At 20.6% G+C, this 72,089-nt stretch overlaps 5 protein-coding genes across 19 annotated transcripts in view; 3 read left to right on the top strand and 2 right to left on the bottom strand.

Moving 5' to 3' along the window:
- Nucleotides 1-19,459: 19,459 nt before the first annotated feature.
- Nucleotides 19,460-26,841, top strand: LOC725406 (serine/threonine-protein kinase PRP4 homolog). Of its 15 annotated transcripts, none has more exons than XR_003305077.1 (16): nt 19,462-19,617; nt 20,171-20,341; nt 20,408-20,654; nt 20,737-21,218; nt 21,277-22,036; nt 22,131-22,478; nt 22,591-22,676; nt 22,765-22,911; nt 22,986-23,139; nt 23,220-23,472; nt 23,896-24,134; nt 24,263-24,463; nt 24,773-24,899; nt 24,997-25,149; nt 26,103-26,179; nt 26,632-26,841. XR_003305077.1 is itself a non-coding variant. In XM_026441988.1 (13 exons), the coding sequence occupies exons 1-12, from the start codon at nt 19,613-19,615 to the stop codon at nt 24,461-24,463; spliced, it is 3,093 nt and encodes a 1,030-aa protein (XP_026297773.1). In that variant the 5' UTR covers nt 19,462-19,612; the 3' UTR covers nt 26,103-26,300. The 15 variants fall into 15 exon arrangements, 6 of the variants coding, with proteins under 6 accessions (XP_026297774.1, XP_026297773.1, XP_026297771.1 ...); XR_003305075.1 differs by having other exon boundaries at nt 24,997-25,152; XR_003305074.1 differs by having other exon boundaries at nt 24,263-24,503; nt 24,997-25,152.
- Nucleotides 26,842-27,402: 561 nt separating this feature from the next.
- LOC409693 (inositol monophosphatase 1) lies at nt 27,403-33,265 on the bottom strand. The gene is made up of 6 exons (XM_393191.7): nt 33,047-33,265; nt 31,910-32,043; nt 29,388-29,647; nt 29,090-29,195; nt 28,850-29,001; nt 27,403-27,609 (listed from the first exon to the last, which is right to left on the bottom strand). The coding sequence occupies exons 1-6, from the start codon at nt 33,104-33,106 to the stop codon at nt 27,503-27,505; spliced, it is 819 nt and encodes a 272-aa protein (XP_393191.2). The 5' UTR covers nt 33,107-33,265; the 3' UTR covers nt 27,403-27,502.
- Nucleotides 33,266-35,642: 2,377 nt separating this feature from the next.
- On the bottom strand, nt 35,643-57,797 carry LOC409624 (acetyl-coenzyme A synthetase). Its single transcript, XM_026441982.1, has 11 exons — nt 57,709-57,797; nt 55,516-55,731; nt 41,373-41,568; nt 40,612-40,843; nt 40,181-40,352; nt 39,426-39,618; nt 39,183-39,338; nt 38,903-39,070; nt 38,634-38,823; nt 36,110-36,355; nt 35,643-35,867 (listed from the first exon to the last, which is right to left on the bottom strand). The coding sequence occupies exons 1-11, from the start codon at nt 57,795-57,797 to the stop codon at nt 35,671-35,673; spliced, it is 2,055 nt and encodes a 684-aa protein (XP_026297767.1). The 3' UTR covers nt 35,643-35,670.
- On the top strand, nt 36,782-38,627 carry LOC102655754 (enolase). Its single transcript, XM_006562491.3, has 4 exons — nt 36,782-37,176; nt 37,278-37,402; nt 37,614-37,862; nt 38,044-38,627. The coding sequence occupies exons 1-4, from the start codon at nt 36,782-36,784 to the stop codon at nt 38,586-38,588; spliced, it is 1,314 nt and encodes a 437-aa protein (XP_006562554.1). The 3' UTR covers nt 38,589-38,627.
- Nucleotides 57,798-68,173: 10,376 nt separating the features above from the next.
- The window catches only part of LOC551524 (zinc carboxypeptidase), a 4,374-nt gene continuing 458 nt past the window's right edge, over nt 68,174-72,089 (top strand). Inside the window, exons 1-6 of the mRNA XM_623919.5 lie at nt 68,174-68,276; nt 68,682-68,833; nt 69,106-69,618; nt 70,303-70,390; nt 70,461-70,663; nt 71,926-72,010. Coding sequence (XP_623922.2) covers nt 68,690-68,833; nt 69,106-69,618; nt 70,303-70,390; nt 70,461-70,663; nt 71,926-72,010 — 1,033 coding nt within the window. The 5' untranslated portion in view covers nt 68,174-68,276; nt 68,682-68,689. The remainder of the gene's footprint in view (nt 68,277-68,681; nt 68,834-69,105; nt 69,619-70,302; nt 70,391-70,460; nt 70,664-71,925; nt 72,011-72,089) is intronic.

Raw genomic sequence — 72,089 nt, 5'->3', positions numbered from 1 at the left:
AAATCAAGCGTCTTATACATACGAAATTGTGATACTGCCAAACGTTGGTTCGAAAACGAGCGGTAAGACGAATTCTTACGAAAAATTCATTTTCTGTTAATTCTCGGCAGAAACCTCGATTTGGGAGGAATTCAAGTTTCTACACACGAAAATCGATGTTTCTGCAAATCGCTCTTTCGAAATCAGTCCGAGCGACGATTTCTTCCGAAAAATTCAATAATTTTCTGTTACTTCTGTGCAGAAACGTCGATTTATATGAAATCAAGCGTCTATACATACGAAATTGTGATACTGCCAAACGTTGGTTCGAAAACGAGCGGTAAGACGAATTCTTACGAAAAATTCATTTTCTGTTAATTCTCGGCAGAAACCTCGATTTGGGAGGAATTCAAGTTTCTACACACGAAAATCGATGTTTCTGCAAATCGCTCTTTCGAAATCAGTCCGAGCGACGATTTCTTCCGAAAAATTCAATAATTTTCTGTTACTTCTGTGCAGAAACGTCGATTTATATGAAATCAAGCGTCTTATACATACGAAATTGTGATACTGCCAAACGTTGGTTCGAAAACGAGCGGTAAGACGAATTCTTACGAAAAATTCATTTTCTGTTAATTCTCGGCAGAAACCTCGATTTGGGAGGAATTCAAGTTTCTACACACGAAAATCGATGTTTCTGCAAATCGCTCTTTCGAAATCAGTCCGAGCGACGATTTCTTCCGAAAAATTCAATAATTTTCTGTTACTTCTGTGCAGAAACGTCGATTTATATGAAATCAAGCGTCTTATACATACGAAATTGTGATACTGCCAAACGTTGGTTCGAAAACGAGCGGTAAGACGAATTCTTACGAAAAATTCATTTTCTGTTAATTCTCGGCAGAAACCTCGATTTGGGAGGAATTCAAGTTTCTACACACGAAAATCGATGTTTCTGCAAATCGCTCTTTCGAAATCAGTCCGAGCGACGATTTCTTCCGAAAAATTCAATAATTTTCTGTTACTTCTGTGCAGAAACGTCGATTTATATGAAATCAAGCGTCTTATACATACGAAATTGTGATACTGCCAAACGTTGGTTCGAAAACGAGCGGTAAGACGAATTCTTACGAAAAATTCATTTTCTGTTAATTCTCGGCAGAAACCTCGATTTGGGAGGAATTCAAGTTTCTACACACGAAAATCGATGTTTCTGCAAATCGCTCTTTCGAAATCAGTCCGAGCGACGATTTCTTCCGAAAAATTCAATAATTTTCTGTTACTTCTGTGCAGGAACGTCGATTTATATGAAATCAAGCGTCTTATACATACGAAATTGTGATACTGCCAAACGTTGGTTCGAAAACGAGCGGTAAGACGAATTCTTACGAAAAATTCATTTTCTGTTAATTCTCGGCAGAAACCTCGATTTGGGAGGAATTCAAGTTTCTACACACGAAAATCGATGTTTCTGCAAATCGCTCTTTCGAAATCAGTCCGAGCGACGATTTCTTCCGAAAAATTCAATAATTTTCTGTTACTTCTGTGCAGAAACGTCGATTTATATGAAATCAAGCGTCTTATACATACGAAATTGTGATACTGCCAAACGTTGGTTCGAAAACGAGCGGTAAGACGAATTCTTACGAAAAATTCATTTTCTGTTAATTCTCGGCAGAAACCTCGATTTGGGAGGAATTCAAGTTTCTACACACGAAAATCGATGTTTCTGCAAATCGCTCTTTCGAAATCAGTCCGAGCGACGATTTCTTCCGAAAAATTCAATAATTTTCTGTTACTTCTGTGCAGAAACGTCGATTTATATGAAATCAAGCGTCTTATACATACGAAATTGTGATACTGCCAAACGTTGGTTCGAAAACGAGCGGTAAGACGAATTCTTACGAAAAATTCATTTTCTGTTAATTCTCGGCAGAAACCTCGATTTGGGAGGAATTCAAGTTTCTACACACGAAAATCGATGTTTCTGCAAATCGCTCTTTCGAAATCAGTCCGAGCGACGATTTCTTCCGAAAAATTCAATAATTTTCTGTTACTTCTGTGCAGAACGTCGATTTATATGAAATCAAGCGTCTTATACATACGAAATTGTGATACTGCCAAACGTTGGTTCGAAAACGAGCGGTAAGACGAATTCTTACGAAAAATTCATTTTCTGTTAATTCTCGGCAGAAACCTCGATTTGGGAGGAATTCAAGTTTCTACACACGAAAATCGATGTTTCTGCAAATCGCTCTTTCGAAATCAGTCCGAGCGACGATTTCTTCCGAAAAATTCAATAATTTTCTGTTACTTCTGTGCAGAAACGTCGATTTATATGAAATCAAGCGTCTTATACATACGAAATTGTGATACTGCCAAACGTTGGTTCGAAAACGAGCGGTAAGACGAATTCTTACGAAAAATTCATTTTCTGTTAATTCTCGGCAGAAACCTCGATTTGGGAGGAATTCAAGTTTCTACACACGAAAATCGATGTTTCTGCAAATCGCTCTTTCGAAATCAGTCCGAGCGACGATTTCTTCCGAAAAATTCAATAATTTTCTGTTACTTCTGTGCAGAACGTCGATTTATATGAAATCAAGCGTCTTATACATACGAAATTGTGATACTGCCAAACGTTGGTTCGAAAACGAGCGGTAAGACGAATTCTTACGAAAAATTCATTTTCTGTTAATTCTCGGCAGAAACCTCGATTTGGGAGGAATTCAAGTTTCTACACACGAAAATCGATGTTTCTGCAAATCGCTCTTTCGAAATCAGTCCGAGCGACGATTTCTTCCGAAAAATTCAATAATTTTCTGTTACTTCTGTGCAGAAACGTCGATTTATATGAAATCAAGCGTCTTATACATACGAAATTGTGATACTGCCAAACGTTGGTTCGAAAACGAGCGGTAAGACGAATTCTTACGAAAAATTCATTTTCTGTTAATTCTCGGCAGAAACTCGATTTGGGAGGAATTCAAGTTTCTACACACGAAAATCGATGTTTCTGCAAATCGCTCTTTCGAAATCAGTCCGAGCGACGATTTCTTCCGAAAAATTCAATAATTTTCTGTTACTTCTGTGCAGGAACGTCGATTTATATGAAATCAAGCGTCTTATACATACGAAATTGTGATACTGCCAAACGTTGGTTCGAAAACGAGCGGTAAGACGAATTCTTACGAAAAATTCATTTTCTGTTAATTCTCGCCAGAAACTTCGATTTGGGAGGAATTCAAGTTTCTACACACGAAAATCGATGTTTCTGCAAATCGCTCTTTCGAAATCAGTCCGAGCGACGATTTCTTCCGAAAAATTCAATAATTTTCTGTTACTTCTGTGCAGAAACGTCGATTTATATGAAATCAAGCGTCTTATACATACGAAATTGTGATACTGCCAAACGTTGGTTCGAAAACGAGCGGTAAGACGAATTCTTACGAAAAATTCATTTTCTGTTAATTCTCGGCAGAAACCTCGATTTGGGAGGAATTCAAGTTTCTACACACGAAAATCGATGTTTCTGCAAATCGCTCTTTCGAAATCAGTCCGAGCGACGATTTCTTCCGAAAAATTCAATAATTTTCTGTTACTTCTGTGCAGAAACGTCGATTTATATGAAATCAAGCGTCTTATACATACGAAATTGTGATACTGCCAAACGTTGGTTCGAAAACGAGCGGTAAGACGAATTCTTACGAAAAATTCATTTTCTGTTAATTCTCGGCAGAAACCTCGATTTGGGAGGAATTCAAGTTTCTACACACGAAAATCGATGTTTCTGCAAATCGCTCTTTCGAAATCAGTCCGAGCGACGATTTCTTCCGAAAAATTCAATAATTTTCTGTTACTTCTGTGCAGGAACGTCGATTTATAGAAATCAAGCTTCTTATACATACGAAATTGTGATACTGCCAAACGCTGGTTCGAAAACGGCCGATGAGGCGATTCATACGAAAAATTCATTTTCAGTTAATTTTCGGCAGAAACTTCGATTTGGGAGGAATTCAAGTTTCTACACACGAAAATCGATGTTTCTGCAAATCGCTCTTTCGAAATCAGTCCGAGCGACGATTTCTTCCGAAAAATTCAATAATTTTCTGTTACTTCTGTGCAGGAACGTCGATTTATATGAAATCAAGCGTCTTATACATACGAAATTGTGATACTGCCAAACGTTGGTTCGAAAACGAGCGGTAAGACGAATTCTTACGAAAAATTCATTTTCTGTTAATTCTCGCCAGAAACTTCGATTTGGGAGGAATTCAAGTTTCTACACACGAAAATCGATGTTTCTGCAAATCGCTCTTTCGAAATCAGTCCGAGCGACGATTTCTTCCGAAAAATTCAATAATTTTCTGTTACTTCTTTGCAGAAACGTCGATTTATATGAAATCAAGCGTCTTATACATACGAAATTGTGATACTGCCAAACGCTGGTTCGAAAACGAGCGGTAAGACGAATTCTTACGAAAAATTCATTTTCTGTTAATTCTCGGCAGAAACCTCGATTTGGGAGGAATTCAAGTTTCTACACACGAAAATCGATGTTTCTGCAAATCGCTCTTTCGAAATCAGTCCGAGCGACGATTTCTTCCGAAAAATTCAATAATTTTCTGTTACTTCTGTGCAGAAAAGACGATTTATATGAAATCAAGCGTCTTATACATACGAAATTGTGATACTGCCAAACGCTGGTTCGAAAACGGCCGATGAGGCGAGTGTCATACGAAAAATTCATTTTCAGTTAATTTTCGGCAGAAACTTCGATTTGGGAGGAATTCAAGTTTCTACACACGAAAATCGATGTTTCTGCAAATCGCTCTTTCGAAATCAGTCCGAGCGACGATTTCTTCCGAAAAATTCAATAATTTTCTGTTACTTCTGTGCAGGAACGTCGATTTATATGAAATCAAGCGTCTTATACATACGAAATTGTGATACTGCCAAACGTTGGTTCGAAAACGAGCGGTAAGACGAATTCTTACGAAAAATTCATTTTCTGTTAATTCTCGCCAGAAACTTCGATTTGGGAGGAATTCAAGTTTCTACACACGAAAATCGATGTTTCTGCAAATCGCTCTTTCGAAATCAGTCCGAGCGACGATTTCTTCCGAAAAATTCAATAATTTTCTGTTACTTCTTTGCAGAAACGTCGATTTATATGAAATCAAGCGTCTTATACATACGAAATTGTTATACTGCCAAACGCTGGTTCGAAAACGAGCGGTAAGACGAATTCTTACGAAAAATTCATTTTCTGTTAATTCTCGGCAGAAACCTCGATTTGGGAGGAATTCAAGTTTCTACACACGAAAATCGATGTTTCTGCAAATCGCTCTTTCGAAATCAGTCCGAGCGACGGTTTCTTCCGAAAAATTCAATAATTTTCTGTTACTTCTGTGCAGAAACGTCGATTTATATGAAATCAAGCGTCTTATACATACGGAATTGTGATACTGCCAAACGTTGGTTCGAAAACGAGCGGTAAGACGAATTCTTACGAAAAATTCATTTTCTGTTAATTCTCGGCAGAAACCTCGATTTGGGAGGAATTCAAGTTTCTACTCACGAAAATCGATGTTTCTGCAAATCGCTCTTTCGAAATCAGTCCGAGCGACGATTTCTTCCGAAAAATTCAATAATTTTCTGTTACTTCTGTGCAGGAACGTCGATTTATAGAAATCAAGCTTCTTATACATACGAAATTGTGATACTGCCAAACGCTGGTTCGAAAACGAGCGGTAAGACGAATTCTTACGAAAAATTCATTTTCTGTTAATTCTCGGCAGAAACCTCGATTTGGGAGGAATTCCAGTTTCTACACACGAAAATCGATGTTTCTGCAAATCGCTCTTTCGAAATCAGTCCGAGCGACGATTTCTTCCGAAAAATTCAATAATTTTCTGTTACTTCTGTGCAGAAACGTCGATTTATATGAAATCAAGCGTCTTATACATACGAAATTGTTGTTACTGCCAAACACTGTTTTGAAATTAATATTCCTGATTATATATCTGATCATTCAGTGATTTTTATTTAATTCTTTTCATCAGGTATATATTTTTTGGTATATATTGTTATCGATGTTATATATTTCAGATTTAGGTTTTGATGAAATCAACTTTTTTTTATGGAAATCGATGATTAGCAATAGTTGTAGAAAATTGATGAATTGTCACAATTTAATTGTTGAGACGAGTTTATTGTTTTGATGTCTCTTCCATCTTTTGACTGTAATAACGTTTTTAGAATTAGCTTTATTTTATCGGCGTTTCTGCTCATAATATGCAGAGAGTGATTGAATTTTTTTGAGAAATTGTTTTATTGTTTTTTTCAAATTTGTGATTTTCTGTTATATCGATTTTCTTATCGAAAAGTTTGTTTTCATTGAAATCGTTTTTGTGGTACAGAATTTGTCCTAATGCTATTTTTTGTTTCGTCAATATTTTTATATCATTAATTGCTGATCGCAATTTTTATCATAATCTTTATATTTATTAAGAATTTTTTTATAATATTTCTGATAATATTTTCACATTTTTTAAAATTTCACTTTTATATCATTATGTATATGTATGTATATCACTTTTATATCATATGTAGTTTTATATATTTCTCTCTGTGTTTCTGATATTGATAGTAAATTTTGATTGAATATTCAAAATTTATATATACTCAGTTGTAATATTTTTTTTCAAGTTTTGTTATTTATTTTTTGATTTTTATTATTTTCTTTTTTTTGATTTTATTTTTCTGTATATCTGAAACAATTAAGATATTGATAGAATTTTTAAGTTTAATAATTAATGTTGTTTTTTTGATATTTATTGATATTTTAGCAAAATAATCGAAATAATCTAAATGTAACAAATGTATAATATTTTCACTTTTTTTCTTTTATAATAATATCCCTTCTTTAAATTTTAATTTATTAGAGAATTTTTTAAATTAAATTTTTTAATCAAAATTTACATAATTTTGAATTATAAACTTAAAGTATATTTAAAATATGGAATATGCAAAATTTATAAAAAATGTTACGGATTTATTTTTGAACCATACAATGTTTATGAAAATTTTGATTTTTAGAGAGAACAAATAAATGTTTATAAAATAATGTAACTATTCTTTTTAATTTTCTTTAATTTAATAGTAAATTTATTATATTTTAAGATTTTAAGTTTTATACTTAATGTATTGTAATAATATATGCAATTATTTATATGAAATTTATTACTTATTTGAAGCGAAACTTTTAATTTGATGAAATTATATCATATATTGTTTTCACATTAGAATCATGTTATTGAAAAATAAAAATAGCCTTTTAATGAAATATTTCATTTTTCTAAAAATAAAAAATATTCTTAATAATATTTATCTTTTAAGCTTTACATTAACAAAATTTTAAAATCAAAAGAATAAATCAAAAATAATTATTTTTCGTTTGGTATAGAAGCAATAATAATTTAATAAATTAATTATAATTTACTAAAAATAATTTAATGATAATATTAACTTGATATTAATCTATATAATAATAATTATATATAAAATAATTATAATAATTATATAAATCATTAATAACATCAATCTTAATATAATTATTTAATTTTCTACGGGAATCAAAAATTATTATACATCAAAATTAAATTTCATGCTATGATTGTATTATGGTATCTTATATAAAATAAGCTTTAAAATAAAATAAAAATAAATAATATTTTAAAATAAGCCTAATTTTTAAAGAGAGCATATAATGAAAAATATAATGATGTAAAATGTAAAAAAAAAAAATGTAAAAAATGAAATGCAAAAGCAAAATTAAGAAATTCTGTCATTCGAATAATAGAAATAATTTATATAACAATAAATATAATTTATTACATATAATTTATAAATTTATATTATATATTTATATATATAATTTGTATGAATATTATTTTTATATTGACTTATTATACTATTTATTATTTTTACTTTTTATTTATTATAGTTATTTATTATATTTATTTATTATATTTATTTATTTAATATATTTTTATAATTTATAAATATGTTATTGGCTTTAAATAATCAAAAAATATTATCATCATATTATACACATATATAATCATATTTTCGCATATGTTAAAATAAATGATGGATCACGCGCTCATAGTAATTGAAAAAACGACTTAATTTTCATCTTGAAAATATAATTTTTAGAATTTATTTTCCCAGAATTTTATATTAAATGTTCTGAAAATGTTGAAACATTCGTAAACTGAAGATTCTTGAGATAATTTCAAAATAACATTTTCGTTTGCAAAAGTTTTGTTATACATATTATTTCGTTGTTAATAAAAAAACACTATTATGAAGCGCAGTCAAAACAATAGTATTTTAATTATACTGATATACAAGTTCAAAGAAAATATCAAAGTAAATATAACAAATATTTTTTTATTCATAAAAAAATTATATCAAATTATATTATGAACAATGAATAAACTAATTAATTGTTATTGTGGTATAAAAAAATTGATAAATATAATATAAATGTAATATAATATAATATATGAAATTTTTTAAATAAATGAATAAAAATGAATCAAATTATCAATATATACTACATATTTGGATAAAAAAATAAATCATGCATTACAGTCATTATACATTATTAAATTATAATACAATTCATTAGTAAGTAAAATATATAGATAAAATCAACTACTTATCAAAAATTTAATTTAAATTTTGAAATATAAATCATCGTCTTCTGAATATTTTTTCTTAATATTAATGGACGAATTATTTTTGAACAAATTTTCATATAATATTAAATAGATTATAAATAAAATAACATTAAAAAATAACATACATCATTGAATCAATATCTATCATTCAGTTCGTTGCACTTATCATCAACATTAATTAGCTAATGCACTTATTAATTCAGCAATTCTAGAAGAGATTCTTGAATTATCTATATGTTAAAAATTCTTGGCCCTGAAAAGAACTGATTTTCTTATGATGAATAAAATTTCATATATCCATTCTTTATAACTTTGCTGCTTTTATATTCTCTTTAAAAATGTGATATACTGTCATGCGACATTAAAACAAAATGATATTTATTAAACAAAATTTTTTTAAATCAATCGATAATTAACCACATATCTTATAATTTAAACTCATCTTTTACATGGCTAATATTGCAAATGCTAATGGTTTTCCTCTACATTATTAATGGCCCATAATAACCGTGCATTGCATGAATAACCGACTTCCATTAAAATACTCGTGTTATATGCAATAATAATAGAAAATGTCTAAATTCTTTCTCATATGATTATAATATGATTATTGAAATTATATATTCGATAATCTTAATTTTTATATATGTTGTCAAATTCTAACAGAAAGATATAAAATAAATTTATTATTCAAATACACTATCATTTATATATATGTATTGCACATATTATACATATAAATATTTATACATATTTCATATTTGGGATTCGTATTTTGTTCATAATCTGAATCATTAGAATCATTAGAATATTATTTTAAAATCATAATTAATTAATATTAGATTTATGCTCTTTTATTATTTATATTCAATCACATTTTTCGTTATATATCAAAATAAAAAACAATTTGCATTGCATGTATCAGGAACATAGTAAAATGATTTTTTATCCAATACTTATATCTTATTATAAAATGGTATATTTTTATTATTCTTATTGACATAACAGATTATTTATACTCATTCGATGTTATCTTCTACGTGTTTTGCATGTAAAATATTTTATAAATTTATTTTGTTGTCTAAAATATTATAAAATGCTGTTTTATTTCACTCTATATTTTAAATCAAAGAAATTTTATCTATATTTGTTTATTTTTGATTTTAATAGATAGATAATATTAGTTTAATTAAACAAATAAATTTTATAAAATGCTATCTTTATATATTTTATAATTGTTATTCATATAAAGCGCTTTTTACTTGCTATTAGTTCTATTATTGTTCTAATTATATAAAATGTATTTCTTATTTAATTTTGTGTTAAATTATTTATACAAAGTATTAATATAGTGGAATATTTTTAGAAAATTGATATTATATATATATTAATTATAATTCATCTATAATATCATTTATTTCTATTATTTTAATTAATTTTTATTACTGATATTTTTGTATATTATTATGCAATGCGCATATATTTTGCTTAGAATCGCTATTAAATGATAAATGATAATAAATATATAATGTTTGAAGAATTATATATATAGAATATTATGTAATATTATATATATATAATATAATATAATATATATATATATATATATATATATATATATATAATATATAAATATAATATAATATAATAATAATATATAAATAATATAAATAAATAATATATAATATAATAATAATATAAAAATAATAGTATACATTTTTTGTGTTGCAGTTAAATGAATGTAATCTCTTAAGAAATATTAAAAAATAAAAAATAAATAAAATAATAAAAAAAATAGAAATTGTAACAAAAAATAAATAATAATCTTTTACTATATTAAAAAAAATTAATTAATTATTAAAAGAATTTAAATTTGAATTAATTTGAAATGATAATTAATGAAATGAAAAAGTTCCAAAAATTAAATGAAATATTCTGATAAGATTTTCATGAGATTTTTTTAATAATATTATCATAATATTATCATAATCGTTTATTTAATGATTAGAAAGAAATTTATGATTATAGAAAAATTTAACAAAAAAAGATTATAATAATTTAAATGTCATATATTTAAAAAAAATAAAACTAAATTGAATTATAAAAGTAATAATGAAGTAATAATCTGATAATAAGTAAGTAATAATAAAAATTTATAGGATATTCCAAGATTGTTCCAATATCTATAAAAATCTAAAAATTTAATTTCAATATTTTTCTTTGTTAAAATTTTTGTCACGGTTTTATTAACGAGTTAATAAAAAACACTAGCCAAATACGAAGCACATAGCCTAGTCGAGCTGCTACAGAAATTTTGGCTGAACATTGGCTAATCAAACACGAATAAATCTAAACAATATTTCTCGAAAAAAAATTATTATTCGAAATTATTATTATTATTTCAAAATTATTTAGAAATTTCGAATTTACGGATGTTCTAACAATTTGGAAATATTCTGTATAATATTTTAATTTAATTTAAAAAAATAAGTTAATGCAATAAATAATGAATTTAATTGATTTCACAAAGTTCAAAATTGAATTGATGTAAAAAAAATAAAATATAAACAAGAATATAATATAAATATAATATTACTAAAAGAATAAAGAAAAATTACTTATCTAAATAATATCGATTCTAATTAAATTTTGAAAATTTATTAAATTTTTAATTTTTGATTTTTTTGTTTATTTTATTCTTCCTTTTTTATTTAACAATTTTAAATTGTTTAGTCAAGAAGAACAATGTGAACAATAAATTTAACTTTGATATTGGGAATATTACAATTTTAATTAATTTAAATTTTTTTAATTCTATAAACTTAATTTCATGAATTTAAAATTGTTAAATAAAAAAGGTAGAATAAAATAAAAATGAAATAAAATAAAAATTAACGAAATAAATTAATTCATAAAGAATATTCATGAGAAGGATTAATAATGTGTTCAAGTTGAAATCAAAATGATAGAATAGTAAAAATGATTCTTTACTACATTTATCTATCACAAGAAAATTGATTGACAAAGATTCTTTATCAAATAATTTATTTTGATATTTATTTTAAAGTAACACTAATATGTGATAAATATGATCAAAAATGTGATAAAAATGAGAAAAGTTTCCATATAAGGAATACATACAAGTTTCCATATAAGAAAGTTTCTCTGAATAAATAGATCATAAATTTTATTATTCGCGAAAAAGTTATTTTTTGCTAATATATGTATATTAGAAAAATGTACTTGTTTATATATAATAAATAATATATATAATATTATTTTTGTTATAATATTGTTTTACTAAAAAATTCAATGAATTGTCAATATAAAGATAAAATTTATTATTATTAAAATAGTTGAATGATGAAAATTAATAAATAAAATATTATTATTAAATATTTATTATTTATTATTATATAAAATATGAAATTATTATTAAAATATATTATGTAAATATATGATTATCATTATAGCTATTCTAACTCCGAAGAGAATCAATACAAATTCTATTTACCAAAATTGTTTATTTAATTATTATTGCACTTAATGAACTTAATTTGCGAATTTATCATGTATATGTAATTACGATTCCTTAATTCGTTAATTTATTAAATTATATGTACGTAATTTTTTTTATTTAACTTTATTTATCTTTCTTATCGATGAGTAACTTTTTTTATAACTCTGCATAACTCACAACTTTATTATATAACAAAAAAAAGAAATAATTCATTCCTCTAGCAATTGACACAACAAATTTTCGATAAAAAAATTTTAGATAAATTTTATAAACATTCTAATGGACGAATTTTAATTAACATCAATTAAAATTATTTTTACGAATTCGAGAAGAAATTTCACAAAATTCAGTATTGTTCAGCATTTATAATAATAAAATAATATATTTTCTTGATAGTATTATAAATAATATATTATAAATAATGTAATAAATCAAAAATGTGAATAAATATTTGCGTTTCTAACTAATTCGTACTGTTAAAAAAGATAATATACACAAGATTTCAAATATCAAAAAATCATTATTATCTCTGATTTCCATTTAAATTAAGATTTGATGAAGAATTATGATAGTGAATAGATTTCAGATAATAATACAATAAATATATAATAACTTGTTCAGAATGTATATAATATACACAATAATAATTTTCATATTTGTTTTAGCCTTTAAAATTGACTTTTTAAAGCTTATAATATTTTAATATTATATTAATATTCAATTCCTTATTAATATTCAATTCCCGATACATCAAACTCATAAAAAAAAGTAGCGAATGGTTAAAAATTAATTTTGATGAAATATTACAGGTTTGAAAAATAATAAAGTAATATTTGTAATTATAATAAGAAATGAAATGAATTCCTAATTTTTTTTCTAAATTCAAAGTTCTTTTAAGAGTTCTTTTAAGAGTGTGTGTATTTGCGTTTGTATTTGAGTTTGTATTGACATTATATGAATTATGCTCTTATAATTTTTTACTATATAAAATAGAATTTTATTCTCATTGCTTATTTGATTAATAATCTTTTAAATGTTAATACTAAAATAATGGAATTTCTACTATAACAATTTCTGCTCCACATGTTTATCAAAAAACACAAATCATGGATTTAACAAAACAAAAATTACTTTCTCAATTTTTTATTTTCAAATAATACTGTTATATATATATTCAACTGTTATATATATATTCAATACTGTTATGTTATATATTCAAAAAATACGGTTTCTAAAGATCTTAGTGCAATTAAATTATAACTTAAAAATATATTTCAACATTTGTAAAATTAATTAATCCCAGTAACATTCGATTAGAACCAAATTTTCTTATATTTAAATAAAATAAATAATTTAATTAAACTGACAATCATACCAAAATAAATATTGAAACTCATGTTTGGAAAAAAGCCGCTTATATCAAAAATAAAATTAAATATTTCTATTTAATCTATATCTTATGATTTTGCGAAATCATTATAGAATAATTTTGAAAAATCAATATCAACTTAATTTTTTCAATCATTTTTATTAAAACTAATATTATTAATCTGAAATTTATATACATTTTAAGTTTCTGCAAACTAATATATTCAATGTGAAAAAAAATAGAAAGATTTATAATTATTTACGACAATTATGAATATATTTATCTATTAAAAAATTAATTTATTTTTTATACTAAAAAGAAAAGCTAAATATTGCAAAAATATTGAATCTTTTTTGCAAAATTCTTAATTGACAAAGTTCCATATCTCATTAAATTCTAACATCAATTCCAAAAATATTAATCAAAAAGTAGTCCTTTAAAAAAATGACTTGGGTTAACTAAAACTACAAAAAGAACTCTCCTACAAACTTTATTTAGTATCAACAAAGTATAAAAATTCCAAAAAATACCACAAATAAGCAATATAAAAAATAATATTTAAAAATAATAGAATCCGACATAGAAATAATTGTCGACAAAATAGCAATTTTTTTCTACAAAATAAATAAGAATTATCGAAAACTTAAAGATAAATAAAAAAAAATAAAACTTTCTATTAAATAACAGAATTATTAAATTTGATTAGATATAAATTATTATATTCATATTCGCATTATTAAACATACAAATAATTTCATTGAATTACATCTCAAATTTAATAACTATTGTCAATATTAATTGAAATTATCATTAATAGAATATTAATAGAATAGCTAAAAAATCTCCGCATCTACAGAATAAATAAATGATTGGAGAATATAAATAAATCTTCTATTAAATGCAAATGATCCAGCTCAAATAATGTTTATTCGATTGTTTATAAAATTCTTTTTATCATAAATAAAAAATTAATTATAAAAGAAATATATTATAGTAATTAAAAGAAATTCTCACTATTTCAAATAATGTTGATAGCTTTGCTTGTATATCATATATTGTATTTTTTCTAATAAGATTTTTCAATATTTTTCTGTCTTTCAAAAAAACTGTTATTCAAAGAAGACAGAACTTATTTAAGAAGAAAAGCAATTTTTATATTTATATGAAAAGGAAATAGTTTGAGAAATTACAAATTTAATAACCAAATGATTCAAAGTTTTATATAAAATTAATAGGACAAACAATGAGACATTATTTTCCGCAATATCACAATAAATAATAATTTTAATGCATATTTAGAATTAATAAAATCTACAAATTAAAAATTAAGCTAGAATTAAAAAATTAGAATTTCATTTATACTATGAAGAAAAGATTTAAAAACTCCATTAAAATTCATTTATAATTTTTTCTCACATAATGAATCAACAAGAAATCTAAATTTTGTACTTTGAATTTCACTTAGTTGAATATAGGAGCAAATATAATCATATTATAAGTATTATAATTAATCATATATATAAGTCATATAATATATATAAATAAATCATATAATTTTATAATTTTTACTGAAACATTTTATTGGTTATTCTATTCCAAAAAAAAAAGATTATATTATTTTAAAATTTGAAAATTCAATTCTGGGGATTCTGAATGCAATAAAATTAAAGAAACTTTGTCATGCATTACTCAAAAAAAATTTTAATAATTTAATAAATTATAAAAAATATTTTTGTTCTATTTAAAAATATTTTTAAGAATAAGAAAAAAAATTTCAAATTAAAATATTAATTCTTATGTAAGTTACAATTACATTTTAAATAAGTAAAAAATAATTTTATTTATCTAACTATGTATATGTTATAAATTTTCATTATCAAAAAAACAATCTCGTTAAAGATTCTTAAAAGAAATTTTAAAATTAATTTTTATTAAAAAATAAGTTATACAATTGTAAAATAAATATAAAATTTTTCTAATAAACATTGCCTTATACAAAAATTAAATAATTACCCACTAATATATATAGTCTCAATGTTATAATTAAAAAAAAGAAATACTTATTTCATTCGCCATAGATGAAAGTAAAATTTGTGATTTTAATTATGTCTGTTCAATTTGTATCTGTCTTAATTGTAATATAAACTTAAGATCAGTCAATTTCAATACATTTATGTTCATTGCCGAATAATATTATTTTAAATATTGCATTTCTTGATATCACATTAAAACATAAAAAATTATTATTAAAATAATAACTTTTTTAAGATTTAATTCAATCAACGAGCAAAATTATAAACTCAAATTTTATTACAAACGAAAATTTAAAAAAGATTTAAATAAAAATAGAAAATATTTTCAAAATTTTTTTTTTAATAAAAAAAATTTTTTATCTTGGCATAAAGAAAGTTCAGTAGCGATACAATGATTACAATTTATAAAATATTTTATAAATATATTACTTAATCACTATAATTTAACTTTTTAATTCATGTTGGTATTAAATGTTAAATATAAATGTAATTATAAAATACAAAGATTTAAATCATTATACAATTTTAAATAGTTTTTTTTTGCAAAAATTTTCTTTATTTCATTATTAATAAATTATTAACAAAAAACATTAACCAATCAGCGACATAGTTTATTTGAACCACGATAGTAATATTGGTGATATATATTGCCAATCGGCACAAACAAGTTCAAATAATATATATTAAAGAAAATATGTTGAATATTATAGTTTATTTATTGTTTATGATATAATTCGATGTAATTTTTATTAATAAAAAAAATTTGTTATATTCAATACATTTTCTTTTTTGATAAATTATATTCAATACATTTTCTTTTTTTGTTGCTTGGATTTGTTCATACTTAATTGATGGATATCCAATATATTATCATTGTGACTTAACTAAGTTATGTACATATGATTAGCCAGGACCTTTTATAATGAAAATTTTTACAAAGGAAAATTTTCAATTAACGTTCAATTCAATACGCACATTATTATAAACCTATATAACTTAAGGAAACCAAAATTAATAAAATCACTTTATAAATTAAATTATAAATTCAACTACTGAAATATCGATATATTTATAATTACATCAAACCATATTTTATACATTCTATAAAATATTTTTTAATTTATAATATTATCTGATATATATTTGAAAAATTTTTTTTTATGTTTGTATTATATTTATACTATAGTTAAATATATTTATACTTATATAATTAAATAAATAGAAAAAAATTTTAATTTTTAATTTCAAAATTTAAATTGTTCTTAAATATGTTTATTATATTATAATTGTTCTAATAAAAAAAATATATTTTTAACTGTTTGATTTTCATAAATTTATGAAATTTTATTTCGTGATTTTAATTTCGTCCTATATAAATTTTTTAATTCAACTTGGAAACCTTATTTATTATTAAGCTGTATTATATTTTTTGTTAGCTTTTATATATCGGAATTTAGAATTCATATCTATTTCGAATTGATACATTCATTTTTTTTAACTTATTATTATTGAAATATTATATTTTCTTTTATATTTATAATATAATTTGAATATAATTAATTCTTTTCTGGTTTTATATACAAATATTATCAAAATACTTTTATTTTTTTCATTTAGTCGTTTTAAATTATCATCCTGCATTTCTACTTCTATAGCAATTTCTTTAATGTTTATAAAAGGAATATAACAAGATACATTCTTTTTTAATTGCAAAAATCGTATTTATACACTATTCATAAGAAATTAAATCAAATAAAATATCATTTAAATTACATTTTGCACTAATAAGAAATCAGTAAGCAATTACTTCCTGTTATTACTTTCTGCAACTTTAATACAAAAAAAAAGAAGATATCAAGAAGTAGAATTATGAAGTTTATGTTTACTTTCTATTTATATGTCTTTGTTCTCAGTTTATTATATGGCAAAATTTTATATTTATATTTATAAATGAAATTGGTATTCATGTATGAAATGACTATATCATTATCATTATCATTTACACATATATATACATACACATATAATAATTTATTGAAAAACATTGCATCGAACAATTAAATTCACTAATTATAAATTAATTAAAATTTATTCAAATGTAATTCAATAAAAAATAATTTGTTTATACAACTGAATAAAATAATCACATTAGAAAAAAGGAATCGATTTATAATATATTATAATCTATTGTATGTATATTATGATATATATTATAATATATTACAAATTATATATATATATAAATTATATATATTACAAATTAAGAAATTAAAAATATAATATTTTCTACATAACATAACGATTCCAGTTAACTATTTTATTTATCTTTACAAAGATTAATACATTTTAATATGAAATTTTATATTTTCTATATTTTACAAAATATTTATAAATGTTTATAATTTGTTTATATTTTACAAAATAATCTATTTTATATTTTATTTATGATTTTATATGATTTTATATTATTTTATATTAGTTTTAATTTTCTAACGAATAATTTTATTATCCCCAATTTCAGAGTGACACACTAAAATAATAGGGAAATTCTATAAAAAAAATTATACATAAAATGTTTCAAAAATATGTCTCAACTATACATAATTAACTAATGTTTGTGGTTAATAATTCGTTAATAAAGAAATAACGAAATTTTTTGCAAAGAAAAAAGTTACTTAAAATTATTTCAAAAATTTTTTAAATTAATAGATATTCCAACGCTATATATAAAAGAATAATCATTTTATCGATTTTCGTCATAAACTAGATATAAGAATATCAATGTTGCATTGTATTTTTATTTTTGTGTCAAATTTCTAAAATTTTAGAAGTTCCAATATTATTTTTATGTCACTCGCATTGTTATCAACAGAGTTTGATTCTAAATATTTATTTTGAAAAAAATTATAAATATGAATCTGATTTAATAAATTAAATAATAAGACATAAAAAAAATTATATGCAGTTTAATAAACATAATAAAACAATACAATTTCTATTTAAACTTTTTTTTTATCTTTTACGTTTTTGAAATATCTATTTCACGAAAAAAAAAATTCTGAATTTTTTTCAAAAGATTTCATTATAAAATCAAAATGTTTGCATTAAAAAAAAAATAAGTTTATTTTTTATTATATAGTATTATATAATATTATGGATGATTTTCTTTATTTTACACGAGGTTTCATAATTTTTTGAATTTTCAGATTGTCCGGATTCCGAATCTAATCTTCTTTGTAAGATTATTTGACAGAATAGCAATGAAAAAGAGAAATCCATGTTAATGAAATTCTTCAAATTTTTTTTAATAATATTGTTGATTACTTAATATTAATTAATAAATAATAATAATAATAATAATAATAATAAAAAATATTAAGTAATTAACAATGATTATTATTAAAAAAAAATTTTTAAATTTTATTAACATGGTTTTCTTTTCTTTTATTCTTAAATAATTTTAGAATTGATTTTCTTAAATCTTTGACAATTAAAATTCTTATTGTTTTAAAGTATGTCAGATTCGTATTTTAATTTCCGTCAAAATTCTGATATAATTAGATTCAGTTGGTAACAATGCGAATGATATGAAAGTGATAACGAAACTTTAGATTACAAATATATAATTAGTTTATTTTTATATTTAGTCTGTATCTAGAGCATGGATAAAAAAATATATTGTATATTATATCTATTTTATATTTCATCCATTAAAATGAAAAAAAATTCAATCATATTATAACTTTAATTTTCTTAGTCTATCCTTAACCTCTTAAATCTATTTTGTACTTTGTCCATGATGTTATGTGTATCCTGCTTGTCGTTTGATCGAGATATCTCGAAATAACATGATCGAATAATATATAAGATGGCGGCCCATTGATGAGTTCATGTGTGTGTGTAATTATTTTGTGCAGTGATTCTATAATTTTTTCTTACCAACAATTTATAAGCCATAATTATGGGGTAAGTAAAAAATTTCATTGCATCTTTCTACAAAATTGAAAAATTATTTTTAATATTTAAAATGATATATAAAAAAAAAGTAGTCTGTTTACATAGCATATACCTATTTAATCTGTTTATTTTCGAAATAAGTTTATTATATTTTTAATATATCTTTTTTTGATATTGTTTATATAATGGTTGAATTAATTTATTTATTTAATATTTATTAGCAATAAATTTTTTTACGATATAATTTTTAAATCAATTTTATTGAAAAAAATTAACCTATTTTTTCCTCTCGTAACTTTGATATTTCATTTTATTTCGTAACAATATAATTATTATATTATAATAATATTAAAATATTTTTATAATCAATGATTTTTCATATTGAAATTATATGTATTTAAATTTCTAATATAAGAAATATAATTTTATGTTTATTTGTAATATCTTAATTTATAAATTAGTACTTATAATATATATAAATATAATATATATAAATATATATAAATTTATATATAAATTTTTGTTATATTATACAATAATTAATTACTTAAATACATTTTAGCACATCAGATTTAGAATGTATAGAGTCTAAAAGAGACATGGTTACTATAGATTCTGAATCCGATATGTTAATTGACCAAAGAAAGAAAAAGAAAAGAAAACATAAACACCATAAACATAAGAAAGATAAATTAATTGAAAGAGAAGATGGCAGAATAGAACGTCAAGAAAAGTACGTATAATTTATAATTTTTGCAATTGCTAATATATTATTTTAATATCATTAAATTCATTTTAGGAAAAGACACAAAAAACATAAACGACCTAAGAAAGAAAGAGAAACTGAAAATGGATCAATGAATGATAAAACATCACGTGTAATTCAAAAAGATTTAGGTATAAATGGCAAAGTAAAGAATTCTTTATTAGAAGTGGTTTCTACTGAAGAAAGTGAAGATGAGAAATTAGTAGATTTAGATTCAGATGAGGTAGATTGTACGATTATTGAAGATGATATTGATCTTGAAGAATTAATGAAGCAAAAGGTAAAATTTTATGTTCAATAAAATTTTTATAAAAAAATTTTTATAAAAATAAATATAAATGTTTGTCTTCATATTTTTACAGGAAAGGTTACAAGCATGTTTAGTTCAATATCTTTCAGATGAATCTGAAAAAGAAGATAAAGAACCAGATCAAGATGAAATAAAAACCACTGAAACACCTGATGTTATACTTGTAGAAGATGATAGTGAAAATGATAACATACCTCCCAAAAAACGAGCTAGAAGTAAGTCTGGTAGTAGAGAACGCAAAAAAATAGCAAAACCTGAAAGACGTGTAGTAGTAGATATGACTAGAGATCGTAAAAATCGAGAAGAACATAAAGATAAACGAAGAGAATTAGAAAGAAGAAAAGAAGAAAAAATTCGTACTAAAGAGGAAACTAGAAGAGATGATAATAGAAAAGATGATAGACAAATACGGAAACCAAATGATAGACACAGAGAAGATTCCCGAAAGGAAGATAGTAAAAGGCGATTAGAAGATGATAAACGTAGAGATTCTATTAAAAAAGATGAATTACGTAAAAAAGAACAAGATAAAAGGTGAGTTAAATGCAAAATATTTAAATTTTAATACAGAATTTCAAACTTTTAATTATAGAGAAGAAGAACGAAGACGAGATTCAGATCATCATAATTCCAGATCCCGTAATGAATGCAAATCATTAGATAAAACTGATAAATCTCGACGCGAGAGTCGCGATAGATTAGAAAATCGAGAACGACAAAATAGTCGAGATCGACATATAAGTCGTGATAGACATATTAGTCGAGATCGTCACATTAGTCGAGACCGACATATTAGTCGAGATAGACATACTAGTCGAGATCGTCATACCAGTAAAGATCGACCAACTAGTCGTGATCGTCGTAGTCGAGATAGACCTGCCAGCAGAGATCGACATAGTCGTGATCAAAGAGACAGCAAAGAGCATTATACTGATCGCGATAGGATTAGAGATAATAGAAATAGTCGTGATCATAATGATATACGAGATCGGCGAGATAGTCGAAATCATGACAGAATTAGGGAACGTTCAAGAAGTACAAGAAGATCTCGCAGTCCTCTTAGAAGTAGATTGGATAGAGATCGAAATGATCGATACAAACGATCTAGATCACTTTCTCGAAGTAGAAGAGATAGAGATAAACATAGAGATAGAGATCATGATAGAGATAAAGAAAAAACTAGTAAAAGAGAACGTAATGATAAATTTAAAGATTCTTTATCAGAAGGACTTAAAGTAGAACATTCAGAAACATCAAGCGAAGAGGATATCAAAGATATTGATATTGAAGAAGAGGAAGATGAAGAAGTTATTATCGAACGTAGAAGAAAACAAAGAGAGGAACTTCTAAAGGTGTATTGACTTTAATTATTAATTAATGATAATTAATTAATTATTTTTATTTAATATTTTAAACTAATGAAAATAAATTTTTATTTTTATTTAGAGGTTAGGTGGTCCAAACGAAGATTCAAATATGTCTGCTGATATTAATATTGTTCCTGCAACTCCACCTTCTGAAAGTCAATCAAACATATCACAGAAATCAATAGAAATTCCGTCTAATAATAACGAATCTACTTCAGAAAGTCATACTCCACCATTGCCCGAGAAACCAAAATCACCACAAATCAAGAAAAGAAAATCTAGATTTGAAGATGTTCTACCAGAAGAAATTGATAAAAATGAAGATATAAAACCAACAGAAAAAATTAAACAAGAAGAAAAACAAAATTCAAAAAAATCGAATGAGTGGGATATGTTTGCTGAGGCAGATAATATTGGTGATTTTAATGTATGTTCCTTAATTTCCTTTTTTTTTTTTTTTTTTTTTTTTTTTTTTTTTTTTTTTTTTCATTTATTTCTTCATATGTAATAAATATGTTAAATATTAATAATATTTACAGAGTCCTACAGTTGAAGGAAAACGACAAGGTGGACCAGATAATCCAAGTTTAACAGATAATTGGGATGATGCAGAAGGATACTACCGGTAATTTTTATAATATGGGTTTCATAATTTTTTATACATTTTTATATATATTTGAAAATTTAAGATATTGTTTCTTTTATTATTTTAGAGTACGTGTAGGAGAAACATTAGATTCTCGATATGTTGTTTATGGATATACTGGTCAAGGTGTATTTAGTAATGTTGTAAGAGCTAGAGACACTGCTAGAGGCAATTTAGATGTTGCTGTAAAAATAATAAGAAACAATGAAATAATGTAAATAAATTATCACATTTTTTTGTGATATTAAAAATCTTTAATGTATTCATAGTTTTTTTTTTTTCTTTTAGGCACAAAACTGGCCTTAAAGAATTAGAAATTCTTCGAAAACTTAATGACGCAGATCCTGAAGACAGATTTCATTGTTTAAGATTATTTAGACATTTCTTTCATAAGAATCATTTATGTATGGTTTTTGAACCTTTAGCCATGAATTTAAGAGAGGTAAATATATATATATTGTTCATTATGTTACACATTGATTTATTATATACTGTCATTCATTCATAAACAAATTTATCGAGGTTTTAAAAAAATATGGAAAAGACGTTGGTTTACATGTTAAAGCGGTAAGATCATATACGCAGCAACTTTTCCTTGCACTCAAATTATTAAAACGTGCAAATATTTTGCATGCTGACATCAAACCAGATAATATTCTAGTCAGTGAAAGCAAGCTAGTACTGAAATTATGCGATTTTGGCTCAGCATCTCATGCTCATGAAAATGAGATAACACCATATTTGGTATCAAGATTTTATCGAGCACCTGAAATTAGTAAGTAATTGATATCTTTTTTTGGTAATAATTTATATATTTATATATTTTAATAATCTCGTATTAATTTCTTATTTATAACTTTATTTTAATTAATTTTCCTAAATTTAAATTTCACATTATAACTCAAAAAATTGATTTTTATTTATTCGTAGTTTATTATTAAATCAGTTTCATATTCTTTAAAATATAAACATTTTGAAAATACCATATTTAAAATACCATATATAAAATTTAAAATCGTATATTAGTCAAAATTCGTATGAGTACATTATGTTAATTATTATTGCATTATTTTTTGAAAGTTTAATAATGTTTTTTGTGTAACAGCTCAAATACATTGATCAAACCTATATTAGGGAGATCTCCATAAAGATTTAATAACAATTATTGTATCATATAATTAACATTGACATTTTCTAGTTCTTGGTATACCATATGATTTCGGCATTGATATGTGGTCTGTGGGATGTACCATATATGAATTATATACGGGAAAAATAATGTTTTCGGGCAAAACAAATAACCAAATGTTGAAATTCTTCATGGACTTGAAAGGCAAAATGCCTAATAAGCTGATTAGAAAAGGCTCATTCAAGGATCTACATTTTGACTCTAACTGCAATTTCCTATATCATGAAGTTGATAAAGTCACCGAGCGGGTAAGTCGTCTTTCTACTGTTCTTTCCAATCTTGATGTTTTGCTGTGCGGTAAGTGCATAACTAATGATAAAATGTATATATAATAAAAAAAAAATTATATAAATGCTAATATATAATAAATTTTTAGGAAAAAGTTGTAGTTATGTCTACTTTATCTGCTACTCGTGATCTAAGCGCAGAATTAGGTGGAAATTCTTTGCCACCAGAACAAAATCGGAAAGTTGGACAACTTAAGGATCTTTTGGAACGAACATTGATGTTAGATGCAGGAAAAAGAATCACTGTGAATCATGCCCTGGCACATCCATTTATACAAGAAAAAATTTAGGTAACCCTGTCCGGGGTCCATCCACATCGGAGAATTTGACGTAATTTTTCAAAAGAATGTTTGAAACGACACCGCTAACGATTCGTTGTATATCATAAAAGCATTACTAACATAATGCGGTGTCTATTTATATCGAATATCCTATATCCGTTTCAGCAGAAAGAGGCGGTGCAAAATTTTACATTTCACTTACTCCATCTGAATAAAACAGGAAAACATATATAATGGGAGGAACGAAAAATTATTTGAATCACATATTGTACTCTATCAATCTGAACTGTATTATTTAATTAATGATAACTATTGCAGGTCAATAGAGTGCAATATCTTTATATTAATTAAAAACCACTACATAAAAATGATGCATAAAATATTGGAGTTCGCCATTGATGCATTTATCGACGATTGTAAAAACAACGTGTTTGTATTCTACAGTGTACTGTATCAGAGAGCGTAATGATTTTTTCGTGTAAATTTGTTTGAAATGAAAACCACGATTTGGTTTATTTCTTTTCTTTCTTTGTGCACAGCAGTTATAAAGTAATAAATCCAACACGATGAATACTAGAGGAAGAGGCTTGATGAATATATGCGGTATACAATATTCTTCCGTGGATGAAAATGAAAAACTGGGAAAAGTGACCGCCTCTTTCAGCATGAACTGGCCATCGATACTTAGCATAATGGTGGTACATAATATTTTTCTTTTCATCAATTTTTCGAATTTTAAAGCGCGATTTTCTTTACAAATAACAATTCATAATAAATTATTATATTACAAATAAATAATGCGTTAATTCGCGATGAAGAATTCCGTTTGCGAAATTGTAAAACCTCTACGAACTTGATCGTATAAATCACGAACTTTTTATTCTTCTGTGCCATTGTGCAAATCGGCAAAGTTTAATAACAAGGAAACTTGTACTGAAAAAGAAAAAACAAATTGTATAGTAATTAGGTTGTTGAAATAAAACGACGCATACTTATCAGAATGAGAAACAAGCCCTGTATTTTATATTTTCAATCTTAATCGCGTGCTATTTTCATTTCAAAAAAATATGCACGTATCAACAGTATATTATCGTAAATAATATAATAGGAAAAAAAATATCAATTGTAATCACTTTTTTATCTCGTAATGAAATGATAGATAGACAAGTTGTTATTTCAGGAAATGATGAAGAATATATTGTTAACACTTCATCATCAATTGTTAGTATTACAAATAATTACAAATAATTATTTTCAAATCTGACAATTTGCATTTATTTAAACTTTTATGTAAAAAAAAATGTGAAAAAATATATGTGTGTGTGTGTGTATATATATATATTTTATATATATATTTTATATATTTTATATATATATTTGCACTAAAAAAGAAATAGAAATATCGAATTGCATTACATAGAATAAAAATTGTTTAATGCTTAATATTAACACACAAATATAAAAACATATTTATTTCAACAGATTTATATAGTTTGCAATTTTAGCTTTGTAAATTTTTATTTTTATCCTTCATTTTATATTGCATTCTTTATTTATAATTTACGACAGAACGTCAATGCTGTTTGAATGGTTCATGGTATATGTAATTTTTACATGACAATATTGTACGAGATTGCTTATGTTTCAGATATGAGTCTTCGAATCAAAGCATCGATAAGTGAGGGTGGACCTTTCGAGGGCTTTTAACGCTGATCCCGTTGCAAGGTATTCATGGGGGACTGCCTTATGGGATATTTAGTATATTTGTTAATCATTAAGCAATATAAGATTACAAATCAAAACGTGCATAATTGTACCGTAAAATAAAATCAATTTCTAATTATCATCTTTTATGCCTTACTGTTTAGAAAATCAATTTTATTTTACTATATTATATTTAAATTATATGATATAAATTATTAAATCAATATTTTAATACATAACTATAAAATTATATTCTTAATAATAATGAATAATAAGTTAGATATTAAAATTGAATAAAATATTTTAATTTTTTTTTATAAGAAGCATTGAAAAAATTTTGCTAAATTCAAATAATAAAAAGGGGAAACTAGATGTTATGGATACATTTCAATACAGAAATAAAATGAATACATAAAAAACTTAAACTAATTCATAGTTTTCTAATTGGCTATTTGGTAATGTTTCACTTGTAGCCCTCCCTGTGTGGAGGGGAGGCAATGGAAGAGATGAAGGAAAACGGGGCGAGATTCTCTCGACCACAAGCAGCTTGACAACTGTATTAAAATGATGCCTATCACAGAGAGGATCACCAAATATATAATATAGATTTATATCAAAAGGAAGGTTTGTCATGAAATTTCATTGAAATTAATAAAACTGTAAGTATTTAAAGGTAAAGTATTTATACATATATAAAAAATGATTCAATTTTAAAAATTATCAAAAGTATAAATAATATTAAACAAGCATAATAATAATATTTACAATTTTCAGCTTTTAAATTACTAAAAAAGGAAATATGTTGTTCAATGCAACAAATAAGTTATTTATAAAATATATAAAATAATATGGAATAAATCATACATTTTTATATCAGTTAAATTTATATTTTAATAAAAATCATATTACATTTGCACATATGTATATGTATATATGTATGTATGTATATATATATATATATATATATTCTCCGATTTCATTATATAGTATCGTCACTGCTTGTCACATATAAATGTGTATTATAATACAAATATAAATTTAAAATCATCTTCTATACATTGTGAATTTTATTTAAAATTTTCATGTAAATAATTTAATAAATAGATATAATTTCTCAAACGTTTGTATCTATTTTGATTTATAAATCTTTAATATTCTCAAAGCAAGAATATCAGAATTTATTATTGATCGATATTGATTGATATTATGATCGAAATTAAATCATATTCAAAAAAAGAAATATAGATTTTTATATACATCAATATGTATGATATTCATGCATTTAACAAGGCCTCTTTTTGAAGATATTTTTTTATGATTTTCTATATACGTATTTGATAATTTTTAATCTCGTTCGGGATAATACTGAACTAATATTTTAGCTAATTTTTGTGCTAATTCCATTGTTGATGCACACAAAACTCTTCTGCTCATGACGTCAAATGGCCCACCTAGAAATAAAATATACTTGTAGAAAAAAAAATAGAGTTATAAAAACTATAAGTTTTAATACATTATTTGAATTAAATAATATTTAACCGTTTATACTCCAGGCCTGTTTTGCTCGATCGATTAGCAATTCCAAACAATTTGAACCGCGCGTTCGGTGTGTTTAATGTATTCGATGGAATTTCTTAGAATTAGTTTATGATTTCACACACAAATTAATACATAAAATTTTTATATTTTAATATTTTATATATTTTTACATATAAAGAAAAAAAATATTGAATATTAAAGTTTATATGTTATTTTGTGTAATATTTTATGAAACAATTACCAAGATTCTCGGTTTGTCAGGACAAGTAGAGCAATAATACTTTTCTTTCTAATTTTTTTATTGCATAATTATTTGCTCTATGCACTATTTCATTAATAAGTTCATTAGTAAGAAGTAATTTTAAAAAAAATCTAATGATTGATTTATTTAAAGATACTTGCGGATTTTTCGTTGGATACAAATTATATTCTTCGCGGTATATTTTCCCATTCTGTGCATATTATATTAATATTCATTTAGAATTTTATATATCTTCTGCAATATCTTCACTTCAATTATTGCTTTCATATTCACTATCTATTATTCTTATTTTCGCCTTCTTATAGCTCTTATTTTATTTCCATATTTATCATGATTTTCTCTATCGTCAATTTTTTTATGAATAGAAGTAATTTCGTCATTCAATAACAAAAAATCAAACTCATTTTCACTTGAATTAATTTCATTAACTTATTTCATGCTTCCAAAATTCAAAAACTTTGAAAATAATATTGCCACGAATGTCAAATTCAAACTACGCCGAAAATGTCGTCTGATCCGCGATCACGGTCTAATTTGAGATGAAAAATCTAGTCATTTAACAATATATTATTTTACATTTTACATTTTATAAGATTATACATAAAAAACTTAGGAATCTATTTATAAAACGATATTCTAAAAAAATCATAAAAACATAAATAAATATTGTCGCCATTCAAGTTGCTGTATGAATCCAAATAATGTCGGAAAGTCACCGCTGGCATTAACTCAAGTTAGATGACCGAGAGTCACCGTTGGAGCGCAAAGTTTTAATATTAAAATAATATTAAAAACGAATTTCTTACTGAATATTCTAATTTCAAAAAAATGTTTTAGAATAATATTTTAAAAAATATAAATTATTAATTTAAAAATATTATAAAAATTACCTGCTGGATCTATGCATACTCCACCAGCTTCTCTTACAATGATATCACCAGCTGCGACATCCCATGCATGAATACCAAATTCGAAAGAAATATCCGCTCCACCCAAAGCAACCATACACATATTTAAAGCCGCAGATCCCAAAGCTCGTATCCTAATATAAAGTAATATAATAGGCATTTTAAACAAAATTATAAATTTAAATTAAAAAAAAAAAAATCTATTAACTAAAAGTATCTTACCCATGAACGTGTGGAGCAAGAATATTTGCATTTTCCAATACAATTTTCATTTTTTCTGGATCTCTACTTGTACCCATTTCCATCATTATAAGAGCTTTACGTAATTCTATGAAAAAATATTTAATTTAATAATAATTTTGAAAATATATTTATATATTTTTACAATAAAATAAATATATTTAAAATAATCAAACACATTCTTAATTAATTCATATTTTTTTTAAATTTAAGATATAAAATTAAAATGATTTCTAAATATTTATAATTATTTATATTTATAATACAAGAATTTTTATACCTTTCTGTCCAGAGACATGAAGAGGACGTCCATTTAGGAATGCACCTTGACCCTTACGGGCAGTAAAAAGTTGATCCAAAATTGGATTATAAACTACACCAATTTCGATAATTTTATTAATAAGTAATGCAATTGATATACAAGTATGAGGCAAACCATGCACGAAATTCATTGTGCCATCGATTGGATCAATGATCCATGTCGGTGCTTCTGTAAGTTCTATTTTACTACCAAGTGAACTAGCTTCTTCGCCAATAAATCTGTAAATATATATATCCTTCCTATTATTTTATAATTTATTCTATAATATTTCTATAATTTATAATATATTTATAGTAACAATCGATCTTTTCATCATTAAATTTTTTTATAAGTATTGTCAACTATAAAATTTGTAAAATTTGTTTAATTTTCTAAATTAAACAATTAAAATAAAACTTACAAAAACATTTATAATTTATAATTTTTAATTTTCATATAAAATTAAATGCAAATATATTTTTTGTTTTTTTTTAAGTTTTTTAAATTAAAAATAACTTATTTTGAATAAAATTATGTATTTTTATTCTTTAAAAAATCAAAGAAACTATTTTATTTAGAATGGAAAGTTTTGTGTATCTAACGAGGCTTTTCGTGACTGACAATATAATCCAAACATAACGAGCTTAAAAAAATATAGCATACTGAATGATTCATTAGATCAAATATAAATCTATTAAATTTAATATTCTCTTAATGGAAAATAAATTTGAAATAAAAAAAATTAATCGAAAATTTGATATTGATTACTTGTGATGTTGTTTATGGATATTCCTTTCTTTCTTTTTCTTTTTTCTCTTTTTTTTTTAGTTAAAAATACATAGTGTGTCACTGTAATCAAATAATTACAGTTTTATTACAAAATTATAAATGATAAAATAAATAAATAATAAAATTCTATATAATAAATAGATCTATAAACTATGAAATTCTATGTAACGAAATGCTTTCTAATTATGAAATGATTGAAATAAAGCAAGAAATGAATTGATGGAAAACTCGATTAACCACCTTAAATGAAGGAAAAAACAGAGAATTAGAAGGAAATAACTAAAAATATATTTTTAATACAAATTGTTTTCTTTTACAACTCTTTTGAATATTCATTTATAATTAAAATTATGTACATATTAGTTATAATAATAATTATCTCAAAAAAAAAAAACCTAATGGAAAGAAGTAATTATAAAGAAATAGAAATTCAAAAGAAGAATATAAAATTAATATGAAAGATACGAGTTTAAGAATAAAATTAAAAAAAAAATATTATATATTTTAATTATCGAAAATTATTTTTATTAATGAATAGATTGAAAATAAAAATTATTATCGAATAATCATTTTAAACGAAATCAGTTCTCTAGTGAAAAATTCAATAATAATTTTCTAAATTGATTAAATAAGATCTCTTATATATATATTATTAATATAAATCAAATAAAATATCAAAAAGATATCAATATAATATTGGAAATTATTTTAATATTATAATGTGTTTATTGATTTTGAATAAATATTAAAATAGGACAATTACAAAAGAAAAAAGATTTTACGAATTTATGAATATTAAATAAAAAATTATTTTATTACATAATATAATTTATTAATTTTCTACTAAACTCTTAAATCGTTATCTGAAAATTATGAAATTGATATCTCTTATTTCATTATATTAAAATCAACGTTGTTATTAATATTAAATCAATATAAATTATTTATCATTTTAATATATTTTGTTAAAATAATATATATTTATTAAACGTTCATACTAAGCAATTTTTGATCAAATAAATTCTATATTAAGTTATTCATTTATATGATACTAAATTTCAATTGGACTGCAATTTGTTTTATAAGTAATATAATGTAAATTTATTTTATAGACAATATAAAAAAATATAAAAAAAAATTGCTAAAAATATTATTATTATTATTATTATTCTTTATTTTTTTTTCTTTATTTCTTTACAATATATAAATTTTAAATCATATTTAGAAATTATTTATAGTATATTTATTATTAGTATATAGTAATTATTTATAGTATAATACATTTAAATTATAATACATTATAATACTATTGTATAATTATATAATATAATATAATATAATATAATTGTATAATATTGTAATAATTTTTATAAAAAAAATCTAAATATTAATCTCAATTAAATTTGACACATGTATTTTAAAAATAAATATATTAATATAATATTAAAATATAAAGAATTAAATGATTAACAATTAAATTAAATAATTAAATTTAGAATTTAATTATTTAAGAATTTAAAAAATATTAATATTTATATTATAATTTGTATAATTTATATTGTAAACATTTTTCAATATTCGAATAGTTTGAAATATATATAATACTATATAACATATATATATGTAAACAATATTTATTTATTTAATTTTTTTTTGAAAAAAATGAAATAAAAGATAAAATAATTAAATGATTTATATATTATAAAACGTACTTATGATCCGGAAATTTAGAAGATATTCCTTCCATTAATAATTTCTCGACATTTTGATCCCATTCGGTAACAAGATCGACTTCGCAGGATTTTGTCATTGCATCTTTAGGTTGATTAATTTTTTCTCTCACAATCTATAAGATTTATAATGAAATATAATTACAATTTTTGCATCAAGTATAAGTTTAATTAGTGTTAATAACAAAATAATACTAGATAGATAACAATTGTTATAAAAATATTCATTATAAGATAATTATATTAATCATTATATTGATACATATATATGATATATCTATTATGTATTTGAAAAAATTCTATATAAATAATTATCTAAGAATAAATTCATTTAATTCATTCATTTTTATAAAATATATATAATATATATATAAAATATATAAAAATATATAAAAATATATGTAAAATATATAAAATATATAAAATTTTTATAAAATTTATATTACAAAAATGTTAGATATTTAAACAAATTTCATTAAATAAGAAAAAAATTTTTGAAAAATTTGATTTATCATTGTTTCATATTATTATTTAATAGCTAAATTATTCAATTCTTAATAATATATTTTACATATATCATCATACTTAAAAAATTAATTTAATATTCAAATTTTTACATCGTATAAATTAACTTTTTGAATTATCTATGAATATTAGAAAATAAATTATAGGTTATGTATAAAAATCGTATTGAATTATCATTATACGTAGCGTACAATAAAAGTTTTATCAGTTCAATAAATTTCTTTAAAAAATATTTATATCTATAAATTAATGATATTATCTATTATATCTTTGCTAGATAAAAAAAAATATATGTAATATTGTATATAAAATATTCGTTTACATTAGAAAAATACATTGATTAGTTTCATAATTAACATTACATTGAATATGAACTGATTTTAAAATAATTATTAAAATAATTATTTATTTATTACAATATTTTGCATTCTTAAATACTGCATGTAAAACAGATAATATATTTATTAAATAAAAATTTAATTGAAATATAAAAATCGATAAAGCTTGTTAGCAAGATCAAGAATAATTCAAATCATAAAATATAAATTGTTCTAACATTTGTTTAATTTCAATAAAAAAAAAAAGATCACTTACCGAACCAGCTTCTAAAACTAATCGAAGAACGACTGTGTAATATTTGTCAGTATTCGACATGATTTATCAAAATATTTGAAATATGTAATAAAAAAAAAAACAAATTTACACTTCGATCATAAACCGGTGCAAGTTATATCGTCGTATATACAATGACAATGGTTAGAGTCTAACTGTAACTGACGTAACCTTAACATCTTGTCAGCTGCTTCTAAAAAATATTTTTCCGTTACGAAATCACAAATAAAAGCGACAGTAGCGCTCCGGATTTTATAGAAATATTTATTCATAATATACAGTAATTCCTTCATAATTAAAACATTTTAATATACTGAACATTTTTAAATATAGAATTAGATAAAGGAAATAGATAAAGTATCAGATTAATTTTTAATTATTATTTTGTTTGAAATTTGTTAAATCATTTTAAATCTGAAAAATATGTTTAAAAGATGAAAATTGAAAAAATAATTAGAAGAAAAATTATTTGATCGTTTATTACATTTAATAATTAAATTCCATGAATTATGATGCAAAATGATTATAATTACATGAAAAAATAAACAGAAAATATTATATAAATAATATAATAAATTTGTTCATAATTTATTTGAAGTTTTTAAAGGATTTTTAAAATTTTATAAATTTTATAATTTTTTATTTACAAAATGTGTTTTGCAGACAAAGTACAAAATTTTTCTTCGATATTAACAATGTAAATTTAAATTGTATATTTTTCAATTGTACGAAATGATTTGAAAGAAAAAATTGATATATATGAAAAAATGAAAAGAATGAATTAATAGAATAATTTCACATAAATAATAATAACTGAGTTCTTTCTTGTTATTTAGCGGCGACTGTATATGTATTTATTTGCAAATTTAATGAGATCTAAAAAAAAAAAATTAAAAAGTTAAAAAATTCTATGCATATGAACTAATAGCAGATGAATAATAAAAAAAGATTCACTTATTCTTTAACATGAATATATTTACATTTAAACTTTGTATTATTTTGTATAATTTATATATATATATATATATATATATATATATATATATATATATATATATATATAATATACAATATAATTATTATATATTTCTTTAATACATATGTTCTTACTATATCTATAGTTACTTTGTTCCGCAAGAAATGATATGTATGTGATATGCCTTCATTAAAAGGCAACTTCTCTATTACATTTATTTTAGGTACAATGTAACAATTATAAAACCAGCCTTCTAAAAAATTACAGAAAATGCAAACTTCCTTTTTATAAAGTGCGTTAATAATCGTGCGTATACTTAAATTTTCTATTTTATATTATAAAAAAATTTTTTTAAATTAAATAATTTATTTTTATATGTTTTTATAATTCTTTTTTAAATATATTTTATATATTCTTAAAGCTTGAAAATTAAGTATTGAATTAATGAACTGATCAAAAATCTTATTTCTAATAGAATTACAGATCTTTTTACACAATTTTTTTAAATATGAATGAATTGCAATATATAATTTCACTCTTACTTTTAATTGTAAATAAATTTTTTTGTAAAAAATTAATAATCTTGAAATAAAAAAAAATATATATGAATATTATCGGAAGGCATTTAAAATTTAAGAAAATAAGTTTAAGAGATCTAAAAATCATTTTAGTAGTTATAATTTAAAAAAAATTTTAAAAATAAACTAAATTTTTATGTCATAATATTTTTAAATTTGGAATATTAATATAATATATAATTAAAATTTGTTTTTGTAAAATTTTCAAGTTTTCAAGTTATTTTTATATTTGTAAAAATTAAGAAAAATTATTAAAATTACTTAAAATTATGCATCATAGAACACATTACAAAGTTTTTAACAATGATTATTTGTTACATATCTTTCGATTTTTATGTCTTTATATTTATAAAATATTGCTGCTAGAAATCGATCACTATGTAACAATTAACATACAATTATAATTGATTTTTGGAAAAATTTTAAATAGATTTAGCATAATTTCAACTCTTTAATAGATATTTTAAAATATTTTATAACTTGATTATTAATCTTTTTTTTTATAGATACATAAAATTTGTAATATTATTTTAACATGTTATTTTAACATCCAGTTATATTTTAAACTAATAAAAAAATAATAATTAAATTTTTTATATAAATTTTTCATTTTTAAGTAATACAAATAATAATTTATCAAACTATCTTTCAAATGAACAATATATATCGACGAAAATCAGTTAAAAATAATATTTGTACAATATTTATATAATTACAGTACAATAATTGACTATAAAATAATTCATACATAGTATTATAAATTATTATTAATAAAAGAAAAAAGATCCTAATATATAAAATAAAAGTCTTATTCTTAGAAATTGTTTAAGTTATTTTATGTTAATAAAAATTGTTTTTTCTTTTTTTTTTTGATAAATTATATATTTCATTAATATGTTAATTCATTTTTAATATGTTTTTCATATTTACTTTTTGCAAGAATTATAAATTAAAAATCATATATCAATTATTTATCGATCATTAGAAACGTATCATTCATTTCTAAACTACTGCATTCTCATTGAAAATTGCTACATTGATTTAAATTTGATTTAAATTTGTGGCCTTAATTCGAAAAGAGTATTGACAATGCTCTCATCAGCTAATGTTGATATATCACCGACATTTCTATCTCCTGCTGCGATTTTTCTAAGAACACGTCTCATAATTTTTCCTGATCGAGTTTTTGGTAGTCCTGGAGCAAGTTGAATAATATCCGGTTGAGCGAAAGGACCGATTTGTTCTCGTACTGTTGATATATTCAAATTATTAATTTTATTAATTTAAATTAATAAATTACTAATTACAATAATTACTAATTTTACAATAAATATATAATATATTACATTTATAATTATATATTTATATTTTGTATATAAAAAAATTTTATTAAAAATTTATGAAATTTCATAATAAAGATTTTTTAAATCATGTATTTATTTATATTTATATATTTTATATTTATATATTTTATTATATATTTATAATTACCTTTATTTTTGAGTTCATCTTGAAGTTTTTTGTCAAATTTAACACCTTCATTAGGTGTGATAAAACAATAAAGACATTGTCCTTTTATAGGATGAGGCTTACTAACTGCTGCAGCTTCAGTTACTGAAGAATGTTCCGTTAATATATTTTCTACTTCCGCTGTAGACATGAGATGGCCAGAAACATTTAACATGTCATCAATACGACCCGTTATCCAGAAATAACCATCTGCATCACGTCTAGCACCTGAAATTAGAAAAAATATACTCTCATTTATGTGTAAAAAAAAGTATACATATATAGAATGTATATAGAAAACTATAAAACTCAATATAAAACCCATATATATGTGAGATATTAATTTCAAGTAAAAAAGAAAGAATAATTCTTTACATTTTATGAGAAAGGAAAATGAAACTATTTAAATTCACATTAAAAAATTGAAAAAAAGAAATAAGCATATATTAAATTTCAATTGTTTTTGTTTAACATGGCCACAACCATAATTTAATTTATAATTTCATTTCATTAAAAAATTTTCAGTAGTAATCATGTACTTTTATTAATTATATTAGAATCTTTTCAATTCTTTCTTCATAAAAATTCATAATAAAGATCTTAACAAACTTTAAATAAATATTATACATAAACGAATTTGATATAATATATACAATGCCTATTCAAAAGGTTAAAGCACGTCAAATTTTTAACTCTAGAGGTGATCCAACTTTAGAAGTAGATGTAATTACAGACGTTGGATTATTAAGATCTTCGGTGCCATCAGTACTAGTACCAAATCCTAATCAAGCGCAAGAATTAAGAGATGGAAATGAAGCCATGTATCATGGACGTTCAGTATTCAGAGCCGTTGATGTAGTCAATAATATAATCGCACCACAACTTTTGAAATCGAAATTGGAAGCTTGTCAACAAACAGAAATAGATAGCTTGTTAAATCGTTTAGATGGTACTGAGAATAAATCAAAATTAGGTGCGAATGCAATTCTTGGTGTTTCTATAGCTTGTTGTAAAGCTGGTGCTGCGAAGAAAGGACTTCCAGTTTATAGGTAATTTTTATAGAATTTCGTAAAAAATTAAATTACATAATCAACTTTAAAATATATTCATAATTAATTAAAATATATTCTTAATTTTTCGGATTGTATAGATATATTGCAGAATTGGCTGAAAATGGAGATCTTTATGTACCCGTTCCTAGTTTTAATATGATTAGTGGAGGTAGACATGCTAATAATACATTACCATGTCAAGAATTTATGATTATACCTATAGGTATTTTTATTCTTTTAAAATTAAATATATTTTAATATATGTAAATATATATATTTGTAACATCATAGCCAAGTTTCAATATTAAAGAATAAATTATTTTAAAATTTCAATACTAATATAAAGATTACATTCTATATAATATATATTCTTATTAATAAATTATTTTTTTTTCCTATTTTTTCCCCTTATATATATATTATAAATATATTAGGAGCAGAAAGTTTCGCTGATGCTATGAAAATGGGTATGGAAGTGTATAGAGTACTCGAACAAAAGATTGCGACTGCTCAAGAAATTCAATTACCTCTTCCAGTCAGTGATGAAGGTGCATTTACACCTCTAGAAATTGAGGAAGATAGAGAGGCTTTACTATTGTTAGATGAATCTATTAAAGATGCAGGTTACGAGGGAAGAATTAAAATTTCGTTGGATATGGCAGCCAGTGCTTTTTATAAAGAAGGTTTAGTAAAGATTAAAATTTATAAAATATATATTATAATATTTTATATTTTATATAATAATTATTAAGTTATAATTTAATAACATTTAATAGAATTTTGTATACATTTAAAAACTAAATAAAAAAAATTATTTTAAGAATTAAATATTTAATGACATTTATAAATATATCTTTTTTTTAGGAGGATACGATTTAGCATTTAAAACAGAAGAGTCTGACCCTGATGAATATATGGAGGCAGAAGCATTAAAAGATCATTACTTAGAATATTTTACAGAATTTCCATCTGTAGTCTCAATTGAAGATCCATTCGATCAAGAAGACTGGGAAGGTTGGCTTACTTTAGCTGATCAAGATATGCAAATCGTTGCTGACGATTTAACTGCAATGAATATCGACAGAATTGAAGAAGCAATTGAAAGACAAATGGCTAATTCTCTCATATTGAGATTATCACAAATTGGAACTGTGACTGAGACAATCAATTGCGCAAAAATAGCTAGGATCAGTAACTGGGGATATATCGTGACAGCTTGTGAAGGAGAAACAGAAGATAATTTTGTAGCTGATTTAGCTGTAGGATTATCTGCTGGGCAATTTAAAGCTGGAGCACCTTGTAGAAGTGAAAGAACAGCCAAATATAATCAAATATTAAGGATTGAAGAGGAACTTGGAAAAGATGCGAAATATGCTGGTCTCAATTTCAGAAATCCTTTAGCTAAATAATTTTTTATTGATTTTTATTCATCTGAATTTAAAGTTAAAACTCACCATCTCCAGTGCAATAAAATCCATAAAATCTATCAAAATATGTGTTTTGAAAACGTTGATGATTTCCATAAAGAGACCGCATCATTCCCGGCCACGGTTGACGAAAAACAAGATATCCCTCACCTTCACCTTCGATTAAGTGACCATCTTCATCCAGAATTTCTGGCAAAACGCCAAAGAATGGGAATGTCTAGCAAGGATAATATTAAATGGATTAATTATATAATTTATCAAGGTTTGATAACAAGAAATACAAGATACAAACTTACTGCAGAACCTGGTTTCATTGGCGTAGCACCAGGAAGAGGGGTGATTACATGGCCTCCGGTTTCTGTTTGCCAAAACGTGTCTGATATACTGCACCTACCATTACCAATAAGATTGTAAAACCATAGCCAAGCTTCAGTATTTATTGGTTCTCCAACCGAACCCAAAACCTAAAAGAATAAATTATTTTAAAATTTTGATGCTATAAAAATTACATTCTATATAATATATATTTTTATAAATGTCTATTTTTCTTCCCTTTTTTTTGTAATTCAAATTTACCTTTAAAAAAGATAAATCATGTTTCTTCACCAAATCATCTCCAAATTTCATTAATGATCTAATTGCAGTCGGCGCAGTATAAAATTGTGTAACTTTATATTTTTCGATAATTGTCCAGAATCGATCATTTTTTGGATAAAATGGTGTTCCTTCAAACTAGAAATCATAAATTTATTAAGATCAACTTATTACAATATAAATAATAATTCATTTTTAATCGAAAAAAAAAATCATTAAACATACAATAATGGAAGTAGCTCCATTTGCCAGTGGACCATATACAACATAAGTATGACCAGTGATCCAACCAATATCAGCTGTGCACCAATATACATCGCCCGGATGATAATCAAACACATATTTAAACGTTGTGGCTGCATAAATTAAATATCCAGCAGTGGTATGAAGGACACCTTTTGGTTTTCCTGTGGAACCACTATAAAGGAAAATAATATAAAATTATATACATACGAGGTATATTATACTTTACACACACACGCGCGCGTGTGTGTATGTATATATATTTAAGATATATCCTTTATGTTTAACAAACATTTTTCAAGGATTTTTGATATAATAAAAAAATGTTTGAAATAAAACTTTCAGTTTCTGATCAATATATGTTTATTTATAAACATTAAAAATTTTCAAAAAATTTATTTATAATTATTTATCATAAAAGTCTATTTATTTATATTTAATTATGTAATTTGATTTAATGAGAAATAATAAACAATTTTTCATTAATATTATAGTTACATTGATCGAATCTAAATTTGTATCATTATCTCAATATAATAGTAAATTATTGAATTTATAATACTGAAATATTAAAAGTATGATACCATTTAAAAAAGTTAAACTAATCGTATAATCCAATCCATTTTTTTATTAAATTTTTATTTTTTATCACATCGTCAAAAATGCTTTAAAAATACTAATTAAATATTAACATAAAGTATATAAATAATTACTCATTATTTTATTGGAGAGTTTACCTTGTATACAGAATAAAGAGTGGATCTTCCGCATTCATCCAAACTGGATAACATTTATTCTCAGCCTCTTCCATTTCCTCATGCCACCAAACATCACGATCATCGTCCCATGCAACTTGAGGGATGTCATAGTTATATCCATCACTTTCACTGTTCACTCCATTTGTTTTCCCTTTAGCATAAATTTAAAAAAATTACTTTCTATTGTTTCTTCTTTCTTTTTCTTTTTTTTATTTTAATCATCTGCAAAAATTATGATTTCTCAATCTTGAAAAAATTTAATAGAAGAACAATATTTTAACTGTGATATTTTTTCTTTATATTAATTATTTCTTTAGTTATATCTATCTCGATTTTTATGATTCACATTATTCATTATTAATGATCATTATATAAAATAATGATCATTATAAAAAATTTTTTTTTCATACCTAATATATTTGATTTAGTATTTTGTGGATTAGTCAATCTTTTTAGATGTGACACTACTATACAACATTCAACCTCGTGACCATTCTTTTTAGCCTTATTCAAAGCCTCATTACAAATAGTTTTTAATAATAAAAGTTTCTCGCCTCTCCATACTCCATCAGTCGTAATCAAAATTTTCGATTTCGAATCCAAGATACGCTCTGCCAGTGAATCCGCCGAGTATCCACCAAACTAATTAAATATATGTACAATATTAAAAATTTTAAAAATATTGATTTTGATTAGGATTATATATATTATGTAAGATTATATATATTAAGACATATATATGTATATATTTTTTATTTTGTATCATATTAACATCAATAATTTCTATATTTATAAAGAAACATCAAAACAAATTTTGTTAAAATATTATTATAATAAAAATGAAATAGTAATGTATTATTATAGTTGTATATATTTGATAAAATATAACAATATAAAATAAATATCATTTAAAACTTTTGTTTATATGTATATGTATTATATATCTACATAACTTGTATAATCTGTCTTTGTATTAAAAACTTTCATAAGATTTACTTCAATTTAATTTATTTTCAGTAAAGTAATATAAACTTATATGAAGGAATTTTACTTAAATATAAACAAAATATATATTTTATATATTTATAATTTTTTTAATAAAATTAATTATTGTATTACTTTTTCATTTTTATTTTTATTAGCATCAATAATTATTTAATAAAAAAATTACCACTACACTGTGAATAGCCCCAATTCGGGTACATGCGAGCATGACGATAGGTAATTCTAAGATCATAGGCATGTAAACTGCGACACGGTCTCCTTTTGTTACTCCTTTTGACTTTAAAACATTTGCACATCTGCATACTTCTTCCAATAATTTTCTGTATGTTAATCGTGAATAATCATCTGGATCGTTTCCCTCCCTAAGACAAAATTATACATATTTATTATTTAATAATTTTTTTATTTATATTTGTTTATCATATATTTACAAAAAAAGATTTATTAACTCGCAAATTTAAAAAATTTTAAAACTTTTAAAATGTGTAATATATGTATAAATATATAGATTTATACAATTTTGTTTTATTATTCAAATTCATTACAGCAACAAAACTCATGAAAATTTTTTTGATATTGTATTATAACTTACAAATTATAAGAGGTAGAGAAAAAGTTTTGAGATAAAAGTTTTTTTAATAAGAATTATCTAATAAAAATTTATGTTTAACGATAATTTGAAAGAAAAAGAATTTTATATACAGAATAATAATTTTGATTCACGTATAAAATAATATTTCGACTATAGAATATTTATAATATTCTCATCTAAAAATTAATCAAAAAATTATTTAATGAATATTTGCCAAATGTACTACCTCTGTTTTGTCATTGGACTGATCCAATTATATCCATATTATAAAATAGTATATTATTATTCTATTACCATTTAATTAACATAATAAAATATTCATAATTTTAAAGAAAACGAATAATACAATTATTTGATGTATAGTTTCTGCATATGAAAAAAATTTATACGAAAATTATCTGATTTTATAGTATTATTTGCTTATACATAATGTCCAACAGATTTGGTTTTTTAAAAACAAGATTTCGTATTTATCAATGTTCTATTGTTGTGTAATAATAAATATACATTATATACTGTACATAGTATAATAAATTTCTATATTCTAAACATTTCTTTAGCGAATTTCATTAATTGAGAATAATTTACTATATATATATTTTAAATATATTAATGATATTATTAATTGTGCAAATAAGTTCTTTTATTTCTACGATCATAACTTCTTACTGAATTCGAATTACTTCCTGTTTGTGATGCCATCTGAAAAAACGTTCTTTTGTTTTTAAGAAGAATCATAATGAGCGTTCTGAGTTTCCAGTTTTATGCAATAATTTCAAATATAATATGTGAGAAGTATCATTTGCATCATTTACTTACTTTTTACATTCCAGCTTAAGAAATTAGCTGTAGAAACTATTGAAATAGTCGCATTGGAAGAAAATGTTGTATTTTATAAAACATACAAAAAGTAGTATCAAAAATTTAAAACTGGAAATTTTAATTTGGAAGATAATGATCGTTCAAAAACACTGAAAAAGTTTGATGACGGAGAGTTAGAAGAATTGCTCAACGAAAATCTGATCCAAAAAAGAATTGGCAAAAAGATTGGGATTACCAGACAATATAGCTCATCATTAGAATTTTTTATTTTCAATATAATTATTGAAGTTTTATTTTTTCATAAAGTAAATAAAATCATGCAATATAAATATAATAAACAATTCGATTATAATTAATTATTTATATAGAAATTCTTCCAGATTATCACAAAAAATACAGCAATGAATAAAGCTTGAATTTGACATAAAAAAAAAGTTTTTTTTACTGTTTTGTAATTATTCATTATTAAAATGTTACATGAAAAAAAAATTATAATTTTTTTCTAATTGCATAAATATTTAATAAATTTTTTGTTAAGTGATAGTGCTCATTAAAAAAAATAACTTTTATCTATTTTTCCCTATCTCTAATACTTTGTGCATTATAACATCAAAAAATAACTGAATTTTTATGACTCAATTTTACCATTTCATAATGAATTTAGATAGCAAAAAAAAATTTTTTATATTTACATATATATAAAATTTTGATAGATTTTTGAAGATTTTTTTGAATTTGTAGATTGAAGATTTTTCCTTGTTAATTCCTTGTATATATATATTTTATATATTATATATATATATATGTATATATATATATATATATATATATATAATGATAATAATCAATAATATAACCAAGAAGAATATAATCGATGATTCTATAAGGTACCGCAGATAATGATTACTTTGAATAAAATTATTAAACAACACATTTTATTATTTTACAAATTTCTCATTTTACAAAATTATAAAATATAGAATAGCTTTAATAAAGTGCTCTCATAAAGTGCTTTTTTTATATAGATATTCAGAGATTTCAAAATTAGTTTAATTTTTTTAAATGAAATAAAATTTTTTGTATCATAAATCAATGAATGTTAAATTCTGAATAAAAATATATGGATCTTCATATAAATTTAATAGTTGATAAGATATTGATAAAATAATTTTTTAATACGTATTGTTTATTTGGAAGCTAAAGTACATAAGCAGTGCTTATTCGAACTATTATTCGTAATTTATTTCTCTAATGAAGAAACAGCATTTTTAATTAGTTGTACCATATATTGTTTGAATTTTTTTATATTGACATTTTTTTGTCATATTATCATTAATGAATTAAAATATATTTTATTTCTTAAAATTTTCCATAAAAAAATATCTAGCGAAATAAAATCTGATAAATGCAATGATCATGGAATTCATCGTTCACAAATTGTCTTTGTAATATTTGTTGTGATTTTTTGATAATATGTAGAAAAACCATAATATTAAGATCATATTAATAAATTGATATTTTCTAACAAATCTAATAATATAAGAAAATTTCTCTGTAAAAAAATTTATATATTTTTGTCCTGTTAAATATCCATCAATGAGAAGTATGATTTAATTATTTTTTCATTAAATATACTATATTTGTCAATCTATAATATTAATCTATCTATCTATCTAATATCTGTCTATCAATTTTTAAATTATTTTTATAATTAATAATGTATATTTTTTAAATTATATTAAATAAATTATATTTTTATTTTTAATATGATTAATAAAAATATTTTTATTCACAAATAAAATTTTGTAAAAAAAAATTATTTTTATTTATTACAAAAGTTTTTAATAAAATGGTTATAATTTTAACAAAACATGTAAATGTATTATATTGATACTAATTTGAACACTTTAATTTTTAAATAATAAGTACATATTAAAAATTATTTCGTTAATATTTCGTTAAATATTAGATTTAGATTGATTATTATTTAACATATTTTTATTTAGAATTTGATATTTTTTATTTACTTTTGATTGATACAAAGTCATTTCACTTGAAAAAATTATGATTTTGAAATTTCCGAAAACTCTATCTATAAAAAAGCACATACTTTATGAAATATATATTCTTGAAGCCATTTAAATTTCTTATCTTTATATTTTCATATCATTTAACAGTTATTTAAGATTATTATTATTTAGTCATATTAGCTGAACTTTGTAAAAGTTATTAATCGTTATTTTAAACATTTTATCTAATAGTCTACGCAATCTTTTTAAATTTATTATATATAGTTACATTTATTATATAGTTGCATATAATATATATATATAATAATAATTAAAAATTAAAAATATAATTCCATAAAAGAAAAACTTTTTCTCATCAATGTTCGAAAATATAATTAATTATTCAAATTTAATTATTCTTTAGAAATAATACGTACAGAGTGTATAAAAAATATAAAGACCATTACAATATGATTTTAGATCTTTGAATTTATTGCAAATTCAAAATAACCATTTATTTTTCTTGTTATTAATTATTAGATTTAAAACATGTGAAGATTAATATATTCTTCTCATAATTTTTTCACATTAATTTGCGATATAAAAAATAAGCATTTTATTTAAAAAATGTAATCTTGAAATCTCATTTCCATTCACAAAAAAGCGTGTATTTTATAGGTTATATCCCTCGAAATCATTTAAATTCAATACAATTTTACAATTTTAAAGTGTAATATAATAATTATTCGAATTTATTTATTAAATATTCTTCTTAAGTTAGCAAAAACACTCTATACATAATAATATATAAATATAATTTATAATTATATTTATTATATATATTATCAAGATTAAAAACTTTGCAAGTATAAGTGAAATTATTAATTCTAATTGAATAATTTTAATTCTACAAAATTATTTCTTTACAAAATTATGTAAAAACAAATAAAAAATATACAATGAAATTGTATCTCTTAATTTTTATAAAATTCAAATTAGAGATATATAATCAAGAAATAATTACTTATGACATTAATTATATATATAATCTAGAAGTAATCGACTAATTTTTAAATTCAACTTTTTCGAAAATTATTTTTTAAAAATTTTATTTTTTGTTTATTTTTATATTTAAAATAATTTTTTATAGAGATTACTAAATATCTCGCATGTTTTTTTATTAAAATGCTAAATATCTTCAAAATATTATATAAAATATTTCATGATATTGCGTTGCAATGAAAAAGAAATTTAAAAAGATTCGAAGAAAAAATTAGATATAAAAAAATTGTTATTAATATTAACAATATTGTTATTAATATTAATAATATTAAAATATGGTAATTTTAAGTTCATATTTTGAAATATAAAATTTTAGGTTCAGTTAATGAAATTATGAATATCAATAAATATAATAATATAATGAATAAATGTTTTCTTCTAATAAAAATGAATTCGATGAGAAATTCATTTTTTATTAAAACTATAATTTGAAACATATATCAAAACAAGAATAAAATTATTCATTAAATATTAAAGTTTTATGAGATAAATGAAAAAAAAATATTTATTTTTTAACTTAAAATCAGCTTCTGAAAATATTGATAAAAATTATATGAAAAATTTAATAAAAGAAATATCTACACAAGAATTAAGATTACATGAATATTACGTGAACATTAAAAAAATGATCATTATGTTCATTTTTGTAATATTCATCATAAAATTACATTATAAGACTATAATATAGGAATGCATAATCGTAGTCTTTTATGTTTTATAACATAATATTATGGTGAATTTTAAAAAAATATAAATGCTAGTTTATTCTGTTTAAAAATTTCAATGTTCTTTTTATATAAAAACCCTTGTCCAGTTCAAATGTATTAAAACAAAATTTTTCTATTAAAATGAAAATTATAAAAAGTAATAACATAATATATAAAGTAATAACGTAATAGTATTTTCAATTTTTAGACAATTTTTAGGCAATTATCTATTCTTAATATCTGTTCTCAATATTTAAGTATATAGAATTCGCGTAAAAAATACTGTAAGTCTATATTTTAAATATACAAGATATTCTATGAAACTGAGATAATATATATATGTATATATTAGAATTCTAATCTATTGTTATTTCTAATTAGAAATAAACAAAAAGTTGTAAATCAAAATTAAATGATATTCAATAAAATACAATATATATATATTGTATTTTATATAATTATATACATTTTATTGACATACTTTTTTTCAATAAATTTTAATAGAGTTAAGAATTTTTAATTTGTACAAAAAAGTATTAACACACGTTTGCTCCATTGATTATTTCAATTAAAAGTTTAAATTAATTTGCTAAATTATTTGAATATATCAAATATTATAGATTATGCTATAACAAATATTTGAACAAATATTTGAAAATGGATATGCTATTACAATCTAAATTATTATTTTTTTTTAATATTATTATTTTAGGATTTTATTTAAAAGAAAAAAATGCAATGCATTTTTTAGATACATCAATACATAAAATTACACATAATTGTACTTAGATTATGCATCATTGAATATCGGTTAATTTTAATTTTTTTTATTTCTGATTATTTAAAATTCTGATTAAAAATCTTATTTAAAAATCTGATTATTATAAAACATTCTTCTTCTGCAAAATATCATAAGTAATCTATCTTAAATAGTAATAAAGTTAGATAGAGTTTTTTTTTAAATTTAATGTTTGATTAAAACATTTTTAACATTAAATAATTATAAAATATTAAATCCATATAACGATGTTACATCATTATAATGTTTACATCAAGATAATGTAATTACAATTGATTACAAAATTATTGGGATAGTTTATCATTAATTTAAATAATGAAATAAAAATAACAATTCTGGTATATATAATAATTCATTGAATATTCTTTATATTTAATGATTTCTTTTATAATACTAATATTTTAAATTATTAATTATGTGTTTTAAAAAATCTGTATTGATTTTTATATATTTTGTACATTTTTTATTTTTTTTTTGTTATACAAGTTTTTAGGTATATTTACTTACTGTTATTTTATAATCTCTAGAGTTTATAATTTTATATTAAATTCGAAACTAATATTGAAAAAGTTATATTCTGTTTTTAGCGTGTTTCAAAAACAATTTAGAAGTACGTTTATAAATAAAATTTTAAACTATTAATCGACCATCATCAGATATCGCAAATATCAAATATTTATATATATTATGTTATATATAAAATATATAATATGTTATATATAAACATAAAAGTATTAAAAAAATCAGTCAAGCGACTATCATATGTAATCAATTTTTGATAATAGAAAGAAAAGATGTAAACGAAAATTAATTAATTATTCTTAAATTTAGTTTAATAAAAAAAAATAATTTAAAAATTTTAAATTAATTTTTGAAGTTTTAGTTTAATTTAATTTAATTTATTCTATTTTATTGATATTATTATAATTATGCATAATTTAATATATTTGAAATACTTCATAATTTATAATTCGTTATTTTTCAAATTTTATAAATTTTAAATTTTTCATTTATTTAATATAATATTAAATTATAATTTAATAAATAAATAAATTTCATTTAAATAATAAATAAATTTCAATTAATTTTTCAATCAATTAATATTAACCTATATATTTCTATAATCGAGTTTTCAAAGATGTCTGATATATTTGTTAATATTTTATAAGATATATATATATATATATATATATATATATATATAGTTTGTAATATAGACCTGGGAAATTTCTTTCATTATCATATAATTTTTTCAGCATTAGCTATTCTATATTTTTTTATTATATTTTATAATTCACATGACTATGATTATACATATATGTTAATATAAATCTTTAACCTCATTCCATCTTTTTCTCAGGAGCAAGGAATGAAAAGAAAAGTCGCATATGATTAGCGAATTATTAATCTGCCTAGATCTGATATAATGATTTAATATAATATATTTGATATAATGTATATTAAATAATTACATAATTATATAGTGTTTATAAAAATAGAATCTTTAAAAAATCGATTTTAGAAACCAGAACTATGAAAAAAGTTCTTATTCATATACACTTTGTTAAAATTTATTTAACAAAAACAATTTAAAATTGCATTAAAGGATGCGATGGTATTAAAGTAAAAATCTCTAAATCAGCTAAGTATGCGACAATGTTATATCATAATAGCTCATATAATTTTAGATATATAATTAATTAATGCGAAATTTTAATGTAATAGAATATACATATACGAATAATATAATATAATATAATATTGTGTAATTAATCTAATAGAATATACTTAATATTGTCCAATATATATTATTATCACATAACTGTTATTAAACGAAAGCTTTCTAAATACAAGTTATTGCATTCGGCATTATTATGCTGTAATTCAACATGTTACATATTTATTATTTTATATTTATCATAGGTGAATCGTTGAATCATTATCTGATTTATTTATTGAATTTTATAGAATACTTTCTATAAAATTTCAAATTAGAAAAAATATATTTGAATATATTTTTTTTCATATAAGTCATACATATTTTTTAATTATTTCTATATTTACGAAAATGTCGGCATAAAAAATTATCAGCTAATTCATTGATCAATTAATTCATGTATTTTAAATTGATTTAAATTTCATTAAGTGAAACAAAGAGTAATGAAGATAGATCTCTTTCTATCTGTGTCTCGTTTTGTTTAACTTTAATTAGCTTATAACTTAATAAATAAGCTTCGATTAATATTTTTATATATCAATTATGTGTTTAGTTTAAAAACTTCTGAAATCAACTTTCTAAAGCTATCTTCCAAATTTTATATAAATAATTATATATATATATATATAATGAACTTTATATTATATTATATTATATTATATTATATTATATTATATTATATTACATTATATTATATTATATTATATTATATTATATTATATTATATTATATTATATTATATTATAATTATATTATATTATATTATATTATATTACATTATATTATACATAATATTATAATCATTTTTCTTTATGAAAATCAATTTTTTATGAATTATATTTTCATATTTTCTTTTATCTTTATCGATATCATATACATAATATTATAAAAATTATTCAATATATAAGCTACTTAAAAATAATATGTTTCAGAAAATAAAAAATCGAAAATATTTAAAATATAAGAATCAAGAATCCAAATCAATAAGTTTTAAAGATAAAAAATTAAAATTCCAAATAGTATAAAATTCAAAGAAATTATAACAAAAATAAGATGAACTTTTCAAGAAAGATACTCATCGCCGATTTTGATAATTTTTAAATATATTATAAAAATCCACATTTTGAAAACATTTTTTCTTAAAAAAGTATGTTCTAATAAAATATCCTAGTTTAGATATATTTGAAAAAGAGAATTGTTGCTATTATATAAAATATTTTTGTCTTTATATTCGTAACATATGCGACTATCAAATATTATATTATTAAATGTTTATATAATTATTATGGCGGCTAAAATATATCAGTTATTATAATTTCAATCATCCAAGGTTTATTTTATATTTCATTTTCGTATCTAAAGAATCTATGAAATACCTTGAATATGGATAAATATATATAGATAGAATATATAGATAAATGTAATAATAGATATTATTATAGATATATTGTAAATATAATAGATATATTATAAATTATTCATTGTTCATTAAGTTTGATATAATTTGATATAATTTTATATCAATAAAAAAATATTTATTATATTCAAATACAATTCAAATACATATTTATTATATTCATATAATATTCTTTCTCAATGATACATAATCAATTCATTTTGATTAGACTATGCGGTCCATGATTGACCAGTATTTTTTGTTAATAAACGTTTACGTTAATTCGTTAATAAAGCTAAAACGAATATTTTTGCAAAGAAAAATATTGCTTAAAATTACTTTGAAAACCTTCAATTAACGGATATTCTTATATTTTTAAAACACTATATACTATCTACTATAATAATATTAGTATATAATATTAGTACATTATATATTTTAAATACTAATTAATATGATGTGTTTATATAAATAGTTGTAGTTGTATATACAGAAAATTATAAATGAAATAAAATTATAAAATTATAATTGTAAATGACAAAATCTATGTTGACCATTATACATATATAATAAAACACATAGTATATATTTTGAATATAATTAATTATAAATTAATTAATATAAATTATAATCTATTAATACAAAATAAATAATCATAATATATATTATAATTATTTACTTATTTTACAAAATAAATAATTATAATATATATATATAATATATATATATTATAATTATTTTGTATTAATAATATATATATATATATATGTATATATATATATACATATATATATATATATATATATATATATATATATACATAATATGATAATTATATTATATAATTATATAATGATAAAATTAATTTTTTATCTATCATTTAATATTATAAAAAATATTATAAAAATTATTATACAAAAACTTTAAAATTCTTACATTTTCATATTATGTAATTATATTCGAATATTATCACATATAATACGCGCGAACTTTGATTTTAATAATAACTTATTACAGAAGTTTTAAGAGATGTAGAGTCATATTACTTAATCACGTGGACTAACATGATCGTACCATGTGCGCCAAACCAATCAGAATACTATCGCTAAACGTATGCCAAATTTTGAACGAATAAGAAGACATCGTATGACAGAAGAATAGTTGAATAAAGATAATGATTGTGGGATTCATCAACTATGGGCATAAAATTTCACAATCAATTTTTTGCTTCTGCTTTCTTTTCAAAAAAAAGACTAGAAAATTAATGACTCGTAATATGTATAAAAAAATATTCAATATTAAATATATGATATATATGTATTTTTTATAATAAATTATTGGGTATTATAGATTTATTCTTATTTCTGATTTTTCGAAAAATATTTATTAATATATTCCATACGTATAAAAAGAAAATATTAGGAATGTTCTATATTTATTTTAAAGTTTTCTTAAAATGTTATAATAAAAATATAATATAAAAAGAATAATTTTTATTTAGTTTAATTAATTTTTCATATTTTATATTATAAAAATAATATTAAATAATTTATATAATTTTATATAATTTTTATTTATATTAAATAATAGATGTGTTTTATGAAGTTTAAAAATATTTTCTAGATATGTTATAATTATCAAATTATCTCTCTTTGTTATGAATTATAAAATATGCTATAATAACTATGCTATAAAATAGATAAATATTTCATACTTTGAAAAATTTATTTTCAAATAAATAAACTTTTAAACTATATCGTTACTAAAATATTTATTTTATTTTATTGAAAAAAATCATTATATTGTAACAATATTTATTAACGGGTAATATTAATAATTATATTATATATCAATATAATATTAATGAATAAATGATTTTTATTATTAATATCATTTTTATATTATAATAAGCAGATTCATTATCATTTTTTTAGAATATATTTCATATTTTTTCTTAGAATATTTTAATAATATTCAAGTAATTTGTACTTATATAATATTTTTATTTTAAATAAAAGTATAATGAAATAATTTGATCAGAATAAAAAGAGAAAAAATATTTAATAATTTTATCAAAACAAAAAGATTAAGATATCTAGAATAATGTTTTTTTACAGTAATAATAATTTTTACAGAATCAGTAAAATTGAGTAAAAAAAGATTAGTTGCAAAATTAAATTAAAAGAAAAAAATAATATTTTTTCAATTGATTTCAATTTTTTTTTTAAATCAAGTTTGAAAAAGTCAAATTCAAAAGATTTTAATTAGTTTTGATTAAAAACGAATGGATATTAAAAATAAAATAACAGGAAATAAAATAAGATATTATTCTATATCCAAAAAATAAAAAATATAGAATAATTTTTTGTTTATATAATATTATATCTTTTTTTCTATTATTTTTACAACTAAAATTTTTTGCTATTCGATTGTATTATTCATCCGGCTATGTACATATTTTAAATGAATATAATTTTCAAACTGAATAAATATTTTTTTTTCACTTTTATTTTTATTTATATTGAAAGAAAACATTTAAAAATTATAAAAATATAAGAATGATAAGTTTTGTAAAAAAATAGATACATATTGCTTATTTTATACAATAAGAATAATAATTAGTATTTTAATCATATTATTTTAATGAAATTATATTAAATATTATTTTAATTATATTATTTTAATAAAAAAAAATTAATTTAATATTTTAACACTTAAATTACTATATATAACAGCTATTATATTCTTAAAATATTTATTTCATAAGAAAAATTTTAAATAAGATTTACAATTTTGAATGGGTTGCACATCATATATATAATACATAATATATAATATTTATAATATAGTTATATTTATGTTTTAATGACTTAATAACTCTTATATTTTTTATGAACTTGTATTTCTTATATACTTTTTATTCTATCTTATATCTTATTATTATATATCCTGAAATTTTATTTTATAATATACAAAGTATCCCAAAAATATAAGAATATTTGTAAAGATTCAAGATAATTTCAAGCAAAATTTTCTTTTGCAAAAAACGTTAACAAATTATTAAGAAAAAATACTATTAGGGAGAACACGCAGCTTAATCAACTGCAATAATAGCATTAGCTACGTATTATCGACCGAGCACAAATAAATCCAAGCAACATATTTTAAAAAAAATGTATTAAATATAATAAATATTTTTTTATCAATAAAAAATTATATCGAATTATCAATAAACTGTAATTAAATGAATGAATAAATTATAATATTCAACATACTTTTTTAAAGATATGTTGTTTATGTTCGATCGATATGTTTTAATAATTTGTTAACGAAGCTGTAATGGAAGTTTTTGTAAAGAAAAATTGCTTGAAATTATTTCAGGGATCTCCAAATAACAGATTCTCACATTTTTGGAACATCCTGTATATACCTATAATCTAACAATTAAAAAGATTAATTTGAAAAAAAAGTTATCAGAGAAATAAATAATAACAAACAATTTTTTTTATTATTAATAAACAAAAATTAATTATTATAATTATTAATTATATTATAATTATTAATTATTATATAGAATTTATGAAATAAATTATTAAATTTAGAAATTATACTAAATTATATAAATTATATTAAATTTAGAATTAATATATTACAAGAATTAATATTACCTTACAATTAAAATTAATATATTATTATTCATATTATAAAAATTATGACTTTTTAATTTTATCATATTTCTCAAATAAAAGAAAGAAATAGTGAAATGACTTAAATGAAAAGAATACATAAATAAAAAAAAAATGCGATAAAAATTTCATTTAATAATTTTATCGGCATTTTTCAAATCATATTCAAATATGATATGTAACACTACTATAAAGCAAGAAAAAGATTGTATCATTTATGCAACTTGAATGACTTGCGTCTATAAACGACTGTATATTTTGCATAGCAATGAATCACTGAAAATAGTACTGTCCAAACGGAAATAATGATATTAAATAATGATATTTAAACGATTTAATTCACAAAGAGTTCATCACGAATCAAATGACAATCCCTAATAAACGTAAAAATATACATGTGTAATACTTGATCTTTCAATTATACATAGAGATATTAACTAATTTTAACAGATTCTTTTTTTAATTATAAATAATAATAATAAAGTTAAACAGATTTTTATAATTTTATCATAAATGTTTATTTTATATTAAATAATATAAAATAAATAAAATATATTGAATATTTTACTTGTGGAATTTTCACATTTTGATAGAAAAATTATTTTAATAATTATTAATTTAATAATTATAAACACAAAAGAAAACATTTTTTCATGGTAAAATAATTTTAAATAATCAATTATGAATGATTATTTAAAATGAAAAAAAAGGAAAAAAATCTTTATATATTATATTTCAATTAATATATATATGTTTTGTACTATTGTATTTTTTAATATATATATTAAAAAAAAAATAAACTTCTCAATATCCTATTTTTATCTTAATTCAGAAAATCACTTTTTTATATATTAAGATTTTTATAAAATTATAATATTCCTAAACTTTTTAAATATTTTATATTGTATAAATAGTATAATTAATTTTTTTTCAGTAAATTAGAAATAATATCAATGAATTAAAACATTTTTAATAGTTTTTCCTAATAAAATAAAATATTCATTCTTATATTATTTTTTAAATAAAAATTTTGAAATTTTGAAAAAAAAATTTTGGAATAAAATTTTAGAATAAAATTTATAAATTTTTTTATATAAATATATAAAAATAAATATTATATATATATGTAATATATTGTTTATTATATATATAACAATTATGTTATTATATTATTTATTATTTATTTATATTTTATGCTATTATATTTATTATTCTTAAATATATAAATTATTTTAATTAAATTGTAGATTATTGATTATTTTGAAATTTTATCATATTAGACATAAAATAAAATTCAATCAAATAATATTGGAAAAATTTAACAATAATTTTTAATAGAAAATGAAATATATTTATTAACTGTTTTTATAATTTTTTACTGTTATGGATTTTTTTTTCATTAGATATTTCGATTAATTGAATATATTGCTAATTACATAATAATTTAAAATTTTGGACATCGAATAATATATATATTATATATAAATGATAAATAAGAAAAAAAATTGCGTTATCTTACCAATAGAATGCAATTTTTTCACCGTTTCCACTTTTTACATTTTTGTCCAAAAGATTATAACTTATATTCGTCGAAGCACCTTCCATCCATTTTATGAAAATATCTCCTTTATTTAGATCGAAGTTATATGAAAAGAATTTGTCTTCGAATGCCGGTGTTTCCCAATAAAACTGTTTTGCAATTTCATTCCAGAATTCTGTTGGATTTTTTACAGATCTAAAAAACAACAAATTATGTAATTTCATTCTAAAATCATAAGAATTTTTTTTAATTAATTAATTATTTTAATTTTTATAATTAAAGAAATATTCTTTTACATATAAAAATACATTTGATCTTAATAGTATAATATAATTTTATATTATTATTTTTAATATTTTAATATTAATAGAAATAATATATATAAATCTTTAACATTTTTTAAATTGAAAATTATCTTTTAAATATTTTTAATATTTAAAATTAAATTAAAACAATTTAGATTAAATATAATTTAAAATAAATAGAAATAATTAAGAAAAAAACAAAAATAAAAATAAAAAATTTAAATAAATCTAAAATTACATCATACTATTAAAATAATTAGAATATTAAGTATTATATTGATAATTATATTAATTATATAATATTAAATTTTATACATTTGTTTGTTTTAATTATTTTTAATACTTATTTTATATTTTTTGATGATTATATTGAATTAAATACCATTTATATATAATATTTATTTCATGAGTTTGATCAAAATTTAAGTGTAATTGAATTCAGTAAAAAAAAAAAAATAAAATTCTGCATATAATAATTACAAATAAATGTTGACTAATTATATATAACTAAAAGATAAATATAAATGTAAAGAAATATATTAATACATTATAAAAGAACTATTCATTTCAGAAGAAATTAAAGAATCATAAAAAAGTCTAATACTAAAGATAAGAATAATATTATATAAATTAAAGATTCAGTTATTACTACAATAATCAATTGAAGCAGCATAATAATTTTATTTTATTGGAACATAGTTAAATATAATTTGAAAACATTTTTTCTATAAACACGAAAGTTAAACATTTTTTTATTTTATTAAATTTATAGAACTTCTTTTATCTAAATTAGAAGATGAATAGAAATTGTTTCAGTAAGTTGTTATATTATATAATCAATATTATTGTTCTATTTTCATGATACATCATACTATTAAAATAATTAAAATTTGTAAAAAATCAATTATGTTTAAAACGCATACGCAATTTAATAAAATTAATAATTTAATAACTTTTTTTAATATATATTTTTTTTAATAAATTTTTGATAATTAAAGAAAATTTTATAATTTATAATTTTTTTTCTATAATTTATCAATTATTTATTATTAAAAATTATAAAATATTAAATGATTTATATATTCTTTATATAAATTAAAAAAAAAATTAATGGAATATTATGTTTATATTCAAATAATAATAATTCAAAGCATATATATTATGTATTTTGTTAGTATTTTTATAATTTTTAAAAAGTCATTTTAAAATAAAAAATTTAATTGCTTAAAAAAATGATTTGAGTATATCTATTTAAAATCTATTAAATTATTTATTAAATTATTTAAATCTATTATTCTTAGAATTAATTTTTCTTAAATTTTTAACGTATTTTAATGTATAAAAAGTATACATTTAATAAATATATTTGATATTTTGTACAATTAAAACACATTTTTATCAATCAATATTTATTTTTTTTCTCCTTAATAATTCTAACATAGCCTCATTTAATTATGTAAATCTTAAAAAAAATTATTACGAATCAATATTAATATTAAGATCAATTTTCCTTCACCAAATTATCAATAATTTTTAATTAAAAAATTTTAACAAATGATTTTGAAAATAAAATTTTCTTTCATAAGATACATAATAAACTTCTAATTTTTGGTCAATATTAGTAATTCGTGTTAATTTTAAATTTTAAAAAAGTTTTAAAAAAAATTTTATAAAATATCAATAGAATTTTAAAATTGATTTGATAAATATTACAAGTGAAAAATAAAAGTATATAATGAAGTTGACAAAAAGGGGATGAAAAATGTTATTCATGAGATGTCAGAAGTTACATCGATGGTAGATGTGTTATCCCTCCTATACCGACTAAGCTTTACAGAATCTACCCTATTTCAGATAAACTACTTACTTCTCATGCATCCTTTTATATTGTTCGAAGCTATTACAGTGTGCTTTTTTCACTAGTTCTGAATTGGGGTAGTATAATTTATCCGCCATTTTCTTGATTTCAATATTTCAAGTTTTGCTTTGACCTTTTACAATTCCACAATCCCTTAAATGAGACTCGTGTGGTCAATCGATAATGTATATGCTCTAAATGTAATAATCACACTTCAACACTTAACTCGTTTTAAATTTTTTATTTAAAATGAATTTATTGAAAAAAATAATGGACGGATATCACAATAAGATTTGGGGTGAATGGAGTAGACACGGCGTTTGCTCGAAAATGTGCAGCTCCGTTCTCTTTTATGTTACAGCTCGGCTGATAAACTGTGACTGGATAGCGATTTAACAATACATTCCGTCGTCCAATGATGGCGTCGTTAGTATCGAGAAAAGTATTGCCAGGGACGTATTCTTAAATATGAAAACAATAGTACAATATAATATATAAAAAAAAATTTATATTAAATTCTTTTTATTTAACGAATAAAAAAATATTTAATGAAAAAAATATAAAAAAATTAATGATAGTTTTATTTTTTAATATTATTATAATTATATTATAATATATACTATATATAATATATAATATATAATATATATATGATATATATTATATCATTAAATATTAATTTTTAAAAAATAATATGTAATAGTAAAATAATAAATATATGTATAAAATAATATAAATAAAATAAATGTTAAGTTTCTTAAAAAATGTAGAATTTTTTTTAGATTTACAAATCTTAAATAAATGTTTAGTTAAGTAATTGTATTAAATTAATTATAGATAGAAATAAAAAAAATATATTTTTTTTATATTATTAACAAATTAAAAATTTCGAATATTTATAATGAATTATATAAATAATATTTTAAAAATTATATTACGATATATTATAAATTGATTATGTAATATTATAAATATATATCTGTGTATAAGATATTATTATAATATTATAATAAATATATAATATATAATACGTAATATATAATTTTATAATTTTAAAATAAAATTTTAAATAAAATATTTAATTGCAATCCATGTGCACAAATTAAATATCTATATCAAACTTATGGATATAGGAAACTAGGACATGGGGAAACTAAACCTAACCTTATTAAATATATTTATTTTAATTATTATTACATTAACAAATAATAGTATGATAAAATAAAATAAGAATAAAAATGATGTTTTTTAAATAAATTTTGACTTGAATTTAAAAAAAAAATTGATATAATAAGTATGAGTATATCATCTCTAATATCATATTTGTACAAATTATTATAATATTAAAAAAATAAAGGTGATATTAAAAGATGATTAAAAAATTAATGATTTAATGCGATAAATTATTAATAAGATTAAATTTGATGTATGATATAATCAAAATTATTTTAACTTGAATATGATCATATTCATTATATTGATCACATAACTATAATTTCAAATGTAAATATATATTATATTTTTTCTAATATTAAAAATAAGGATAATAAAATGTTTGTTTTGTTTGATTCTATATAATTTTAACATGTTTTACAGTTACAATAATATGTTTTTAAATACAATAAATGTTTTTAATTATAAAGTTAAATATACCGTTATATCATTATAAATATATCATTATAATTTATTAATATATTATACAATTTACATTATTATATTCTACAATTTAATAATATGTTTTTAAAAAAATTTTTAAAAAATTTATAACGAATAAATATAATGATATAATAAATATATTTTTTCGTATTTCATTCACATTTAAATAATTTTTTTAATGACATTGTATTTGAAGACATAAATAAAAGATGAGAATTGTTTAATATAAAATGTATAAAAAAGATTATTTTCATTTTTCGAGTATCAATAAATTTTTTAATTTTATGAATTTTATAAGTTTCTATAAATTTTATGAGTTTTCGATTTATTAATTATTTAATTGTTGATAAATATTTTACTTGTAATTTAATATTTTAATTAATATTAAAAATCAATATTTTAAGATAAAAATTATTTATCAAATGATAAAAGTGAAAAAATAGAAACTCAGAAATAAAATTTGTAATTTATAATTGTGATTTTTGTAACATTGCTAAGATAAAATTTAATGTAAAATTATTAAATGATAAATTTAAATCTCCAACCTCTTCGTAATCAATTAAATAACAAGAATTATAAATATAATTAAGAAATAATTTCGATAGCATCAATTTACATACATTTATAAGAAATATTATTAAAGTTTTTATTTTTTTATTACACATGTATAATATATAATAGATGGTTTTAAATCAAACAAGAATTTGTTTATTTGTGAATTATTTATATAATTAAGAATATAGCAAGAATTGGATACAAGCATAATTAACTTAAGAATTGTATATTTTTATTTTAATTATTTTTTTATATTAATATAAAATTTAAATATTTTTTATAACAATATATATATATAGTATTAACATAAATGTCATATATATACTTTTATTTTGAAGATTCGAATTATAGCAAAAAAAAATTTGTCTAATATTTTCACTATTATTTTAAAAATCTATAAAATTGTAAATAAATTAGAATTTTAATGATATTTAAATTCTTTCGTTAAATTTTTTTTTATCATATCTATACTTATATTTAATAAAATTTATCAAAAAGAAATAATTTTTTATAAAAGATTTCATAAAATATCTTAAAATATATTTAAATTAAGTAACAATCATATTCAATTATAAAAGATATAAGTTATAAAAATATTCATAAGTTATCTTATAAGGAAGTTTACGTGTTTTGAAAAATCTAATTTTGATGAAAATTTTTATATGTGCAAAATATGGAATACATAATAGATTACATGAAAATAGCTATTTTTCGATGGAAAATCTTTTTGTGAATGTCTGAAATTTAAATTTTTATATGAACTTTCAATTGGAAATAGAATAATAAAATAATAGAGTAAAACTTAAATTTTAAAAAGAATTTTGTATTTTAATATTTTGCTCTATTTATATCATTTTATCAAAATTATATTTAACATCATAAAAAATATTGCGATTGTATATTCTATTAATAAACATTAAAGAAATAAATCAAGAAAAAGCGATATTTAATAAATGTCTTCCATATTCATTAAAATACATATATTATATATATGTATATATACGGATGTTTAAAAAATGTGAGAATATTCATTAATTGAAAATTTCTAACTTCATGTAACATTTTTTTTGAAAAAATTTCTGTTATGTTTTGATAATGAGTTATTAACAAAAAACCTTAACCAATCATAAAACGTGTAAACTACTCGAATTGTAGATTAGTTATGTATGTAATGTTAGTTACGTGCAGCGATCACAAACAAGCAATATATTTCAAAAAAATATATTTTGAATATTAAAGTTTATTTATTGTTTATCGATAAAAAAAATATTTGTTATATGAAATATATTTTATTCATTAATAAAACTAATGCTAAAAGAATGCTTTTTGCAAGAAAATATTATTTATCTTAGGAATCTCCAATTAACAGATGTTTTCAAATTTTTGAAATACTTGAATATATATTAAATTGATATATGAATTTTTTTGTTTAATATGTATGGATTACAAAACTTGTTTTTATTTTATTTTTTTTTCTTTTAACAATAAGTAGAAGATATAAAAAATCATTAATATTTTACTTTGTAATATCATTTATATTTAATCTTTTTTACTTTTGTTATACTGTTATACTAATGTTATAATGAAATTTCTAAAATTAAATGTATGCGATAATATGATTTTTAAAATTTTTTTTATCTTATCTATTTGTATTATCATCATCTTATTTTTAAAGTTTCAAAATAATTAATAATAAAATAAATAAATAAAATAAACAAATATAATTTATTAATTAAATAATTTATAATTCAAATTGTTATTATATTAAAATTAATAATTTATTTATCTGTTTTTCTTATTATATCTTCACTATTTGTATTAAATAAAGGAAATATATTATATTAAAAAATATTTTAAAAAGCATTATAAAGTAATTTTACATCTAAGTAGATGAAAATCTGTAAATAAAAATACAAAAATATACAAAAATGATGACTTTGATCTTGAAATTGAAACTCGAATTTATTTTTATTGTATTATATTTTACTCTTAAGATAAAAAAAATTATGAATCGCAATTTAACGATTCTCTTGAAAAAAAGTTAATTTATGAATTTATTTTATTTATAATTTATTTACATTTTTTGCTTAGTTGCAAGAAAAATATTTATTATGGTTTATAGATAATTCAAATCTATGATTATATATGTATATATTCCATATCTTTCTTTTTTTCATTTCTCATTTTTAGTTTCTTTTTAAATATCGAAAATTTTTATATGTTAGAATATATTGTAATGCAACTCAACTCAAGCAATTTAAATTAATCAAGAATGAAATGTCACTATATTATTTTCTTGTGCCAACTGATTTAACCCATCATTAAATTCATCATTAAAAATTTTTAAAAATACAAGTTTAATATTATTTAAATAGTGAGAAAATGAAAAAAAAGAGAAAAGGGGAATTATTTGAGAAGATTATCTCACTAATTTTAATGATATGTTTAATTTTAATAACTTTTCATATGTTATAAAAAACAAAATTTTGATTTAATATTTTCTTTTGCATTACTATTGCTCAGCCCTATTTTCGAAATATTATATAGCGATAAAATAATAATAATATTTATTTTAATTTCTATTATTATAATTTCGGTCATTCAAAAATTGTTTTTTGCTACCATTTTTTGAATATAGAACATTTAGCATTGAATTTGAGATATTTTAATTCATTAATTTAATACATAAGGAAATAAATTTTTGAACACTTCACTCATTATATATTTAATTGTTATGTATTTATATTAATAACGAATAAATAATAGTAGATTTATTTATGCACTTGCGTATACTTTGCATTATTCATATATTTACATACATGTAGACATATAGATATAACATTTATATTACAATTTATATTACAATTTATTAAGATTTTAATAAAATTTATACTTGAAATAGTTTATTTTATCCATAAATAAATAAAACATGGTATGTATAGAAAAATTTTTGATGCCGATATTTTCTACAATAAGATTGTTGAATTTTATTTTTTAATTATTTTATATTGGTATTATTTGTTATCTATAATTAGTTAAAAAGCTTCAATTAATATAACTCTTTGTTTTCTTTTTTTTTTTTTTTTATTAAAATACGTTTTACTGACATACAATCAATTGGTTATCAATAACACGTGATAATTATATTGATTTAATGACAAAATCTGAATGTTAATAAAAAATTTATATGCATTATACTTTCTATTTTTAGTTTTAGTAAAAAATTAAAAAATTATTAGGAAAAATTAATATAATACCGATTTAAATAGAAATTAAAATTTCCAATAGACATTTAATAACTTAATAAAAATAAACTTAAATAAAAATTTTTTGATTTTATTGGTGATTAATTTAATAATTAATATTTAATTGAACATATTTTTCTTCGTCATAAAAAAAAAAAGAATATGGGATATATTTATATTTTATTTCTTGATGTATCTTTAGACAGAAGAATAATAAAAAAGTAAGAAAAGTAATAAAAAAAAATTGAATGAAAAATTTTTGGGAATTTATATGAAATATATTAACTATTCATAAAAAAATAAATAAAAATAAACTTTTGATTTCTTTATTTTTTTTATATAAAGGAAAAATAGTATAAATTTTATTTTATAAATTAATATAACTTTGGGTTGATTTATTATTTTAAGAGAATTAAATTATGAAATTATATTAAAATAATTAAATAATTATAGAAAGATTTTATTAATATGAATGTATGATATATAATGTTAAATATAATGTTAAAATAATTAGATAAACAATTTATTTTGTTTTACAATAATCACATATGTAAATTATATATTTTTTCACACAAAATATAATGATAGATTCAATTAGCATGGTAAATATTTCTATAATTTCTATAAATTTGCTTTTAAAATTTTAATTGTATTACTATCAGTCGAATATATTTCTAGTTTATCATTTTATATATATATATATATATATATATATATATATATATATATATATATATTATATTTCTAATTTATCATTTTTCTTATCACATTATAATCAAAAATATAAATATTTTTATTAATATACTTAAAATAAATTATTATAATAATATGTAGTATATTATTATAATATAATTTTTCTATTTTTTTAAAAATCATAAAATAAATTAAAATAAATTTTATTTTAATAATTATGTTTAAAAATATTTTATTCCAAAAGTGAAAACATAAAACATTAATTAAATAAGAAAAAGATAATTATGAATACCGATTTATTATGGGAGATTATTTTATATATAATGTGTAATACAATTATTCAAAATTATTAATTTATTACTGGATTAATTAAATTAAGATCTTGATATTTATATTTACTTTCTATCTTATATTCGTAGAATCTTTTTCTAGACTGATAAATTAGAGACTATTTATATATTAAAAATAATTCCTTATATTAAAAATTAATTTAAATATATAGAATTTAAAAAGATAGAAAATCCACTAAAACCAATATTAGAAATAATGATTTTGAAATATGTTTTTAATGACATGATTTTGAACAATTTTATCTTATATATATAAATGTAATATATATATTCACGAGATAAATTTAAAATGTCAATTTAAAGTATAAAATAAATACAAAAATTAATATATAAAAATATTAAAATTTATTATTTTATGGTAATTTAAATTATAAGAAGCGAAGCGAGAGCAATAATAATTAATATTAAAGGCAAATAGAGCAGTTTTACTTTTTTTTTCATTTCACTTTATCTAATACAAATTTGAATTGTTTAATTATAATTTAATAAATAAATCTTAATTAATATTTTTGTACATCAATTTTTGTATTTATATTTATTTTGACCTTTAGAATCAATTTTTTAAATATTTAATAAATATATAATAGCCATTTTTATAATAAATATATTATAAAAATCATTATGAATTTATCGGAAAAATATTATCTTGTGAATTTAAGATTCTTATATGATGATAATTATTCGAAATAGGGGATTCTTGATTTTAATGATTTTTGGATCTATTGTAGAGAATAAGATTTTAAACAATTTTTTTTTATATATTATCAATCTTAGTTTTTAATATTTATTATTTTAATAAAAAAAGATATGGCTCTTATTATATAAAATTTTTCTTATACATATATGTCTGTGACTGCGTGCATGTAAATCTGCAACCATGATTTATCTTGTTCCTATAAATATATCGCAACGGGCTGCATCGAAAATATATAACAGATAGAAATGTCAAAAAACTATTTTGTTATGAATTATGATAGAATTCTTCGGATTTACGGAATGCAAAAATAAAATACAGAATATAAATTTTTACAGAATATAAATGATGAAGAATTACAATAATATAATTATAATGATGTATATTAAAAATGATGTTAATATTAATTGACTAAATAATAATAAATAGACAACAAATATATTTTATTTTTGCATTCTGCGTATTCTTCGAATACCAACCTCAGCATTAAATTTGTCATATTTAAGATCATTATAATCTATAAGAAAATAATAAATAAATAATAATAAATAATATTATAATATTAATAATATAATAATATAATAATATTATAATAATAAATTTATATTAATAGAGAATAAATAGTATGCTTATACATATATATATATATATATGCAGATATATAAATGTAAAAGAAATTTTATGTAGCAATTCTTTTTTTACAAATATTTCAAAAATTAAGTCTATTATATACATAGAAAATTTATTATTTATATAGAAAAAAGTTGTTCAAAATTTTGTTTTCTCAAAATCATTGAAATTAGTTACTTTTTTGTTCCAAATAATTACCAATTTATTTCAAACAAATTTATAGTATCACTAAATTTATTATTTATATTATATTATTATAAGTATATATATATGTAAAATTTTTTGTCATGCATTTGAAAATCATTTTTATTATTTTTTTCTTTATTTGTATATCAAAAGAATTGTATGCAGAAGATCCCATCAACATCCACAAAAATGTAATCAATATATAGATTCACTTAATTTTATATTTTTATTGTGTTATTACATATGCAGAATATTAATATCTTTTAGAGAATTAATTCTAGAATGCAAAAAAAAAATTGAATAAAATTGATATACAAAATAGTTAAAATTATTTATTAAATTATAAATATCTTAATTTCATATAGAATTGACTCTGCAGAAATGAATATCTTAATATTCTATATAAAGAAGAGAAATATTTATTAAAAGAAAACATTTAATGAAGGACATCATTTTGAGTAATTTTTTTTTTTATACAAAATTAACGTAACGATTCGGTTTTTGAATTATTCGCAAAAAACTTTTATGTATGTATATTTTTCAATAATATATCATTTTTATTTATACATATATATCAGTAATGTGTCAATATGTGATTTTATATTTTTTCAATTGTTTATATATGAACATGATAGTTTAATATATATTTAGCATGTATATAATATTTAGCATCTATTCAAAATAGTCAGGATATTTATTTTAAATATTTCAAAGATTTTATAATTGATTTTAAAATTTAAAAAAAAAGTTTTAACCAACATTTAAAATCGATTTTCTAAAGTTATTTCACAAATAAATATTAATATCTATATATTTATTGCTCAATATTATTGTTTTTTATTTATTAATATATTAATAATTAATAATTATTAATAATTAATTAAAATTGAACAATTTTATGTAAAAAATACATGTAAAAAATCATAAAATAGTATTTAATATACAAAACATATTAAATTAATTGAAAATTTTTAACTGTAAAAATGACATCTTTTTTTTATTAATTAAATTTAATGATATTTTTAAATATTAATTTCTTCAGAAGAAACAAAATTCCATTATAATAAAAATAAAAACATAAATTGATTAAACATATATATATACACATATATAACAATAACATATATATAATATATTACATATATATATATATATATATATATATATATATATATATATATAATATAACAATGACATATATATTATACCTTCATCATATACTTTTTTTATATTATTTTCATTAATCATTAATTTTGATATTTAAAAAATTATTTACAACTATGGTATATTATTTACATTTTATTATTTTATTTTATTATTTACAATTATAGTGTAATATATTGATTTAATTAACAACATAAGATAAACATTATATACAATTCAATTCAACATATATTATAATTTATTTTATTAATTTATGCGTCTATTTAAAATTATTTGCAAATCTAATAATATAATATTAGTTTCAGATATAATTGCAATGTTTAACAATTTATAAAAAATGTATAAAATGACAAAATAATATCTTTTTTTGCGATGACTATAATTTTATATATAATTGTATTTTAATAAAAAAGAAAAATAGAAATTAAATATACAGTAGTGATAAAAAGAAATATATCATTAAAATTATATAAAGAAATAAGATATATTTAATAAAATAGATATATTTATTTTAATCATAATATAGTTATTAATGATAATTAATAACTATAAAATAATAATAATTATAACGATGAATATTACAATAATGAGTTTCAATATGACAACAGTATTGATAGGTTGATATAGATTTTTCTTGTGCAGTAGAAAATATGAGTTTTTAAATGCCTAGAAAAATGAAAAATATAGATAGAAAAGAAAGAATATGAAAAAGAAAGAAAAAAACAAGTAGAAAAAATTGAAATTAACAGAAAAAGATTGTGAAAAAAAAAACGAAGAAATTTAATTGTATCTGATTAGCAATTAATAATCGAACCTAAATGAAATTTTACAAACAAAAATAAACTTAATATCAAAATAAAATTAACAAAATAGAACAAAAATTATTAGAAGAATTTTATTATTATTAAAAAAAATAAAAATAAAGAAATAGAAAATTTGTATGGATTTAATTACCGAATCCTGAATTACAAGAAATCCTTTAAAAATGCCTCAAATTTGATGACAATTTTATAGTTGTCACACATACCATAATATGTATTCATGTTTTGAAATTGATATTCACGATTCATTCAATAATTTTGTTTTAAAAATATTGAAATTTTTGAAATTCTATTTATTGTTTGAATAAAAAAAGATGATATTAAAACAAAAAATCTTAAAATATATCGGAATTAAAAGATGTCTGCAAATGATTGTGAAATTCTGACGATATTTCAAGTGATGAAATCATCAAGATAAAAATGCTCACTTAAAATAAATCTGATATTTCAGATTAATTGATTGATAATGCGATTTTTGAATAATGATCTGATAGAAATGATGATTGGTGTCGTGTGCAGTTGAAACGTTTAAATATAGAGATAGATATGGTGACAATATAAACTTCTTTCGTGAAGACATAGGGTAAGATCATTATTTCATATTTTATTTTTTGTTTATTAAGTAATAATTAGTATCTTAATCTCAATTCAATTTTTTTTATTATTAATATTTTATTTTAGTTTTATACTTAAATTTGTTTTATTTATTTTAAATTTAATAATAATTAAATTTATATTATTATAATTTCAATATCTTATTTAAATTATAGTAATTTTTTTTTATGTTATTATTATTTAATATTTTTTTTTAAATACAAAGTTTTAAATACAAATTTTTTTTCTATATTTATTTAGATTAAAGTTTAAAAAATTTTTTAATTTATGTTCGTTTTAATTTTATAAACATTTTAAATATTTAGTAAAAAATATGAAAGTATAATAAAATAAATATTTTATACAATACTAAAAATTTTAAATTTTTTTTTAGAAGACATTATGTGGAAATTAATTTTCATCGGTTTGCTTGGCTTAGCGATAGCCGAGAAGATAAAATATGATAATTATAAAGTATTCCGTATCGCACCTCAGACAAAAGAGCAATTTGAAATTGTGCGCAATTTGGAAGATGTTTCTGATGCGGTACGTATGTAATATATTTATTTTACATAACATATCAATATTTTTTACTATATAAAATGAAAACTTATAATAAATATTCGAAGAAAATATTTTTCTTTTTTCCATTTATTTTTTAATAAAAAGAAATATTGTTTTTACAAATTTATTTCTTATCTTAATAATAAATGTCTAATATTATTTATTTTAAACATTTGAAATATCTAACAAAACAGATTTCCATAATGTCAAAAGCAAATTATAGTAACATAATTAATAAATTTTCATAATTATAGTTCTCTTTCTGGAAAGAACCAAATGCTGAAGGTATTGCAGATATAATGGTTGCTCCTCATAAAATACCAGAGTTTTATGATATGATGATGAAATTGGATATTCCTTATGATATCTATATCAATAATGTTCAAGATTTGATTGATAGTGAAGCATCACCGATTCAACCTCTAGTTACATTTAATTTTGCTCAATATCATACTCTCGAGGAAATCTACGCTTATTTAGATTATTTGGCCAAAGCCAATCCTAAAGTTGAAGTGGTTGTTGGTGGAAAAACATATGAAGGTCGTCAGATTAAAGGTGTAAAACTTAATTTTGGCACAAATAAACCTGGAATCTTCTTAGAAGGTGGAATTCATGCTAGAGAATGGATCACTCCTGCTACTCTTCTTTACATAACAAATGAACTATTACATAGCAATAACACTGATGTCCGAGCACTTGCTGAATCTCACAATTGGTACATCTTTCCTATCTTTAATCCTGATGGATATGTATATACTCACACAACGGTATATAACTTGATATTAAATTTCATATTCGAAAAATTAAAAAAATTTAAGAAATTTTAGTAATGAAATAAAAATGTCAAAATTTCAATAAAATTATTATCAATAATATTAATAAAATAATGCATAGAATTAATTTTCTAAAACAAAGAATAATTAAAGTTTTAATAAAATGTTCAAAAGTTTGTAAAAATAAGATAAATATAATTATAATTCTAATAGAAAATAAGATAAATATTATTCTAAATGTTACTTATAATATTAATTATAGAATAGAATAAGATTAATTTAAAATATTAAAAATATTTAATTGAAAATATTAAAAATTTTGAAATTTTGATGATAAATTAAAAATACGAGATAAAAATTATTAAATTTTTAAATTTTAAAAGAAAGCTTTATAGCAAAAAATTTTTATAGCATTTAATAAAAAATAACAAATAAAATAAAATTTATTTCTCTTTATTAATTTTACTATTACAAATATATATATATATATATATATATATATATATATATATATATTAAATATTATAAATATTATATATATAGTACATTATATTATATATAATTATATTATATTATATTATATTATATATAAAATTGATATATGTTTTATATTGTTTAAAATTTATTTATATTCATTTTATATTATTTTATTTATTACTTTAATAAATTATATTTCAGAATCGTTTATGGAGAAAAACTCGTAAACCATATGGTCTTTTATGCTATGGAACTGATCCTAATAGAAATTGGGGATATAAATGGATGTGTAAGTTTCTAATTTAATATTTTATATAATTTTTCATAATTTTTATAGAAATTATATTCTTATATTTTAGCTGGTGGTGCTAGCACTAATCCATGTTCAGAAACTTATGCTGGAAGTTCTGCATTTTCTGATGTAGAAACAAAAAGCTTATCCGAATTCATCTCATCTATCTCGAATAAATTTTCTGCTTATGTTGCTTTCCATAGTTATTCTCAACTTCTAATGTTTCCTTATGGTCACACTAAAGATCATTTAGAAAATTACAATGATGAAGTAAGTAAATAATTTGTAAAATTTGTTATTTAATTGTGTTAAAAAGATTAAATTTTTTATATAATTTTTAATATATAATATACACACAAACAAATTTTGTACATAATAATAATATATTTACATTGATTTTTCTTTTTAAAAATTATATTTAAATATTTTTTAAATCATAAATTTTATATTTATATTTTATATTATTAAATGATATTATTAAATGTATTATATGATAAATAGTAATCAGTATAGTTGATAACAATGATGAATTTTTCATTTCTTTATCAATATAATTATGTGAATTCATTGTATTGAGTTGGCAACTAAGTAATTGCGGATTTCTTTTAGAAAATCAAAGACAATTTTTTCATGGAACTAAATAACTTTATTCTGTAATGTGTTGCCCATTTTGATCACTGATCTTTTTCCATCTTTCAGGCAGCATCATAATCCCACGTTCATAAAACTTCTGGTTTTTATTAGCAAAAAACTGAATCAGATACGATTTGATATCATCATCATTATTGAAATTTTTACCATTCAAGGAGTTTTGTAAAAATCGAAACAAAAAGTAATCAGATAATGCAAGGTCAGGATAGATGTGGTAAAACATCTCAACCAAGCTCCAATAATTTTTGCCGAGTGACCAAAGATGTGTGTAGCCTTGCATTGCTATGATGGAATACAACACCTTTTTGATTTGTCAATTCGGGCCGCTTTTCTTCAACTGCATTGTTTAATTTCGTTAGTTGTTCAATGTAGACAACAGAATCGTTGATCGTTCGGTTGGGTGGTAAGAGTTCAAAATAGACAATTCCTTTGTAATCCCACCAAACTGATAACAAAACCTTCTTTTGATGAAGGTTTTTGATGTTGTTTGAGCTGGTTTACGTAGCCTGCTCCACAATCTTTTCCACTTGATATTGTTGTAAACAACCCATTTTTCATCGCCAGTTATTAATCGTTTTAAAAATGGATCATTTTCATTACGTTTCTTTAGCAAATCGTAGCTGTTAATGCTTTTTTTTCAGTTCGTGAGGAACCCATGTATCGAGTTTTTGAACATAGCCAAGTTGTTTTAAGTGGTTTTCAATGCATGTATGTGATACATGAAGTTTCTCTGTAATCTCACGAGTTGTACTGTGACGATCCGAATCGATTATTGCTTTGCTTAGGTCGTCATCAACTTCAACTGAAATCCGCAATTACTTAGTTGCCAACCCAATAGTTTGTACAAACATAAAGAAATAATTAACTTCGTAAATTTTTAGCTTGCAATTGGTAAAAAAGCTATTCAAGCTCTTGCGAAACGTTATGGAACTCAATACCAAACCGGAAATATCGCTGAAACTATTTGTAAGTATACGTTTTGCTTATTTAAATATAATAAAAAATTTATTTTATTTTATTTCGTTTTATTATAAAATAATTATAA

The sequence above is a fragment of the Apis mellifera genome, linkage group LG7 (genome assembly GCF_003254395.2).
Source record: "Apis mellifera strain DH4 linkage group LG7, Amel_HAv3.1, whole genome shotgun sequence".
Taxonomy (NCBI): domain Eukaryota; kingdom Metazoa; phylum Arthropoda; class Insecta; order Hymenoptera; family Apidae; genus Apis; species Apis mellifera.
This window is presented reverse-complemented; position numbering and strand designations above follow the sequence as displayed.

Bases quoted from the DNA above. Each gene is read 5' to 3' on its own strand.
- LOC725406 (XM_026441988.1), top strand. The intron at 20,342-20,407 runs GTACGTATAATT...AATTCATTTTAG, and splicing joins AGAATAGAACGTCAAGAAAA to GAAAAGACACAAAAAACATA. The intron at 22,677-22,764 runs GTAATTTTTATA...TTATTATTTTAG, and splicing joins GATGCAGAAGGATACTACCG to AGTACGTGTAGGAGAAACAT.
- LOC409693 (XM_393191.7), bottom strand. From the start codon at position 33,106: ATGTCGAATACTGACAAATATTACACAGTCGTTCTTCGATTAGTTTTA. The intron at 29,002-29,089 runs GTAAGATACTTT...ACTTTATATTAG, and splicing joins CTTGCTCCACACGTTCATGG to GATACGAGCTTTGGGATCTG. The intron at 27,610-28,849 runs GTAATTTTTATA...TTTTATTTCTAG, and splicing joins AGTATGCATAGATCCAGCAG to GTGGGCCATTTGACGTCATG.
- LOC102655754 (XM_006562491.3), top strand. From the start codon at position 36,782: ATGCCTATTCAAAAGGTTAAAGCACGTCAAATTTTTAACTCTAGAGGT. The intron at 37,403-37,613 runs GTATTTTTATTC...TAAATATATTAG, and splicing joins ATTTATGATTATACCTATAG to GAGCAGAAAGTTTCGCTGAT. The intron at 37,863-38,043 runs GTTTAGTAAAGA...TCTTTTTTTTAG, and splicing joins CAGTGCTTTTTATAAAGAAG to GAGGATACGATTTAGCATTT.
- LOC409624 (XM_026441982.1), bottom strand. From the start codon at position 57,797: ATGGCGGATAAATTATACTACCCCAATTCAGAACTAGTGAAAAAAGCA. The intron at 40,844-41,372 runs GTAATTTTTTTA...ATATTTAATTAG, and splicing joins GGGCTATTCACAGTGTAGTG to TTTGGTGGATACTCGGCGGA. The intron at 35,868-36,109 runs GTAATTATAAAT...ATATATCAACAG, and splicing joins AGATGAACTCAAAAATAAAG to TACGAGAACAAATCGGTCCT.